General features: G+C 35.4%; 1 protein-coding gene across 1 annotated transcript; it reads left to right on the top strand.

The window, feature by feature from the left end:
• The first annotated feature begins 279 nt into the window (after window positions 1-279).
• On the top strand, window positions 280-44,478 carry LOC148839220 (secreted frizzled-related protein 1-like). Its single transcript, XM_088908456.1, has 3 exons — window positions 280-1,026; window positions 16,104-16,181; window positions 41,381-44,478. Exons 1-3 carry the CDS (start codon window positions 507-509, stop codon window positions 41,704-41,706), a joined length of 924 nt encoding a protein of 307 aa, XP_088764582.1. The 5' UTR covers window positions 280-506; the 3' UTR covers window positions 41,707-44,478.
• Window positions 44,479-60,948: the final 16,470 nt, after the last annotated feature.

Here is a 60,948-nt window from a genome sequence, read left to right as displayed (position 1 = left end):
TGGTGGGGGAAGGGGACGTGCGTTCTGCTATAAAATGAGCTAAACATGTACTTTGTTGCTGCAATCAGGTAGCACATTTGGGAAGGGAGGAGTAAAGTTGAACAAAAAAATGTCAAGCCCTGTCTTGCTGATTGGCTAATTGAGCTCTTTGATTGACTTTCGACTACCAAAAGGCGCTGACGCTCTCCGATTGGACGGTGCGCACTTCACAATCCCCTCTTCTGCTTGGACAGCGTGCATTTTTCGCAATGCTACCTAGCCGAGCGGTAGTTTGACTTCAGAGGAGGGAAGGCAAGCGTAGCAGCCGCAGTAGCAGTATCAGTGGCAGCGCAAAGGTTCTCATTTTAGGTTGTGAGACAGCGGCTTGAGCTTTGATGCTGGGGATCTGTCATTAAGATTTAGTCAGCAAACACAACAGCTGGGGCTATCAGTTTATACAATCAAGCTGTTTTAAGGTATTATATAAAGGTATTTTTTTTAAAAAAAGAATTGTGCCTCCCCTTAGAATGCAGTGCTTTTTCACCTTGCCGTTGTGGAGCCTCATGTCTTTGGCTTTAATTCTTTTATTGGTGCCTGTTACTGGGGCTTCTGAATATGAATACCTGAGCTGGAAGTCGGATCAGTACCCCACGGGGCGCATCTATGGCAAGCCCCCACAGTGTGTGGACATTCCTGATGACCTGAAGCTCTGCCACAATGTGGGCTACAACCAGATGCTCCTGCCTAACCTCCTGGAACATGAGACCATGGCAGAGGTGAGGCAGCAGGCCGGCAGCTGGGTGCCTCTGGTACACAAAAACTGCCACCCGGGCACCCAAGTCTTCCTGTGCTCCCTATTTGCCCCTGTCTGCCTGGATCGCCCCATTTACCCCTGTCGCTGGCTGTGCGAGGCTGTGAGGGATGGCTGTACCCCCATCATGGAGGCGTTTGGCTTCCCTTGGCCAGAGATGCTTACCTGCGACAAGTTCCCCCAAGATGACGTCTGCATCGCCATGAGCAACAATACAGAACCCGCCAAAACCCAAGGTAAAAGATAATTCTTTGTTCTTCCCTACATAGTGCATGAAGGTGAGTCTGTTGCAAATGCTTATGAAATGATTCAGTGTAAAAACACAGTGATAAATCTAAACCTGTCCTTTTGTCACTTAGCCATTTAGTTGTCAGCTATAGAAGGGAGAACAATTGAAGAGATCTGTGAGATCTCAGTTGTCACTTTTCTTATTTGAGCTATTCAGTGTTTTGTTTTTCTGTTAATGCTTTGAATAAATGCAGGTCATACTTTTCTTCTAAAAATAAACAATATGGATTTTTTTTTCTTCAGTAATTTTAATAGAAAGCAGAAACAGACTGTATCCTTTTCTCCAGTTTACCATTTGAGTAAATTAGACCTTTATATCCTAAAAATATAATGGTGCAAACTGCAATCAGATAGTCTTTGCTATTTTATTATTTTCAGGTAGTGATAATTTATTGCACAATCCTTGCTGCACATGAGCATTTCATTAGTATTACGTAAGGTTTTAACACCTTAACAAGTAAAAACATAAGGTGTGTCTGAAGAGTGTTTTCAGTCACTCAAAACAAAGAAGAAAGGCTACTTTTACTATTTCATCTAGTACGCAAACAAAGCAAAGGAATTTTCAAAAGGCGAAAGAGCAGATCACAAGTTACTGTAGATGCGTATAGTTCATCTGGATGATGATGATGATGAATATTATTCTTAATTGTCCTTGTTTTGTTCTTATGTTTATGTTTTGAATATGAATTCCTCCACTCTTGTCTTGCACTATGGACTTCTATGCTGAACATCCTCAACTCTTCTTTAAACCACATGTTTTATTTTTCAAAAGCGTGGTTAAAGAAGAGAAATCTTAAACTTAGTTCATTTGCTCCAGATTACATGAATCATTTGAGCAAAATAAGAAATTTCAATTTTAAAAAACATTAAAATGGTTTGGCATGCACTGTATGCATGTGTCTGTGATTTACTTTCATGATTAAGCCTTCATTCTTCGAAAGCACTCTTAAGTCATGTACTCGAACTGCTATGTTTTGGTAAAAATGCTAGTGGGGGGTTATCTTAAGTGTTAATTTTTTTAAAAGTTACTATTAATTCATGTATTTTTTTCTGTTAATGGTCTTGCACTGCTCAATTATACTAATTGCCTGCAATTCCAAATAAACATAAAATAATAGGTATAATTAAGCTTTAACTTAAACTGGTTTTAATAAACTAAGAAGCTTTGTTTCCTAACCCACTGACAGAAGGAGATGCACATGGTGTTTAAAAGCAGTCAGCATCTTTGGCAAATTCTAAATGTCCTTCCTTTATTAAGTCTGCAAATGTAATTGCAGGTTCACGACTAACCTTGCAGCCCTCCCCCCATAACTTTTTTCCCTGATTCTAGAGAGAATCATTGGATTACATAAATGCATCTTTTGTTAAAGGGTTTAAGGCTGCATATTATAGCTGAATGGCTTCTCTCTTCTGGAGCACATACTTTTGGCTTCCTTTTTCAAGGATGGATTGACAGTGGGTTGTCTTTTACTATTCTGAATAGTAAAAAATAGAATCTGAAAATGTCTGGTTAACCATACACATTTAAATTTATCATAGAAGTATAGTATTTTTATATACACACTCCTATAGAGGCATGTTACATCTAGGCTGCTTTTGAACTGGAATTCATAGCTATTCTTTACTGTTTTATTCAGTGCTGAATTACTGCTGTGTAGTCTCTACAGCTTTCAACAATTACTTGTGCAGAAATCCAAAGACACTGGTTTACAGAGGGCCCTTTTCCCAACAGAGAATATAAAACATTAGATTATCTGTCATAAATCCAAAAGGAATTTCTAAATGTGGAGTAAATAAATACCAATTTCAGGATCATTATCCCTCCATAAAATGGGTCATTGCTGCAATTTTGTAATATTGGTCATGATGATTGACCAGCAACTTCTATTACTGGAGGCAAAAGCAGTTGTTGAATCCAGTGCAATGAATTAGATGACAAGTAGTCTGTACGTACACACAAGGGGATACCCAGTCCCATCTTATTCGTACTGGTATGTGTTAGTGTGTCAGTAAATTTAAAATATATATTTTGTGTAATTGAACATACAGTAACTGACTAAATTTGTATGAACTGTGGGAACATTTTCCATGACAAAGTCCTGTTTAATTAAATCGGCCCCTATTGATATCTTTGTCAATAAAATCATTTCGAAAATGTAAAATAATGAAGTTGGAAAAGATTTGTGGTATTAATACTCAAGTAACACTTGTTCTAACTGTAATTTGAAATTTGTATACTTTTTTAAAACTGTAACTGCTTTTACTGAATTATGTCTTTTGACCTTTGAGACTTGCATAGAGTTGGAACACTAAAATCGGCACATCTAGATTTTGGTAACTGAAAAATATGAAATATTTAAATGACAAGGTTTTAAATGTATAAATTATAATTTCTCAAATATACTTATCAAATGTGCTTTGCGTGTTCTGAAACTATTTTTTTACGCTTTGCACAGCTATGAAAACAAGACTAATGTCAGTGACCATAAAGCAACACATCTTCAAGAGGAAAAAGCAAAGTGTTGTTTTCACAGTTCTAAAAATGAGCACTTTACATTCTGCATAAATACACGAGGGAACTGGTTAAAGATTGAAAGAAGCTGTTTTTTCAAACTTAACAGTACTTTTGCAGAAACTAAATTTCCAAGCAACAAATGGCATATTCTTCCAATATTGCACCTAGGAGCATTGATAAACACTTCAGTTTTAATTTCCGTTTCTGTCTGCTCTTGACATCAATCAGCCCTCATCTGGGGATCCCATAATGTGGTTTAAAACAATAAAGGAATGATAAGGTTAAACACTGATTTAAAAGCAAGGGAAGCTTTATGAGTAGTCTGAAAGAATTGCAGTTGTACACTAGTTTTAAAGAGGTGATGCAGTAAGCTTTCAAGATGAATTGCCTCAATTATTTAAAATGCAAACGGTGTGACTGGAAATTTTGTACTACAGTCTGATTGTTGTCAGAAATGTTGTTTGTGCTGGTAAAGGTGTCTGTAGAGATGTAACACATTTCCTACTTTTCAGGGAGCTGGCTCCTTGCATTCTCCATGGGTAAAAATCTAATATTTTCGATAAATCGTATTTTTTTCAGGTCATAAATGATTATAATTAAAGATTTTCTTCTTCAGCTGCTTTAAAATGACAACCGTTGGACTCCTACAGAGTTAGAGGATGATAACACTTTTGGTTTTTCTGACTATAAAGTACAATGATGAGAGTAGAAATGACATGCTAGTGACATTCCGTGGTCATAAGAAGTCAATTCTTTGATCAATTAGGACTGTACAATATAATCTAGGTAAAAATAAGAATTGAGATCAAGTACCAACAACTGTAAGTTGTCTTTACATAATGTGTTGCAAAACATCTGAATGAATGAATTCCAACATCTACTGTATTCAGCCAATGAAATAAACTTTGCTTTAAAGCTTGTTGCCTTGTAAGCAGTTCTTGTCAGTTGCAGTGATATTCTGATATGGCTGTTAAGTTTCTGTAATGAAATGTATTGAGATAAGGAAATGCATGCTGTTGTGTGCATTTAAAGTTTCTGTGTTCTTGGAAGGGGGTTCGTAGTCCTGGTTTTTAGTCTACTGCTGAAGTGCAGAGTTAGTCAAATATTCTGGTCCCAAGTATATTTTGGCACAGAGCCCCAAAATAACTCACAGCAGCTTAGACAAGCCGATTTTGCAGACGACCACACAGCATTCCTGTTACAGGATGACACCTGTTCTCCTGTCTTATCAGTTCTTGTAAAATGCTTTAAAATTTGTTTGGCTGTGGTACAAGTCATCCAAGGATTAAGTTTTCTCAACTATAGCTGAGTGGGCTTTTTTCAAAGTTTTGTCTCCAGTAAAAATTTGCATGCAATTTTCTGACAACAGCTGTTGTGCAAATCTAGCAAGAGGCAGCCTGAGTATGGATAAAATAAGTCTTTTGTTTTAGAATTCTTCCAAAACCTAGTACAAAGATTGGAAAAGTGAATCAAGCTACAGTATTTTGAAATTGGTTCTGTAAATCCTTTTATAACCACAAAAGTCACAGTATGTTCTTAGTGTACCACTCTAGTTCCTGATTTCGTTGGCTTCTTGTTTAGTCTGAACTTAACGGATCATGACCCAAACAATGGAACAATCTGTGCTTTACCTGTGTATTTACTCTTAAAATTGTCATAGCTCATTTTCTTTAATAATAGATATATGTGATTTATACTTTAAAAATCACATTGAAATCCTGTTGTACTACCACCAAAAAAGCTGCCACTCCTATTAAAAGAGCAGGGTTTTGCTATGGTTTACTACTGTATGAAGAGTTCTGATTTAGAAGTTGAGAGTAAGGTTGTGTAAAAGCACTTCTGGGTATATAGAGTTCTGTGACCCAGTTCCCTGAGACATGAGGTTGTAGAAGTGCTGGAGAATGTGTGGAAAATTGCAAATAGTGGGCAACATAAAGTAAGAGTCATGCACCATTTTCCTTTTTTTCATGCTGCAATCAAGCAAGGATTTTAGACAGCATTAACATAGTGGTTTTCATTTCTCTGCTGCTGCCAACCTTATTCCCTTTCATAACGGTGAAGTCCATACAATGATGTTACTTTTGACAATCAATTATTTTAATCTGTGCATAAGGCGGGCAAATTACCAGAGTGCTACTTAGAGTAATAAGTGGGTGCTAATTTGAAAAGATGCAAAGATGAAAAGATGGGAATTGAAAAATAACATCTTTTGAATTACCAGGTAGTTCCTTATCCATACTCTTTGCACATGGGTGCAATTTGGACGTTGCTTCATCAAAGTGTAACCAGTAAAGCTGTTTGAATAGAGCACATGCATGTGTATTTATGTATATCTAGTGTAAATATTCAATGTGGAGATCAATCGCTAATGTTCTTAAATCTTAAATTAGGCAAAGTTAAGGTCATTTTAACTATTGAAGGAAAGTATGCTAGGTTTGTGACATGAACATGTAAGATATCTTCTTTATTATGTACTTGAATGTATTATATACTGCATTACTGTTCTTTTAATTTGACCCCTATCAATGCCATTAACTTTGAGAATATTTTTAGAATTTCACAGTGTCATTAAAGAAGGCACACAAAAATTGTTGCCATTTCATGAGCGGATGTGACCACAAGTTCTGATGGATTGTATTTGAGAAAAAAAGTAACTGTCCATCAGTTAAAAAGATGCAAACGTCATTTCTATGACAACAGGAGCCTACATACCAAAGAAGACCACCTAATTATGATCAGTGTCTTAACCACAGCTCTCGGCATCTTGCCACTCAAAACTGTTACTTCCAGATGCACTTCATTTCAATAAGAATGAGGTGATTGGCACCTACATGTGAGTAATCCTCTGTTCTCTTCCTTTACTATTTTCTCACCACCTTTGTGAATTTGTTGATTTCTGGGTAGTTTTTAAATGCTAAATTCTGAAGGCTCTTACTTTGAAATATAAGTAACTGGGGAACACAGTCATAGTGATTTGAGATTTAAGTTTGTTACTAAATTAATTTCAGTTATTAACAAAGTTTTGTTTCTTTAATATATTAGTACTATGTATTTTGGAAAATCAGCTTTTATTTAAGTGTAGTATTAAAGACTTCTGCAGCTGTAGATTCTGTGTATATTAAAATGCAATATCTTAAGGTAAGAATCTTGGAGATCTAGCCTGCATTTTTTTACAAATGACAAAGAACTTCTCCTCTGTGTTGCCAAAGATTTCTTTATGAGCTGTTCTTATATTTTATGTGATCTAGAAACATTAACCTGGATACATGTCTGCATTGTGCGTATTTGTGGTAAAAAATGGTCATAACTAGTCAATATAATACAAAAACAACAAAATAAACTACAAGTGTTGCCAGCATAATACGTATCCAACCTCTGTGGAAGCATAGCTGGAGCCACTGTGATTAGTAAGTCTAGTTATCTTAAGAAAGCAGAAAAATATACTTAAAGTTGTAACTTTTGAAAAATGAGTAGTAATCAATGCAGTACAGTATGTGCAACTAAGCACTAAGGAGATCTTTTAATTGTATGCTGCATTTGAATTCTATTCATGCTTAAATTTGTTAATGCTTTAATTAATACAAAAGCAATTGTTTTATCATTATAGCTAAAATGTAGTGACCATTTTGTGATAAAAGTTTCTGCTAATAGTTTAAAGATGAAAACTTTTTTATGTATAGCCCAATATTCAAAACCTTCCTTATAATTAAAATAAAAAGAACACATTTACTTTTTTTTTCTGAGTATAACCTTTCATTCAGCCTAACCACAATTTTAATTTGATTTAATTATTAACTTTAAGGAAAGTTATAAGAATTTGTAATTTTGATTACTTATCATGACAGGACCTTATGCATTTTTATAGCTATTAATGAATGCTTGGTTATTCATGCATTTGTATTTATGTACGTGTTTACAGATGTAACTGACTTTTTTAACATTTCAAATTACCCCTAGCTGACAAATGTCTCCAAACACCATGTCTCACTAAAAGATATTCCTTAAATGTGGCAGGATTATGAAATGAGTTACAGATATTAAAGGCATCTTAAAAGACATACTTATGCACTGCAGGAATAAGAACAAAAAATGGAAAAATGGAAAAATAACTGGCATTGGTCTGGAAAATTGTCACTTCTGTATGTACCAACCAGACAGAAATATTTTGTTCTTGATTGAATTTGGACATGACAGGTAGCAGTTCATCAAATGCTGGTTCATTTAATATTTGTATAAAAAGAGAGATGTTCTAAGCATCAAATCATGGGAACATTAAGTATAAGTGACATGAAAGCTTTAACATCCACAACTCAGGGTCCGCATTTATAAAGGGAGTGAGCAGCATTTCACAATCCTTTTGATGTTATCATTCCAACTGAACACAAGGTATGTAAGCTAATTGAACTACTGTCTTTATTACATGTTTTTTAACTAGTTGCTGAAGATCAGTTCTTGGTTTGACCTAGACCTGACTATAGTATTATAAAGAAATTAAAAAAGAATCTGTTTAGTCTCCAAGTCAGGCAGTACCTTGTTTTTTCCCTGAATACCTGGTCATTGGGAATAATTATGCATTTCGTAGGAGGTTATTATGTTACATTTACAGTACATACATTTGGTATTAAGAGTAAAGGTTACTTTCTTTACTCTTTCTTTTACTCTTTCCTTTTTATTTACTCTTGTCCTGCCTATTTTTTTTTTTACAAGCTGAAAATGCTGAGGAAAAATTCAAATAAAGCTAATTGATCAATTAAGTTTATGTGCTTAAAGCAGTTAGAGGTATAATTGGAATAAAACTCTGGAGACAACAGGGATCTAAAGACCTGCATTAGGAAATCCTGAAATAAATGATGGGCTTTGACTTGGCACTCCTCAGTGTAACTGAATTGAGTAATGTGCTGGTAGACTTTTCCATGCACAGTGTTCCCACCTGCATGGTCAGTTACTTGTAGCCAAGTTTTAATGCTGACATTGATAAATGAGATTGGCATGAAGGTGCCAGGTAATGCCAAATGAGCTCAAGCATGTGTTTTTTTTCAGTTCTACCTTTTCACAATATCTGTGCCTCTGTACGAACAGATTCCATAATGCCAAAGTATTTCAAAATGCATATCGCCTTTCCTGAGCTCCTAGCAGATTTCCACCCTCCCTCATCTCAAATAGTGTCTATGCTTAAGCTGGAGGTCTTATTTGTACTGTAAAGAGCTTGATGTCAAACACTGGGGAAGAGAGTGCCCCTTCACTGGACAGCCTCCACTCCCTCTGGTTTTACCTCCAAGTTCTAGATTTGAGAACAAAAAAAATGGTAAAAAGGTAAAGGTTTTTACTGGCTGATAATTGAAGAAGGATTTTAAAAACTGAAAGGTCATCATACCCGTTTCTTTCACTTTAGAGCTTTGAAAACTACTTTGTTTTAGAATTAGATGTACAGATTCCAGAATTAATTTCTACTTGAATTACATCAAAAGGTAAAACTCCCCTCAATACCCATTACTTTTAACATTGGTAAAATGCTATCAGATCTGGGGCTTGATTCAGTGTTTTGGCTTTATCCAGATTGCATGCTGTGAATGTCTTCTGAATTTTCCCACATGTTCAAAACAGTTTGAAACATCCACAGATGTAAGCACAAAACTTGTAAGTGACCTGATAGTTTTTAGTTTTAAATGCTTAATATATTAGAATGTCATTGTTATCATCGAAGCCCTTTTGTTACAAAAGTGTTTTCTGAAATTATTTTTAAATTAATAAAGACCCTATAAAAGGTTTAAATGTTATAGAACAGTAATCAAAATTATTTGCACACTATTGCCTTACTAATGCTCCACATCTTATAGGTATTACTTGCATATTAAAAAAGTAAATCTCCACATTAGAAATAAGAATTGATCAAAAGATTAAGCAACACTGTTATGCTAATTATAACATTTAAAAGAAAAAAAACATAATGAATGAGAATCTTTTGAATTCACGACATATAATCTTGTGGAGTTTCATAAAGCTTTTGCTTTTGTAAATTAATTATCATGATTCATCATTATTCCTTAAGCTTTTGGTTTTGTAGGCTGCTCTGGGCATGAAGTGGCTGTCAAACCAGCTGTAATTTATTTTGCCTGTCAGACAGTAGTGTCTTTCTTGACAAGCCCTTTCCTGAGATTTTATTGTAGTGCACAGGGTGAAAATTCCATTTATAATTAAAAATGGATCCGCACACCCTATGATTACATATTCCTTTCCCAAGGTAAATTAAAAAGTAACAACAAAAATAACTTATCTCCCTGAATGTGCATGTTCAAAACCTAGTAATATTGCTTTCCATGAAGGAGTCCAAGTTTTTGATCTTAGGTAAGTGTGAGATTTTCTGGTTAAATGCATATTTTGGAGAAATCTACCGGAATAAATTAAACTGGGAGATGGAAAAGAAGCAGTTTTTGCCCAGTGGGGCAATGTTCCACCACTGTAGATACACCTAGTTCTGAAAGCTTGGTTCTTCGGTGTGTTTTGGTCCTAAAACTCTGAAGTTTTTGCGGGAGCCTAGACTTTCTGCTTTAAACAAAATATGCAACAGCTTGGTTTACATGCTGAAATGATAATGAGAGTCCTTTGCCTCTTTGGGTATTACATGAAAGTATGGCAAATTAATTCTGCTCGTACTTTTTCACTACAAGTGGGCAAACATGTAATATCATGACATATAGTGTCATTTGAGCATGATGATAATGGGCATAATTTGTTAGAATGTTGCATTGTAGGGTTTAGATACTGAAAAGGTATATAGATGGATCTGTTACAAAATGTATCTTTTAATGTGGGAATTTGTAATACATGTAAGTATGTAGCAAGTGTGGTTAAACGGCATCTGTGACAATGTTTCTTGACAATCCACGATTGTAAGACTGGCAGTTAAAGTTGATTTGTCTCTGGTTGATGGGAGAGAGGATGGTGAAGCTGGTGCTAAAGAGCTACTTCCCAGGAGGTCTTATATGTAACATTAAATCACCCATTCCTAAATGTGGAACAATTGCTCAGTGATCACTTTTGTTAATAAGGTTATTTAGTCAATTAAGTAATTTAGAGCTCTTTGGGATTGGAAACATCCCTCATGGAACATTTACTGTTTGTAAACAAGTGGAGGCCATTTGGTCCATCTAGCCCATCTGGTTTTGAGTAGCAAATTTATCTGAGAATTGCAAAGATCACTTGCTGTATTGATCAGAAACATCGACTTGTTAATGCAATAAGAAAATGATGTTAGGAGGTTACAGTAAACCTTGTTGTATTTGCGGTTCTCCTGGACCAGATTAGGAATCTGCTCTAGCAATGCTTTCTCCGAACAAGGTTAAAAAGCAGGTAGCACAATCTTCTACCACCATACATACAGACAACCTTGTGGTTTCTTCCGTACGATCAGCTGTCCAGATCCTGGAGCGAAACATCCAACAATTAAATGTAGACATGTGTTTCTGACTAACTTTTCAACTGAAGCCCCTCCAACGGTTTTCCAGGTAACATCAAAAGCATTTGTATCTGGTCCCCTGGAGCGGGTTAATCCATTAAAGCACTGCTTGGATTCCATTTCAGCTGAAATTCTCTAAACATTCCTATCTCGATTCAGAACCATCTGAGCATATTCTCTGTTTTTGAAAAAAGACCTTTGTCTGAATTTTATTGATTTTTGTTTTTCAGCCTACTGAAGTGAAAAGTGTGCTCTGTGGTTTTGTTTGACCAAAATATTAATATTCCTGAATGGTTTGTTCATTCATAATTTGCCATTCTTTGAATTGGTCCTAATGATGAAAGCAGCCTGGGGTGCAGATGTCAAATGCTGTTTTTCTCTTTGACTTTCTGTTTTAGATTTTGTGGCAGATGTATTGTGAAATATTAAAAACATATCCATACCCCACCATATTAAAATCTGTCACATCTGATGTATGATCAATCGGAGCTGTGACAAGATATTTATACCTGCTCCACTTTGTGACAGGTATGTCTGTTAGCCTAGCTCTGTGCCTCATACAGGGCCTGATTCAGATTGTTATGCACAAACGTACATTATGTGTGTAGAAATGCTGTGAAATTTCACTACTTAAGGGCTTCTTCATTAGATGTTAAAGGACACTTATTTTTCTGTGTGGATAGGAAGCTGTTCTTTAATAAAGCAACTGTGTAAGTTAATGGAAAGCTGTTGTACAGGTTGCCAAGAAAATAAACTGTTTGCACATTCCTCTTAAACCAATTTTAGATTAGTCGGGGGACTTCAGATATGCAGCCTTTATGCATTTACTTGAACTCCTCAATGGTAAGTCAGCCAAACAGGACACTGAATTGTTTGACTTTAGGCCAAAAAGATAATTATGACATGATGGAATGTAATGAACAGTGATGGAAGGAGTTCTTTCTGATCTTCTTTAATTCATCTTTATTTTAAAATATAGATGACTTTTCTTTCATTGTGCAAAAAATATTTGCATGGATACAAAGTGTTAACTGATCATTTAAAAGGGGGCTCAAGGTAGAACTGTGCAATTGCTATGGGAAATGTAATACTGCATCACACTAGACAAGGCATGATAAATCTGCGTTAAATGTGGAGCAAACATCATCACCATGTGATTTTTCCATATACCATTCTAAGTCTTTTCAAAGGAAACAATTTATGGCTGGTAGCTTTCTGCATCAGGCCCTGTATGACAGGGTAAAGTCATGCACAAGGCTTATATCTGGTCAATTTAACACAGTTTGTGTTCCGTTAGTCAACTGAAAAAGCACTGTGATGTTTTATAGCTTCAAAGGGGGGATTCTCCTTGTCAGATAAGGCACACTTGCATTCCCCATTGGTCAGCCAGCTAGATAGCAGAATGTATTGTTGCACTGCGGGCCATGACATTATGACATGTCATAAAAACAAGCAAATTCCACAGCAAGGTCAGGGCGCTGGGTTCTGGCCCTTGATGATAAGAAGGCATAGTGATTTTTCCCGGCCTTTTGCCCTGGAGAGTCTGCTCTCTGGTTTTGGAAGGAATTGTGAATATTTTAGAGTTTAAAACATTAGAAACAACATGTGAGTAAGAAGTCAAGCTTTTTTTAGTCGTCACTTAAATATCATTTCAGAAATCTTACTAAGATATGGAAAATTTTATCATGGGGGGGTAAAAAGATTTGTAACTTCCCCTGAATATAATTTTCCAATAAAACTCTTTTAACATCTTGGTATTTGAAAACGCTTATGTTCTTATAAAACAGTTAGGCTTTGCACATTCGTCTCTTTTTTTTTAAACTTCATTACAAAATGTCATCTACCCATATTTTAGTTAAGTTGATCATCGTTTATATTAATTTGGTTAAGAAAAACCAGTGTAGAGAGTTGGGGAAAAAATGCTCTGTTGAATGATGGTCTGCCATTGTAGAATATCTCCTTGTTTTGTAAAATGGTAACTACAAAGTGCAAACAGTAATTTGGTGTTTATTAGACTCTTTATTACCTGAATTTCTTTATTTGATTATCTTTTATTATGTGTCAGGAACAAAATGAGATAGAATCCTCTAGGATATGCGTTTAACAAATACTTAAGGATTTTGTTCTTGTCTTGTTTTTTTATGATTAGAAAGGAAATGAAAGCCTCATGGTGGTGGTCAAAACGATTTCTCAGATCTTGGCTCTGTAATGCAAACAATTCTGGTATTTCTGGTAACCTAGTGAGGGTGAAAGCCTTTTCTGAAAGGTCTATTGCTCAAACTCCACTTCAGTGCTAAAGTCACTAGAATCTTAGTTTTGCTACAGCTATAATTTTATTGTCAAGTAAATTGCATAAATTATGCATAAATTACATCAGGGGGGTTCTTTGAAGTTTACATATTGTTTGTAATGGGCAGACAAGAACTGGGAGGTCAGAAAAGAGACTAGTGTTAGTTCTCTCTATTCTGAATTTTCCCCAATAAGTTACATTATATTTTTGTATGTAAAACCTGTTACAACAACCCATGGTCTCTGTAGTTTTGATTGGGTGTGAATATAAAGCCAAGCCATCCATGTACATTTCTTACTGTGGTTATGTCCAGTCGGCACATTATTGTACCTTTGCTATGTACATTCCTAGCATGTATAAAGAAATGGGACAAGATCTAATCATCTTTAATTTATCACATGAGCGGAGTTTAATTATCACTGTTTTCATATTATTTGATTACATTAAGAAACTATTTCTACCATTACTGCTGTTTCAAGTAATGATAATTGTGGAACAGGATGACAATTTGGCAGCCTTTTAGTAACTTGGCAGTGAAATTATAAACGTATACTTTACACAATGTCTTGATCACTTCCCAAAAGTTCTTCTGTGTGCAGACTCAACATTGCAGCACACAAATCATAAATAAGTCTGGATCGGCTCTTAAAACTAAGATTGATTTCTTGTAGTTCAAATACTTGTTTTCAACAGCTAAGGCAATAGCACAAACAAGTTAGAATAATAATGTTTGATTTGAATTATGTTTAAATGAGATTAATATAGACTTCTGGAGTGTGAAAGGCTTTTTGGAGTTATTGTTTTTTCTAATGCTTTTTGCAAAAGTTTTTATAGGGCTTGTTGTCAGCACCACTGTGTTTCCTGAACAGTACTTGTGCTGTAGCAACAGAATATAACATGAATGTCTTTGTTTTAGTACCTTTTTCATATAAAGGTTGTGGCAAGACAGGCAGTTGCCTGCTCTGTCTGAAATTGTCTATAGAAGTGCCTCATTCTTATTGACATATAGCCAGTCATTCAGAAACTTAGAGAAGCACCTCCAGCTAGTTCTTTCTTTAGTTCAGAAGACCTGACCTACCTGCTACTTTTTTATTATGTTTTTAGTTACACCTTTGTGCTTTTTTTAAATTATGTAAATAAAATATCAGTTCCACAATCAAAATACAGTCCTTTTGAGAGCAAAAGTTTAATTTAAACAAAATAGTCTAACAAAAACTAGCATGATGCATTCACACAGTTTATTTTAAATGCATTTTTTGTGAAGGACTAGTGAGTAGCCCAAACACTAAATGCCATCACTGTGTGTTGAGCTCGTGCTCGATCCTGGGTCCTGTTACCAGCAGACTAAACTATGGTGCATAGCTAGCAGTGCAGTGCCAGTGGTAAGACTGCGGTACGTCAATTAGAGCTCTCTCATCCCTCTGGAAGATGGAACCTGAGATCTTCCAGTGATCTTGGTGACAGATGTTGTACTCCTCCAAATATTTCTTCCTCTCCTCCAGGGTGCCTTATCTTTTGACGGACTGCTTTAAGGAGGTCTGCCTTTTTCTCCCCCTGCAGTGCTGTGAGCTGAGATGTAAATAATTTTTGGTTTCCAAACTGGGTGCATATAAAATAAAAAAAAATATACGTTTCAAAATGGTTAAAGTATTTTTGTTGTACTAATGTAATCTGCCAATCTTGCAGATGTTCACAGGGCTGATTCTTTTCCCAAAGTCTGTTATTTTTCAAGGTTGGTGGTGACAGTCATTCATCTCTGTTAGGTTTACTATAGGGTTTTTTGTATGACTGCAAAGCCATGAATCACCCTATGCCACTTTAAGAATTGCAAGCATCTTGTTTCCATATACTGTATATGTAGAAAATGGTTATAACTTTTGGATTGACTCACCTGGGGAAGCATTCCTTAATCCTAAACATGCTGTTGAATGTCTTTTTTGGTAGTTAAGTATTGAGATGAATAACCGCCTTGGATTATTCTCCTTTCAGTATCGTTCTTTTTACCTGACTTATTAGGTCTTATGAAGGCCTCATTGTGTCTGGAATCCTGTCCCACAATTCAGTTTTCTATACGGCAACCTTAGTGTAAGCTTTCTCACTGTGCAAAAAGACTATAGAAAAATAGCAGTAATTGCAGGTCAAGATTATACATTTGTATAGTAACAATGTAGGAAAAACTTGTTCGCATCTTCAGGATGTTTCTCATTAAATAAACTGAAATCAGCATTATAAGAATGTTACTCAATTGATATTTTTAAAGATAAATGTATGTGGAGAATAATTTTTCACAACTTTACATTAGAGATAATATGCAGATAAGCAGACGTAGCATGTCACAAGATGCACTGCACTCAGGTTTAGCAATGAATTAGTTTTCATCTATAGTTGCCAGACCTCAGCTGCACACTTATTTGGAATTAGGAGGAAAACCATGTGGAAGAAGAAACAAACTAAACTCCATTCTGAAAGGTCCCAATGACTATAGTTGAACCCAGGGCCTATTAGCTGTGAGACAGTGTAAACCACCCTTCTGCCCAACATAAAGCACAGTGCTTGTGAAAAAAATGATGAGTTGAAATAGATATACTTCCTCTGAAACCATTTGATCCAGCAATGTGGAAGAATATACTAAAATATTTCAGTTAATTCTGTTGTTTTTACCATTTCTTGTCCATAAACATTGACCTTTTGCACAAAAAAGATATACTGTATATAAACATTTCACATTTTGAATCTCTAACAATGTCTTGCCTTTTTGTTGCAGACTCTGGCATCTGCCCGCCATGTGACAATGAAATGAAAACAGACGCCATCCTGGAACACATGTGTGCCAGTGAGTTTGGTAAGGCAGCCCCTCATAAAGCTTGTGATTGATTCCAGGAAGTTGCTTTGTTTTCACTTTTCCTGCTTAGCCAGTAGCAAATGAACTCTAATATTGCCAATACATCTTTTGTGTGTTCGTGCTTCACACATCCTTTCCCAGAAGAATTAAGGACTCTTGACTGCTTGGATACGTTTAAAACTAGCCTGTTTGAAATGCCCTTTACTGAAATGTAGTTTTCTATTTAATTCTTTGTATTTGAACATTTTTAGATGATTTGAAAGGAAGCACACTTCATAAAATGATTAGCCTTTTTAAAAATAGAATGAATATTGGGCACATATGGACTTGTTCTTCAGTATTTTTCTAACAATGTATACCAGTTTTACTCTAGTATAAAGAGTACCGATCAGGAGTGAGGTGTAGAATTTCTTCTCTCTTTAAAAGTCATACTATTTTTACTATTTAGTATAGTCTTAGTTCAGTATAGTCATACTATACTTTAATAGACAACTGAAAGTTGGAAAAACCTGCTAAGATGTGCAAAATGTAAATGTACTGATTCCATAAGTATTCACTGTCTGTGTCTGTTCTTGGTTAAAGTGCCTTTGGCTGCAGTTCTTACTATTTTTCTACATAGACTTTTACATTCGCTTTGTGCAGTGGAATGGTGTCATTTTTGGCGATTTATCCTCAGAACATTTTTCCAATTTTGACAAGTTTGTTGCCAGTAGCTGAAATTGTGAAACCTGGCCAAACATTTTCTATTGGATTCAGGACAGGACTTTAACTGGGCCACTCAGGGACACTCACTCTTGTGTTTCTGATATGACCATTTGAGTGTGACTTGGGCCTAATGCTTCAAGTTTGTTCTAGATCCATTTCAGATTTTTTGGCGATTCAAGCAGGTTTTGTTCTATGATTCACCTAGAAAGAAATTGCCTCTTTTTTTTTCTCAATCTGGACAGCTTCCCAGTTCCTATTGATGAGAAGCATCCCCATTACATGGTACTGATTGATTGGGTGATATGCTGTGTTGTGATTGCTGCAGGTGTGATGCTTTGTATTTAGACCAAAAGTTTCAATTTGTTGTCTGACCATAAAACCTTCCTACCACATTGGCAATAAAGCAGACACAAGACTGAAGATCAATCTTTTTCAGTAAAGGCTTCATTCTTGCCACTCATTCATACAAGTCATCTTTCTGTACGGTTTATGATTTTTGTTAACTCATTTTTTGGATGATGAGACTCCCATCTTGAAATTTTCAAAAGCTAATGACTCCCATATACTTTCCGAATGTATCAGTTGGCTAGCAGTGGCATCTCTAACACGTTTGCTCCTAATCCTACTGCTCAGTTTGGAAAGGTAGCCTAGTGTCCAAGTAGTCTAGGTGGTATGCTGCATAATTCACTTCTTATTGATTGTACTCGGGGGATAAGTAACCTTCTTCTGATCTGTGCCTGTCTACCACTTTCTCCGTGACTTGTTTTGAAATCTCCTTGGTCTTCATAGTTGATGCGTTGTATCACTATTTGAACTCTAACTTGAAATTCAATATTTGAAGGAACTTCAAGACAGATGCATTTACTCTGAAGTCAAGTTAAACTACTTTGATTCCACACAGATGGAGACCATTACACTAATTTTGTGACCCTTCAAACTGCACCTGAACTGATTTAGGTTGCTGTAGCAAAAAGTTTGAATACTTATGAAATTGACAATCTTTTTTTAAATCTTACTTGTATCCATATAACATCATTTTGTAGTTTTTGGAGTAGATTCTAAATATATATACGTCATATTTGAAGGGGTCATGATTTTAAATTCAGATCGCAAGACAATTTGGAAGCTTAATAGCTGTTATGCAGAGTAATTTATAGTTTATGTAGTTGTATTAAAGATAACGGAACATTTTAACAAATATGCTGTGTTACTATGTACATACATAATCAATACATTAATAAATTGGGCTTCTCACTATTCTAAACCCCATTAAAACAAAGCTATGTTCAAATTAGTTGTGAATGTCATTTTGTTTTGAACAGACATTATATGGTAAACAGTCGCACTAAAGAGTTTGTCTCTAAAGAGTTTTAGTATTACAGCATTAAAACAATGATAAGTGAGTTTTGGTCCTAAACTATTTTTCAATAGTGCATAATAATTGAAAAGTTATGTTTTGTTAATCAGTTACAATTATAACTTGAAATAAAAATGCTCCAAAATAGAGGATTATAAAAACATGAACTCCAAATGCCCTTTCTTGAGAGGAAAAAAGGATTAATTCAAGTCACATGGAACATTATAACTGACTGCTTTGAAAAACATAAAGATTTTAAGTATGATTATTTTGTCCTCAAAAATAATAAAAAAAAAACTTCAGCTTGTTTCAGCAGTGAGTGAAGTCAAGTGTACAGCCTCACAATGAAAACTTTTCTGTACTCACCTCAATGGAAACTTGAAACCTAAGCCACTTTCTACGTTCAGGACGGATTTACCACAGATCTGTTTTCTTTAACTTGTTTTCTGTTTTCAATATTCATTACAGTCTCAAATTGTGTATAAACATAATATTGCAATTTTAAAGCTAGATAAACTGCTGTTCCAATTCATCTGCCTACCACCCTTAAAATGACATTGTTTTGGTAAAAAACTGTTGAACCAAGACAAATAATTCTGGAACTCAAAAATGACACTGCAGATTTCTAACCCTGCTAAATCGAGGTCATAATTTGGACTGGGGGGGCAAAGGCTAATACTCTGTGACAGATGAATTAGGTATAATTCCAATTGGTGCTAGAGCATTTTAAGCATTTGTTACAGGTCATAAATTGTAATATTTGTTCTCTTGTCTGGATGGGCTTGTTGGAGACAGCCTTGTAAAAGGTCATTAACCCTCACCTCTGTACTGTTCTGTTCTACAACTGTTCATGAGTTGCGCTGCAAAGAGTCCTTAACTTTTCCAACAGAGAAACCAGAACAAACCAGATACAAAAATGGCTTAACAAATACTAATCAGCATGGATTTGTAAGAGGAATATGAAGTTTAAAGTGGGGATTTTAATTATTTAAGATTATATAAGATTTTTGTTTAAGCCTAATCATTTTGTCCAATATTCTTGTACAAAAGTACTGCACTTACAGTCACAAAAATGTGTGTCAAGGACTGACACATGACGGGGAATGGCAGCACCTTGTAATGACAAATTTAGAACTTTCTATGAGGCTTTAAGAACAAGCAATGTTATTTTACACTTTGAAGTGTTTCACTTGTCATGAAGCATAGAAGTCAAGACCATGTGGTGCCTAAAACAATCTTTCCCAAGTAAATCAAAATCACATTTGCAGTATCATGTTGTTCTAATATTCCTGCTGTGTGCATTCAAAATTGTGCATGAGCTGTTTGAAGCCTTGTTTGCACAGCTCATTTTTCCACGGCCTTTTATTTCTTTTCCAGACGTTTGTTTTCTTACCTTTCAAGGCATCATTGAGATTTTCTAAATAAAATGGAGATGACATTTGAAAATGGTAAACAATGAAATTTAGCTTAATGATTTGTTGTTAATCTATAAAGTAAGGAGTGTAAGAATGTTGACTACATTGTGGGTAGGATTAAGTCTAACCAGAATAGCTAGACCTCTGAAAGACTGCTTTTGTTTACTTGCTCACATACAGTATATAGATGATAGGAATCTACTCATTTCAAGGCCATATTACTTGGGAGATGTCAGGAGAAAGACCTTTAACTCGTGTTTAAAGAGGTTCCCAGGCTTCATTCCGTGAGATCTTGTTCATACATTGTCGCCCATCGGGAATTTTTTTTAGCAAATGTTTTTTAAACTTAAAATCATTTGGTTAAGTTTAGCGTGCCTACTTTAAACACAATCTAAATCAAAGTTCAAATGTGTATATGTTTCATAATGAATTATGTTCTTCACTGAAACCTTATCTTTCAAAATGTTGAAGCCCTCAGTTCCTTTGTTTTCATACTTTATATGTGTGGTGCCAGTTTTTGCTTTTTTCATCATTGGAATTCCGGGTCATGTAAGGAGAGTTATACATACAGTAACACCTTACATGACCTCTGTTGGTATTTTGTACACCTATAAAAACACCTGCAAGTACACCAAACTGGGTAGATCTCCTCTTGTTTGTAACCTTTCTTATGTTCTTAAGTGACCCTAATCACATTTTTAAAATTAAAATCTGTAATCTCATTTATTCTTGTTTCTCTGATTATTAGAAAAGAGGTTGGTCTTTTTTGAGTGACATCAAGGTTTTTACAATGCATTTTCTTTTAATGTTGTTTAACTTCTGTATCTGTTAAAGTGATAGCGTGTTAATTACTGTGTATAATGTACACAAGTTTTTTTTTTTAATTTTTCATAATAAATTTAATGTCCTAACAAATCCAGGCATAGTTCCTGACAATGATGACTACATAAAGCTTATTGCGTAGATCAATTACTGTACAATGCCGACAGAAGTGGAGTGTTGTATAACAAATAGCCCCACCATTTTCCAGTTTTAGAAAAGGAGTTCTGTTGAACAGAAAAACATTTAGTGGTTAATGAGCGTGTTTCGGAGGATTCAGACTAAGATGTGTGCTGACACTCAAAATGCAAATAATTTAAGAGTATTAAGGAGTTCTTTTCTCCTCATTAAAGGGGGAAAAGTGGCTGAAAGGATGCTAATAACAGCCATTGTATCTCTGTAGTTAGAGAAACCAAAAATACATTAAAGAAGTTACGTAGTCTATGGTATCTGAGCCCTCTGGCACACACTTTGCTCAAGTTTTTCAAAATTGTAAATCTATTTAATGATAGAGAGAACAAGTGTATGGTCAGCCAAGCATGTCAGGCTACATTTTTCCACTTGATTGACGGGCCTTAAACATGAAAAATAGTGCTTAAAATTATGTGGCATTGAGCAACTGCAAGAAAGAATAACTTCTGTACATAGTATGAATATGATTATTGGGGACAGTGAAATTGTAGAGGGTTCCTGGTGCTGCACCTATTGTATATCCGAGTTGCCTGGTCAGGAAGGGAGTACATAGAGAATAGTTAAGAATAAACCACACCTCTCATTTGGGGATTCTAATGTGGTTTGTGGCTACACAATGAAAATGATTTTACTGCCTTAGATATTTGTCTCTCTTGTGTTGATGTTTCTATTCTGTATTTTTTTTTAAATACTCTTTTTCTTGTTGTGTCTAGAATGACTGATGTGAAATTGCACAGGTTATAGTTTTAGGTTTGTGCACATGAGGCAATCCCATTTACACGGTTGCAAAAACTCTTTTACGACCACTGCTTAAAACCTCAATCGGCTCCAAAAACAGACGGTTTAAATGTTTTGCATTCCTTGCTCAAGTTTTAAGTGGGTTTCCATAAGGTTTTCCAAACTGTTCAACTTTTTTTTCCAGAAAAAGTTGCAATTGTTAGCCCAAGTGTTGTTGCATTCTCTGTATATGAGCCTTCAATACAGAGTCAAGACCTGGACTGGACAAAGCTCTTATACTATATTGTTTGTACAGCATTTAAAAAGGTCATTGCAGTGGTATTAGCTATGAGTATTAGGAAAGCAAAGACTGGTGAAAGCAATTTGGCTTATTTGTTACTTCAGAGCTAAGTGCTCCTTGACACAGCATCTGTTTTGGTTTGATCCTAATTTGGCCTCCTAATCAATTAACTTTTCATCACGCAAAGTACTTTTAATCAGATAAAAAAGCATTTGGATCAACAAAGGGCTTCAGCAAATGAAAAGTAGTAAAATAAAAGCAATGTAGCTATTAACTTAATGGTCCTCTTTTTTATGTGCTTTAAAATTAGTGACAAAAGGTTACAGTGCCAATGTGAATTTGAAAGGGTGCCTTAGTTAACTCTTAAGTATTTAATTACAGCTGAATAGGAATGTCGTGTGAAAATCACGAGATGTAATGGTTTAAAAATGCTACAAGGTTTGCCACAGAAACTTCAACACGCAGAGAGACAGGAGAGGCACGAGAGTGCAAAAGTGTTAACACCTGTCATAGCTTTACTTTTCCAAATCACTCCATTGCTTGAAAAGAGTTTCAATGATGCTGGAGGCTTGTCTTGCAAGCTTTAAGACAGACTGGTTTAGCCATGAATTTAAAACATAACTAAAGGATTCAAAAACATTATACTGTAGCTCACCCTAAAATGAACAACATTGTGAAATGTGTGACCCTGAATAGATAGTAATGCCCTCACACTTGAATGTTTGGAATATTGACTTTTTTTTAACCTGTGGATGCACAGTCTGCAGGGAGTCAGCCTTGGGCTACTCTTAATTCTTTAGGCTATAAGTCTGTTTTCTGTACATATTGGAGCCTCTTTAGTACCTTAGAATACATCCCACTATTTAAGCCGTTACAGTAGTTTAATATTAAATAAAGGTGCGAGTATTTCAATAATAAGACAGGTAGAGCAGTGGTCTTAACTAAGCAATGTTACACAGGTAGAAAAAATGATGCCCTTGATCTTCCTAACGTGTTGATATCAAATGATTGTAGAGGGTGAAAAGGTAACACCAAAGAGTTTATTGTCCATCAAAGGATTTTTTTAGTGCTGGAACTGAATATAGCAATACTGAATTAATGACTTTGTGACAAGAGTTCATTGTTGAGCTTAAATTCTTGTTGCAAATCTTATCAGACTGGCATCTCTAAATTGCCAGACCTACAGCATTTGATCTGCAAATAGAACTGCAAAAAATATGACCAATTTGTGAAATCGGTAAATGCTGAAATGTAAACCTCCCACCCCAGAACCCTATAGAACACCTTGTATCAGTGGAACATCAGATGTAAAACAGTTGGGGTTTACAAACGGGGAAAATCTGTGATGTTCAAAAGCTGCATTTTAATCCAGAAGGAGAAGGATATTAAGTAATACCAAATCAGATGTCGTCAACAGACTGGTAACTTCAGTGTAATCTTTCTAAATCCTTACTGCAACAGTTTGAAGAGTTCAGAAAATGCAAGGTGTGATTGTAATTGAGTTGCCACTGCCTGTTCCTCTGTACAAGAAAAGGCTAATTGGAATCAGGGCAATTATTCCTTTGTTGTCTTGGACAGCTATTTTAGTACAGGTATGACTGCAGCAGACTGTGAGCCTACAGATCCAAGACCAGATTTAGAGAACCTCACAGGTGAGGTGACATTTTTGGTTAATTTCAGTGGGCTCTGTGATGTCACACTTGTGGTAAGGTTTCCAGCTTCCAATACTCAAGATAAGGAAACAAAAATCTTGTTGGGATACCTTAAGTTATAAACATCTCTTACCCTTAAAGGATTAATTGGACCAGTTTATACTTTTTCCAGTCTTAAGCGATTGATGGTGTAAAGAAACATGGGAAACCTTCTGGAGTTTTAATTATGAGGACTTGAGTTAGGAGCTGCTGGGTTAAATTATCAGGACTTCAGTTTGATTTTTAATGCATATGTCTAGAATGCTTGAACATAAGTTGTTGACCTGCCACGTGACAAAATGAGCTACTTTCTTATTTACTGTAGACCTTTTAACTTATTTTTTTCTTCCTTTCATGGTTTGCTTTTGAAATTTTATAGTATCATGTGATGTACAGAAATTTGTGTGCAGTAATCCCTCATTATATGATCTTATTTAGTTCCTTGAAAACTGCAACGAACATGAAAACATTCACATGTATGAAATGTGAATGCGAAAGCTTGTATATCTGGAATGAAATTCCCATTATTTCAGCTTTATAATTGCTGATTGGTTCCAGAACTCAAAAGCATTCCTCAAACACCAAAACTTCACCTTAAAGGGGAACTGCAACAGTATTTTTATATCTACTTCAGGGGTAGAGAGAATCAGCTGTGCATTTCAAACTACAGTAAAGTAAAATGTACACAGTGACTTCTAAAACCTCCAATTTCCATCACATAATAGGTAAAATTTCCAGGGATGCACAGTGCCATATATTTAGAATGAGGCAACAAAACTTGCGATGATGTGTTGTGTCCCTATTACATTGTAAACAGCGGGCTTGTGAATACATCTTTTAATCCAATAGAAATATTACTCTTGATTTTGAGACAATTTTGCCGATAAATGGAACTTACTTGTTAATTCTGCATGCAGATCATGTTGGAAATTTTCTGCAGAGAAATGTCTGCTGCACAGGCTGTACTTATTTGCCTGTACATTGTATTACATTAGTCATTACACTGACTAGTGAGCAGGATGGACTGCTTCACAAACGCAATTTGTGCAAACTCTCACCCAGAGCAAGACCACCATTGTCATGGGGTTTGTGACAACATGGCGACTTACGGTACTTCCACAAAGTTTATACTTTTTGTGCATAATTCAAAATTTGTAGACTTTTGTCTATACCATCAATGAATTTATTTTGTTACCAAGATTTAATAACTGGTCTTATAAATCGGGACTACATTTCCCCTGTAATACAGCACAAAATGGTACCTAAGTATAAAACATCTAAGATTCCTAGATAATTATTTTAACATGCTTAAAATCTTTAGCTGAATCATAAAAAAATTCAGCTAAAGTAGAAAAACAATAACACTTAACTGCTCACTTACAGTAGTTACATTGTTGCACTCATTAGCAAATGCATAAACATTGGGTACAATTCTGTATTATATGCACTTAATTCACAAGCTTTTATTATAAAATAGTTCAAATGTAATAAATTCCTTATCTGAGAAGATGCAAGAGCTTGTAAGAGTGAAAAACTGCACCTCGAAAGACAAAACGGGCAGGAATAAATCATTCTTAAATAAACAAACTCGTATAGCAATCTCAAAATCCCTTTTAAATTGAAATATTCTTAATTAGCGATTTGAAGAAACTCAAAATGAAATTCTTTGCCGCTGAAAAATCCTGAGAACACCAGGAGATTTGATTACTTAAAATGAAGAATCCAAAATGCCGAGACAGGAACTGAAACATTTTTTTTTCCTGGCCACAAGCTATTTTCAAACCATTACCATGAAAGGAACCCCCAGGATTGCTCACTTATACCTTCATGGCCACTGGTATTGGAATAACATCCATCCCTGCAGAAACCATTTCAAGCCCTCTACTTTTTTTGGGGGATTGTTTGGGTTTGTGCTCCCTCAGCTGAAATAATTTTAAATGCCAGAGAAATGCTTTGCTTGCAATTAACTTCTGGACCCTGCATAGCAACACATCTGTACAAGATTTTAAGTTGGGGAAAAATCATTTATCTGAGCGATCAAGTTGTCATTATCATTCAATACCATTTATCATATCCAGTACTTCCTGGGGTTTGCCCCTGGGATTGTGTGAGCTTGCTGAATGAAATGATTGGTTTACTTGTTGTAGACCTTGTATGTTTTGTGGAATAGGGAAAAAAAGATCTTTTAAGTCTGGAGTGTGGAATTTCCCCCCCTCTTCTGGGGCTCATGACCATTTAGACAAGATACACTTTATCAAACTGTGTGAGGTCATGGCTATGTACAGTAGCTTGTATGGCCTAGAGCGTTTTATAACATAACGTCCAAGAAAACACTATTTTATTGATCTTGGAGAATAAAAATAATTTGTAATTTTGTACATTTGTAAATTACCTGCAGATTTGCTGTAGATGGAAACTAAATGCTATTGACCTATCCTTGTTTCTTGTGTTTTGGGGCTATGGTAATTGGTATTTGTGCTTGTTTATTCTTGATTTTGGTTTCATTATTGAATTTGTAGTATAGATTTATAACAAATGCTTTTTAAATAACTATTTCTTTGAAATCTCTGGACTGTTGACTTTCAAGGGGGGTAACAAGGATCTTAGGGATACTTGTCTCTTTGGGTGGTGTAGTGTTACATACAAAATGTATTGCCACATTTACGTTTGTCTGTAGGCATAACTATTTTGGCATTGAAGGATGAATATAGAAAACATGTAAGTAACACTGGGGTAAAATGCATTTCAAGACTAAAAATTTAGACTCAAGGAACCTGAAAAATGTAAAGGCAACTCACTCACTTTTATAAGCAACCAGCCTGAAATATCTTTGCATACACTGTTTTTAGCCAGAAAAAAACATTTCTTGAAAACAGGATTTGTCTGTACACTCTGTCTAGAGAATAAGATTTTAAAAGATTTTTTTAGATCCAATCTTTCCACAAATACTGCACTTCATTGAGTATAAAAAAACATTTAATTTTCATTAAGTAATAAATGCTTTAAAAGGTAATGGCTCATACCTACCCAGATAAATTTACAGTTTTGCTACGAGCAAACTAATGCTTTCAAATCTTAGTTTCATATACAAAGCTAAACCTTTATACTTTTTGCCTCCGTATCAGATTTGTAATTTTCCCAAATTTTTAGAAAACCCATTAGTGAAGTTGGTGCTTTATCCGAGACAATCCCTTGATAGGATTCACTGTAAGTTTATATGCGTGCCATCATAGAAAGTAATCTCAGTCAATTATTTTCAGTTTGCTGCAGCATTATGACAGTGTGTACAGTGCAATGCCAAAACAATCTCAAAAGAGCCAATTGCCCACTATAACATCTTAGTAACTACAGATCTGTTCTACAGTCAGGTGAGAAAAAAAGTCAGTTCTAATATTTATGTGGATCCCAAGAAAATTGTAAACAGTTAAAATATGCTTCTAAAAAATATTATTGTATTGGAATCCAATACTTCCTGATGTGACTGCTGTAAAAATAGTAAACAAGAGTATTTTTCTTATTGCAGAATGTCAGATATTGTGAACATTTTACTTCACAGGAAAATAGAGTACTATAGATGAATCAATATCAAAAGCAGTTTTTAAATCTAGAACCTAGAGCTAATCCTGTTATATGTATATTTTGGCAATTCTTAAAACAGTTGGTGTAATGGTTAATGCTGTAACAGATCACACAGTGAAGTCACAATTTCATTCCCCCTATCAAAAGTTTACTTTAGTCTTGATTGGCTACTCTAAGCTGTCCCTTTCTTTGAGTTTCAACTGGTTTCCATGTTCGGGAGTTAATTCCCCATTACTGGCTGTGGGACTACAGAGAATTAAACCATGTGAGCCTGGTGGGCCAAATGGTCTTTTTTCATTTGTGGTCTTCCAGTTATTCTGGTTTCATAGTTATGTTGTTGGAGATTTCCAGTGTAAAAACAAACATTTGCAAAAAGGAGATAAGCTCCTGAAATTTTTGTCATTTTGTTCATCATGGTGAATTAAGTTAAATAACTTGTACCTTTTTTCTGATGTTAACAGTAATCATTGAAACTGTGTGAAGCCAATGACAAAGCAGACTTACTAAAATCAAGCCTGCAGGGGAAGAGTTTCAAATCTGCATCCTCCGTTTGTCTTTTTTTTATCTCTTACATTTCTTATGAAGTACAACCCTGTGACATTCCCAGCTGTTTCCACTTTGCAGTGTTACCAGTCCTCCCCATTTAATTGCAATTCTGCTTTGTTGCTGGCACAGTGGAGAATTTGATTTAAGTGGTGTTTTCTGCTGAAGTGAGAAGACATGCACAGGGAAATAAATGTGTGTAGTATATGCCCACTCATATTAAATCAAGGAGTATATCTTGAATCTTGGGTATGCTTTCATAATACAAGTTAAGCTTAAAACGAAGGGGGTGTTAAAGCAACATGTAAAGGTTTCATGAATAAAAGCTAAAAAGGCAGAGTACACCTAGAAGCCAAACCAAATGTTTAGGAATTGGAATAATGTGGTCTCTATCCCTGATTAATATATGCGCTCCTGCATATTGAAACAGTTGCAATTTTGAGACTGCAAAAATTCTAGCAAAGAATTCTCGTAACCAGTGTTTGCACTGTAATAAGCACGAAACAAATTTTCAGTTCATTATCAAACACAAATCCCAGATATATAAATGCTGGCTTTGAGGAAGTTACGGTCTTTGGTCCTTTATCTCTCATATATCCACTGCAAGCCAGCCTCAAGTTGACCATTAGTTGGTAAGTACTGTAATTCCATTCAAGCCACACACAGCGGCTCATCGGGCCAGAATTTATCCTCGTTTCTAGGCTTTAAGAGATTAGAGAGCACATGACTAACCCCCCCCCTTCCTTATAGGAAGATAGTTTATCACAGGTTAAACACCACCAATACGTATTTTACAGTTTAACATCTAACTAACAGAAGCATGAAGAAATACCTTTCAATATAGCTTTGAAGAATCTATCCTTGAATAGTTTCTATAACCAAAAGGATGAAAAGGCATTTTGTTATTCACTTATAAAAATAAAGTTTTGGCTTCAAACAATGTCAGAATGCCTCTACAGTCTGAGTGTTAACCAGGGATTACAAATATCCCAAACATCTAAAAACCCCATCTTGACATCTCTGGAACCCCCTTGATTTTTTATTGCTCAACTGGTACTGCTGTGAGTCTAAATTTACTGACATTTGAAAATTGGTCTGAAAGGCATTACTATGTACCTTGCATATTAGTTCTATTTAAGGCAGTATCTTTTAAAGCATTCACATTTATGTGCAGGTTCTTACAGTTGGTTAAAATGGTAAATATTCAATTATGAAGAAGGTCTTGTACATCCCTCCCATATAAGCAGAATATAAAATGTTTTTCAGTCATGTCTGGCCTTAAGTACATGGAGCTGTGCAATCGGAGCAAAATAACACAGTGGATATAAATAGTCTACACACCCTTATTGAAATTGCAGGTTTTTGTGATGTAAAGCCAGAAATCAAGCTATAGCATGTCAGACATTCTCTCCCCCCCATCTTTAATGTGACCTTCCAGCCAACAAAATTCGAGAAAGACAAATAGATCATTAGCAAAAGTAATTAAATTAAAAAAAAACCTACAACACCCTAGTTGCATAAGTATGTATACACTCCCTCCCCCCAACTAACTAATATACTTTGTGGAAATACCTTTTGCATTTATTACAGTAGTAAGTCTTTGTGAATAAGTCTCCATCAACTTTGCAATTTTATCCCACTCTTCCTTGCAAAAGAGCTCAAACTCCTTCAAATTGCCAAGGCATCTCCTGTGCATAACCCTCTTTAAGTCATTCCACACATTTTCAATGGGACTGAGGTCTGGGCCATTCCAAAATGGGCCATTCCTTGGTTGACTTGGATGTGTGCTTTGGGTCGTTATGTTGGAAGCCAGCAGGTTTTGTGCCAAAATATCTTGATATTGGAGCTAGTCATTATCCCATCTATCTTGATTAGAGCCCCTGTCGTAGCTGAAGAGAAGCAGCCCCAAAGCATGATGCTGCCACCACCATGCTTGACATCAGGTATGTTGTTCTTTGGGTGAGCTGTTGTCTTTGCGCCAAACATGTATATCTTTTAGAATTAAGGCCAAGCAGTTCAACCTTTGTCTCAGACCAGAAGACATTTTCCGCCACATGGTTTGGGGTGATTGTATTTTTTTTGTGTGCAAAATTTAGACTGGCTTGGATGTTCTTTTGTGAGAAATGGCTTCCATCTTTCCACCCTACCCCATAGTCCAGACAGGTACAGAATATGGGAGATTGTTGTCACATGCAAGAAGTGACCAGTACCTGCCAGAAATTCCTGCAGCTCCTTTAATGTTGCTGTAGGCCTCTTGGTAGGCTCCCCGATACATTTTCTCCTTGTCCCATCATCAAATTTAGAGGGTCCTGATCTTGGCAATGTCCCTGTGGTGCCATATTTTTTCCACTTATTGATGATAGTCTTCACAGTGCTCCATGGTACATCCAATCCCTTTGATATTCTTTTATACCCCTCTCCTGATTGGTACCTTTCAGCAATTAGATCCCGTAGATGTTTTGTCAGCTCCTTGCAAACCATGGCTATCCCAGTAGGATGCAACCACAAATGTTTCAAGGAAATCCTACATGAACAGCTGATTTTTATTTGGGGTTAATCAGAGTCACTTTCATTGATGGCAGGTGTATGCTACTTACCTTTGGACATGATTTTGAATGTGATTGGTTAACTCTGAACACAGCTACAGCCCCCATTATAAAAGGGTGTGCACACTTATGCAACCAGGGTGTTGTAGGTTTTTTCATTTTAATTACTTTTGCTAATTATCTATTTGTTTTTCTCTTGAATTTTGTTGGTTGCAAGGTCACATTTAAGATGGAAAAATGCCTGTCATGATTTATCTTGATTTCTGGCTTTACATCACAAAAACCTGCAATTTCAATAAGGGTGTGTAGACCTTTTATATCCACTGTAGATTCAAAACACCACAACTCTCTGAACATGTACAGTATATGTATACAAGATTGTGAAACTGCTTAATATTTGGCAATTTTTTCCTCCTTTTTTTGCAAAGAGTGTGGAAATGTAATGAGCCTTCTGGGTGGATTGTAAACCACAGCATTTCCTTTAATATTTTTCACTTTTTGTAGAAAAAAGAACCAGTGTAGTCTAGACCAGGCTCAGTGATTTATTTTTGTTGGTGAGATGGGAATTAGGCATGTGAATGATTGAATTATTTATTGCCAGATATTCAGTGTTTGCTGAAGGCTGAGGGAATGAAATTAGCAATATGTAAGGACTGCACCAGAGGTTTGGCAGCTTGTATACTGGGGGAGATATCTTGGGAGGTGATGTCAACAGGTCATCACATTCCACCAGCTCCTCAGGACCCAGCAACGCATTGAGAAACATCCCACTTTGGGCTTGCTTTAGCCAAAAGGATAAGCCAAGAAACTTTCTATAATGAAATGTGAAGTGATTTTTGCAGAATGTGCTGGAAACCGAAGAGAGTCCATTTTTAGTGTTTCTGCAACTGAAAATACATTTTTTGGAACGCTGCTTCTTTTTATACGTCTGTTTTGGATATACACATAAAGGTCTTAAGAACACAAATATTCTGTTTGCCACAGTTAGAATTTTGGTGCCTGGCAAGCTAACTGACTTAGTGAACACATACGGAATCAGTGGGGTTATGTTTAGGAATTGATTAGTTTTCCTCATCAACAGATGTCTTCATGGTTTTTGAATCATATTAATGATTTGGAAATGGGTGATATTAAACTGGAAGCATTTTGTAGTGCAGGAATATTTCTGATTCCAGATGTTCATTATTTTAGAAGCAATTTTCCTCTTCACACCTTTCTGAAACTCTGCTAATGGTATGGTGAATTAGTCGACAGTCACTGTTCTTAATAATGGGTTTTCAAGATTCATCTGCTTGTAATCTTTCTTTTGGACAGGGGTTTTGGAAATCTTAAAGCATGACAGAGTAATCAAATCTCCTTTTCTGACAATAGGTTCTTTTAGCCTCTGAAGCTGTTGTTGAGTAAGAATTGTACTTTGTTTATTCCACAATTACTTGAAATCTGACGTGCACTGCTTTTACTTTTTGGCATTTTTGTATCCAATGCATCTTTTGGAATACTGACCAAAGATTTGACTGTATCCTAGTGACTGTGCATATTGTTTTATAAATATTGTTAACTTACCTTCTCTTACTCCATCACATTTTCACTTTATGACCATTAAAGATGGAACATGGTGGAACTTCTTTAAGGATCATTGTGTTTTACACTACCTATTTTTTGTTGTTGATGTTGTCCATTAGCACAGAATTCAAGTAAACTGTAAACCTGAAAGTAAACATTTACACGTTCAGGCATTTTGTCTTTATCAGGTTCATTAAGCATTGTTTTAACTTCATGTAAAATTGTTTCCCATTGCAGATTCTAATAAAGTAATTGATTTTATTTGAAAATATCATGGTGATGCTGTTAAAATGGGTGAAAATATAAATTTTCAGATGTACGGCTAACAGGTTTTTAAAAAAAGCAATTTAACATCCTACCCAGATTTTCTCAGTTTTATTACAATATTTTGTAGCAAATATATCAATATATCAATGTTAAAGGGGTGCTAAATTAAACCTGGAGGTTAATGAAAGTTCAGGTCATTGGAACTAACATTTTAACAAAAAAAAGGGGACTGTTGGCCCTCTCTTTATGACATGTTAATTATTAAAGCTGTTCATTTTGATTCTATTTACTGCTAATCACCCTCAAAGATTCTATTCAGAAAATAAAAATGGAGGTATAAAAGCTCTTAATCCCTGCCATGTGTGTTCCTAATACCTGGAAAACTTCAGCTAGTTTCTGCCCCTTTAATTAACAAGTGTGAACAAAGTCAAAGGGAGAGGGATTGTAAATGGGATTTATGAGACGCTTTGGCTCTTGCTGTTGTAACAGGCAGCCATTACAGTTAACTGTTTCACTGAATGTACCATTTGCATCAGTTGCCTAGAGTAAATGTCCTTTTACCATTTTAAATGCAGTAAACCTTTTAAATCCTCCATTCAATGTCACTTTTTGTTTTCTCTTGTTGTATTAAAACATAAAAAGTACGCCTATTATTGCTCAGACTTCCATTGATTTAAACCATGGATGAGTGGTTAGGCTGCGTAGCAGCAACTTCCCCATTCAAGCCCTGATTCAGCCACTGACTGGCCATTAGTTACCACAGAGCAGCTATGAAGTAATTGAGGTCCTGGAACTTTGATTTTGAGCACATGTGAACAAAAATCAAGAATGTATTATAAGAATATGCCGAAATGCCATTCTAGGTTATACTAAAAATAATTCACAAGAACACTAATCACACATTCCAGCAATCCATTAAGCCTTTTGATCATAGGCTTATAAATACACCTTTTTCTGTTAAAGCCATGAGGTTTTAAAACAGCTGTGTTATAGCTAAACGATAATGGTTGCCAAATTTATGCTAAACACTGAAGTGAACTGGAGGAAAAAGCCACCTTAAATTACAAAAAAAGCCACATAGAAATTTTGAACAAACATGTCAAGTTGGTTTGGATTTCAGTATTCTCCGTTTTCTGTCTTGAAATAAATGCATATTAAAAGAAGTTTGATTTTGAACTGCAAATGTTAATTTTAACATGTTAATTTTAAATCTAATAGTTCATTAGATTGTGGAAAGAGTTCTGGTGTGGTGATCCCAAACAGAGTCTTCAGTCTGAGCATGGAAAATATAAGAGGATTTAAGTTAAAGATGGGAATCCTCTGCAAAGGATTTTTCTCAAAAGAAAATAAGAATGATTACTAAGAAGAGGGTGCAATTTGGCCCAACTAAATAATTTGGAGATTATCTGTTATTCTGAAGTATTACTAATAATATTTGGAAGATATTTGATAGGTAGAAAACCTAATGAAGTTTTAGATTCATGGATTGAAAATACGGTATATACAATATTGCAGACATACAATAGCTAGATCATCTCGGACATTACCGTCTTTGAAATCTGATTTATTAACAGGGAATGAAATGTATCGGGGACGCATCGTATTAAATTTAATTTAAAGTACCATTTCATGCCATGCATCTCAAGATTGCTGTACACAATTTCATTCAGTACACATGAAGAACTAGATAAATTAAAAGACATGGCTTAAGTGCATGCACAGATAAACTCTGAAATGACAGCACACCAGCACCTACCGAACATAAGGCACAAACAAGGGAAACAAAAAGATATAAAGATCCCTCAAAAACTGGGGACAGGGCTGTGTAAAGTTTTAAGTTAAGTCTTAAGATCACTTCTCTATTTAAAGAAAAAAACAATTTTTGCACCAGCTGAAGTCAATCCTTGAAATGGGCCAGGACTTAAACAGGTTTCTGGGCTTCAGATTTATCAGGACCTGATACAGGACATTCTGTAGGATGCTGTATTTGAAATATATGATATTTAATAAAATAGCATACCAAGGTTTCTGACTAGAGCACTAGGAGAAAATTCATGACTTTCAAATGGCGACGTGGCACTTTTGAATTTGGCTGTCAGATCCAATTTTATTTCACATATGATTGCAAAATTAAGAATAATGAGAACATATTTAAGTTTTATAAGGTTATATGACCTACAGTATTTTACTATTGAGTTTCTGGCTTGGCCTTATTGAATATCCAGTTGACAATTGTTCAGTGTGAAGAATGACTGAAGTTTTTAATTGGCTGAGGAAGATGCATGCAATTCGGTGTAATTTTCGTGCCGTTGTATGTTGTATATGTAAATTTCTTTTAAAACCTGCTAAAAATCAATGAAGACAGGAAGTCCTTTCTCACGAATAACTGAGGAACCTAAGGAGGGAGAAATCATGTTAGTGTTTGTTGAACAAAGAAGACTCCATGCTTGTTTTGACATTGAGCTCGACCTTTGCAAGTAACTATTTTTTGGCAGTAGTCGCTGGTCTTGAGTAAGCAGTTCCAGTGAGCATTTATGAGATCTCAAATGTAAAACTTTCTCCATGAAAAGTCACAGCTAGCTCCTGCTGTATCTGAAGTTCAAAATTGACCCAGTTGGACTGATTGTGGCTTCTTTAGGTATCTTAAGAGATCAGAGGACAGATTTTTGTTACTGAAGTAAGATTGTAAGTATGGTGGAGGTCAGTGGTCACACCTTTTCAGGCAGAGAAGCTGAAAAACAAGGCGATTAGGAGGTAAAAAAAAGAGATTATGGAAAGATCAGACATATTAGGAAAGATCAAGGGAAGAGAAGTGGAGAACTGGAGAGAGATCAAAGAGAAGGCAGGGAAGAACAGTGAATGGAGAACTGTGGAAAACATTGCAACCTCACATGAATGACTCTTAACACATGAGTATGGTTAGAGTCATCTGACACTCTTAGTCTTTGGGAAATTAAGTCATTGGTTTGGCACTGTTCATCCTGTAGTATTATATAAATTAGGAGACTTATTTAATCCATGATTGAAGTACAACACCCACCTAGGTGATCATCATGCACCAGCAGGCCCACTATACAGCAATTCAGGGGTGGAAATTGAGACTTCTCCAATTGAATTAAGCAGGATATTTAAGTAGGTCAAACTGTGCAAGAAGAATTCTAGCCAGAACACCAGATTACCACTACTGTGTGTCTCATGAAGGAGAAGGTACAGTAGGTAGGACATTCCTTTGACCTGGAAATGCAACTGGTTGTTCTCTGGAGTTCAGAGCCTCAATATCCTTTTTTTGTATTTTGAAATCCAGTATTATACATTATATTTTTAAATGACACATTAAAGTGTGTTATATGATTCTAATGCTTCTTGATTTGAAATCTATACTTTTAAACTCATATGCAACCAGAATACTAAGCTATTATTGTATTGCCTCCCCAGGGTGTCTAGAAGATGTAAATGTGTCTACATTAGCTCCTATGTTTCTCATAAGTAGCCTCTTAAAACTTGATTTCCCCCATTTTGTATTTGTAGCTTGTTTTTGCTGCCAGCGTGTGTCTAAATCTGTCTTATTCCTCCTTGTTCTGCCTTCCTAAATTTATAAACCTTTTGGATTCCCCCTGTGGGTTTAGTACTGTAGAAATTCACTTCAAAGAATACCATATTACAGTTCTCAACTCTGTTTTCTTCACTCTTGATTGTTTGCAAACACTTAATCAATACAAGTATTCACTCTAGTAAGTGCTCTGACAAATTGAGGAAGGGAGCAGTCATTACCCATGTCTTCGTTTGGTTTCAGCTGCTGGCATTACTATACATTTTTCCCAGTCTGTGTGAGGAAAGTTAAATTCTCTCATGAAAACCACTGCTTCCTTTATGCATACATACCTCATGTAGTCCTGTAAGACTGCATTATAATTCATATCTGAATCTGGTGGTCTGTAGCATACTCCTAACAGTGGGGCATTCATGTTCTTTGAATGATTTTTTAAAACTGTTTGACCCATATATCTTAAGACCCTTACTTTACCTCGGTTAGGTTCATGTGCCTGAATGCTTTTTTTTGATGTGTAATGCTAGTTCTCCACTTCTTCTGCCTTTTCTGTCTCTTCACAGTGCTTTGTTTCCATAAATGTTGTATTTGCAACCACTCCTATTAGCCAAATTTCAGTACTTCCAATTAAATCACAATTGCATGTTATTACAATAGCATTACTGGAAATGGGATTATGCAAAGTATGTAAAAGTTACAGTGTGCTTGTTCAGTCCAATGCACTTTGCCTGTAATTCTCAGCCATGTCCTGTCAAGTGATTAAAAGGTGCATTAAACTTCAGAGCAGTGGGCCTTGCTTAATTTATAATTATTAGGTTATAGAACAAGTATTTTGAGGCACAAAGCCTTTGGTCAAATGACCTCTTAAGGCAGAAAATTCCCTCTTAAGGAGAATTCCAACAGAGAGAGCAAGAGTACAAGGCAGGCTGATTGCCCCCACCCCCCACCCCATCTTGCACATCCTTGAGTTCCTCCCAGTCATTTTTCTGTTTTTCCTGTTAGCTCACTTTATAAGACCCTGTTTATTTAAAGGTTGCAGAAAACCACAGTGATGTGATGACACTGGATACTCCTGTCACTCTGCGGTCTAATCTAAAGACTTCAAACTGTCTGGGCTGTGCTACTGGTATCCTTTAGCTTCTTTTTGTAATGCAGGTACCTGCTTTCTAATAGCAGACCCTTCCTTCTACTTCCTTCCTTGACAGGACTGAGGGCTAATTGTATCCTGAGCTGCACAGGCAGACCCCATCTGACAGCTTTTACTATGTTATGGATGCAGAATTCCATGAGATGTTTTAAAATTTCCCTTTAACTAAAAGATAAAATGACAGGATTATACAGGAAGGTGCTGCTGTATTACTAAGACGTTTCATGATGCTTAAAGTCATGTGTGTTTGTTGTTGTGCAAATATATCTCCCTAATGAGCTCAGAATCTTGCTCACCAAAATGCCAGTTGCCATTCTTGGTGTTAATTTGACAGAGGAAAGAGCTAATTGGCAATATGTATGTGATAAAAAAAGTCTGTGTAATTTAACAATGTGAAGGTGGCTTTTCACAGTACTGTATTTGAGCATTTGGACAGACCTCAGGGAACTTAACTATTGAAATGTGAATTTGTAAAGTACATTATTAATACATATTTTGGCATTAAAATGCAATGTAAATACAGGCTTTATTTTTGTGAGAATATACAGGTATACTGTAACACAAATGAAGGGCATCACATTCACTTAGTAGTGAAAGATGAGTATCCTTCAGAATTACCCCCTTCATTTTCATATAAAGAAGTACTGCATGAGGAAATGATAAAATGATTTCGTTTTTTAAATCATGTCTTTAAAGCCATGCAGGCGCTACTATCTCCGGAAAAACAAATTTTAGGTTAAGGTTCCCTTTGGCAAGTTGTAACAAAAAAAAACTTTTATTCTTTATAGTTTGCATGCTGACTTTTATTAAATTTATTCATTTTAGACATGATTTGAGATAATATGTGCTGTGGCTCAGAAAGCAGCAGCTCTAATTAGATGCAGTAGGTATGCACAGCAGGACGCACCCACTGTAGGAGAGGGACATTTTGTTCTCGTTTCATTCATTATAAATGTCAATTATAAGAATTGCACAATTTAACAGATAAAGAGCTTAATTCATAAAAAAATGGGACTAGTAGTCCCATGCTGTTTTAGTTACTGTAAAAAGTGAAAAATCTATCAAGTGTCCAAATACAGTCAAACGACTTGGTGTGTCATTGAGCAATATTGACTTCTTCACTGCATTTTAAATGGTGATGTGCAACAGATAGGCTTCAGCCACTCAAAATTGGTAAGACTCTATGATAACATAAACACTGTAAAGAGTTATATCCAGCCCATTTGGAGTCCTCACTTGTTTTAAAGCTTCAACTCTCGTGTGAGCAACTCCCACAACCAGATGGCAGACAACTTTCAAAGGGACACTGAACCACTGGTCCATGTAGTTGAGTGTTTTTTCAGGCAAGTCTTGACTGACTGACTTGTAGTGTTCAACATCTGGATTCCATTTACTTTTTGAAGAATCTAAAATGTAATGTCTTCAGTCCTCCCAGAATGAATATAGCAATCTCTGACAGAACACGCATGTTGGCCACCAAGATTAGACAAATTAACAGATTTAAAAGAAATTTTAATTGTGAAACACCACATGTATATCTCAGGTCTGGGACACCTACCTTCGGGTTTTTTTTCATACTTCCATTCATGTGAGCTTATAAACAAATTATATTTGTTTGTAGGCTCACATAAATGGTTGCATATTTAGACAGATTTGTGTGAACTTTATAGTTTTCAGTGATGTTTGGAATTGAAGGTCTGGATTATCTTATAATAAATGGTAACTGATGAGGCTGCACAGTGGCTTTGTTCATATGTAAAGGCTTTCTGCCATTAGACCCCTTTTAGGACTTTAGCTACTACAGCTTAATGTTGGACTGCTATAGATCTCATATTTGTCACAGGTGAGATATTATTTTCTTTGAACACTGGAAACCTTATCATCTCACTCTGTGTGGAATTTTGAAAAAATGGCTGTTTTATATTTTTCTTTCAGGGTCCACAGACAGCTCCTTGTTTGTGGCCTTCTCCACTTACCGCTGTAATGTGTCTTCTGGCAAAGTTCCTTCTTTAGAGCACTCACCGAGAGGAAAGAATTGCCTGGCCCAGTATTGTTTTTCAGTTATAAGGTTATTTAGACCTTGTTTAAAGAGGCAGTACTGACTGATAAGACTCTTGTCTAGCAACATCGAGTTGGGGGATGAGGAAGGGAAATGGACACTTGATATTCTGAGACTTGGTCAGAGTGAGAGGAATGCTAGACCCAGTTCATGTACCACACAAGATGTCTGTCCAGAACTTCAAAACCTTGTTGTCAGTTTTCAGCAGTCACCAGTACAAAATCATTGCACCCCATGAATGTTATTTTAAAGCAGAAGATGCATTTACACACATAAATATATACATAACCTATTATGTTTTTGGCAGGGAGCAAACTTTGTATACTTCACAAAACATATTAGCTTTCTAAGCTTTTGTAAAAAATGTGATATTTATTTAAATGTGATCATTTTCAGTTGTGTGACCAGTTTCAATGATATTGTATACATAAACTGCAGTACCATAACATTCCATAAAGTAAAAATAACTTTCAGATACATAATCCTTAGAAGTCCTGCAGAATCTTGCATCTTACAAACAGGAAACACTGTTTTTAGACTTTTTTTTCAAACATGCTTCCAGTAATTTAATGGCAAAGGACAAGTTTTTTATCTTCTAATGATGGCCTTCGGCATTTGTAGTTTTTCATGAAGATGTTATGGAATTTGTTAAACTGCATTTTCATATTTTGAAACTGTAAATGCCCTTGCTGTTAATATTTGACTTTGAAAATTGAAACTTCAGAATGGGTAAAGAACTGAATGGTTGAATGACATTCACAACATCTACATGTATCATGAAAATTAAATAGAAGTGATACTTATTTCTGATGCTAAGACTTCATCTGACTATTTTTCCTTATAAATAAGGGTTTACAACAAGTAAGACTAAGTTTTCATTTTGGCTGGGCTTCAGATGCAGCCTGTTATTATTATATCACGGTAAGGAAACATCTTTTTCTGATCACAAGTGCAATAAATCATTATTTATGAGCCTGTTGCCTTGTGGTTATTGTCACCATAATAAAACAACTAATATATCCATTCAAGAAGATATTTGAACAACCTCTCTCTCGGGAATCAGATTCTGGTCTTTAAAATCTCTGGTGTTAAGGATGTTTATAAAAAAATATGGAGAACTAATGTAATGTTAGAGATTTTTTTTTATTCAGCAATACATGTAGATTTTGATAGTCATTTGAATATTTTCCCAGTTTAACATTATTTAATGGCTGCAATATACATTTAGACTATCCACTCATTTACTATATTATCAAATCCAGTTCTTGAGTGCTGGTTGTCTTCAGATTTTAGTAACTATGTGATAAAGACCTTTAAAATGTGGTTAATTCAATATATCTGTTTAATTAGTTTAATTAATGATTAAATGAAAACCAGAAACAAATGCAGCACTTGAGGACCTGAATTACAGTTTAAATGCTGCTGGAACCATAGGGTTTATTGTGAAGCTGAAGAAGGACCTGCATACAATAAGACTTTTTCAGCTAAGCTATGCGTAAACCTCATAAGGACTGTAGTAGTAAAGCTTAAAAAGAATGTTGTGTATTATTTATCCCATTGTATTCAAGAGTGCTATTCATTATATTTTAATTTCAATCACTTTTTTTCTGAATGTTTTGCCAGTATTGCAGCATTGTACACGGACAGTAAAGTGTTTACAAACCTTCTATAAAATGTAATACACTCTTAATATATTATGAAGAGTAACAAAATATTGTAAGCCTTGATACAAATGGCTTTGTCATTTACTTCAGAAATACAAAGATGGTAATAACCGCATTGTTAAAATACATAATCTATTAACACACATTATGATCAACGTTGTAAATATAACCAGTCTGATATCTAATTACATTCATGTTCTCAAAGACAGGTAAAATTGAGTTATTGTGAACTAAACTTTAGCAAATACTCTGGAATTAGTTTTAATCGTCAAGATTTCCAAAGTGAATATTGAACTTAAATGCTGGCCAGGCCATTCTATGGAGAATTTGAAAGTCCTGCAGGGAACCCAGCTGAAAGGGGGGAGGAAAAAGGAGGAAAGGGATATGAATCCACTAAGATTTGACCCTGAGTGGCTTTCTAATGACTTGTGAACAAAATTCTGACCTGGATGCAACTGTAGGTGAATGTATGGTGGGGAGAATTATTTGATCCACAAGGTGTAGCTGCTACTACTGAGTACATGTCGATATTAAGGCTTGTCAACAAAAGTCCAACTTTCACTGACCTTGAAGTTTCTTGAAGATGGTACAACAGTGGCTGCAGTTATGTCTTTGATTAGCTAATCACAGGTCTCAAGTGAGAGAGAAAGACTGACAAAATTGGAATTTTTTAATATCCTTTAAGTCCAGTAATCATAGTTGCAGGTTCCTCATTGGTTGGTCATCCTTGGATGATTAACTTGTGACCTCCAGCTAGGGACCCAGTCCAGATGAGTCACTTTTGGTGTAGTAGACTAAGAGCCGCTGATGTTGGGTACTTCATCATTGGAGGTGTCAAAGATGGACTTAATTTATGATGTCCTAATGTGTTTTAGGGCCAGGACATGTTGCTTATCAAGGAGGCCCATCTTAGATGCATTCCTAAAGGTTTGAATCAGCATAGCTAAGCTCAGTTTGGGCCATTGTCCATTTAAAAAAACAGAAAGATTATTAGAAATCTTACTTAATTCTTGGTGTAATAATAAGGTTTGCTACTACAAAGCCCTGTAGCTCCTTCTTCTAATGTGACCTAATCTCCTTGTTTCAGCCATTAAGACCAAAATCAAGGAGGTGAAGAAGGAAAACTCTGACCGTAAGGTGATTCTGCAGAAGAAGAAAAAGACCTTGAAGGCTGGTAACCTAAAGAAGAAGGATCTGAAGAAGTTGGTGCTGTATCTGAAGAATGGCGCTGACTGCCCCTGCCAGCAGCTGGATCACCTGAGCAACACCTACCTGATAATGGGCCGCAAAGTGGACAAGCAGTACCTACTCACTGGCATCCACAAGTGGGACAAGTCTAGCAAGGAGTTTAAAAAGACCATGAAGAAGATGAAGAGCCATAAGTGCCCAGCTTTTGAGACTGTCTTCAAATGATCAGGATCTGCTGCTGCATCTCAAGAACATAAGAACTTGCACAAAAACCCCAAACCTTCTTTTTGTTATTGTTGTTTTTTATATAAATATATATATGCAGATTTTACTCTCATAGTAGATTGCCATATCGAATGCCATTTTTTTTTAATTACCACCCACCGTTTTAGGTCACCCTGATTTGAACACATTTGGTTTTGTTCTCAAAGTGTTGTCCTACAGGTCTTTGTAGTAAGTGAACAAAGATTGCAGCTTGAAACAAAGCTGTTCATACGGCAAAGTGGCCAGGAAATTCTCTTTCTTTGAAGCTGATACCGAAGCTTTTTACAGGCTCCAATATTTATTGAAACCTCTCCTCAAAACTGTTGTTTCTTAGTTGGACTTTCATACCACATTTGCAAATTGCACATTCTATTTTTAAATAATTGTCTCATATGGTTAGAAATTATGCCCCACAAAGAATGTATGAAAAATATAAAGAAATGATGCATTAGATCCAAAACTAAAAACCCTATGTTTGCACTCAATGTGGTTTAAAAAGTTAGCTTTCTGTACTAGTCAGAATTCTGTTGTCTTGAAGTGAGTATGAGTATCTTGAGACACTTAAGTGTTGTACATTATACGTGAGGATCTTGTTTTAATAATCCTTCATTCCTTTGCAAAGTTTTGGATACTGGAGTACAATGTCATATTTCTGATACTATCCACCTTTTCCCTTGAACATAATAATGTAAGATTACCATTTGATGATTTGGATTGGTTCTGCTCTTTTGTGGAATGTTTATAATTCATTATTCTGCATGATTTCTCCTTAACAGCAGAGTATAGTGGATGGGAAAGAATATATATATTGCTTTGTAAACTGCTCTTTTGTTGCCCTGTTATTTTTTATTTCTCTTACTTTATTTTCAACATGTGTGCCTGCAGAACATTTGTGCATTATAATGTGAATTGGTGATTAACATTGATGTGCTGTGGCGCAACCTTGAAATGTGCATGCCACCATATTTATAGGTCATTCAAAGAAGACGAATTTAAATCTTTGCAGAAGAATAATGATATTAAAACAATTAAAAAGGTGCTGAAAAGTATGTTGTAGTTATTAAGTATTTTGAATCAAGCTGAACTGATTGATTATCAGATGGACACCTAATCAAGTCCCAGAGACAAATAGAGTATGTTACTCATTAAATTCAAAACCATCAAACTAGTCGCTCTTTGAAATCTACATTGCTATGAGAATGTGAACTATTATTCTACATATCATGCAAAGTAAGTACTATCACATTTTATATATTAATAGTATTTTATTTCTGTTACTCATTAGTCCAAGTTTTTTTCTTAGTTTTTGATTAATAAAAAATCTTACTTCATCAATGAGTAAATAAGACATGTACAAGTATACTGTTTTCCATGAAAGAAAGCACATCACTTGCTTTATAATTGTCAATTATTTTACTTAAAGTTAGACTGAATATACATTCCTCCATGGATACTGCTTTCAGGGTACTCTTTATTGTCACACATTCAAGACAAGAGTGGTAAAGATTTTTCATTCTGTTTTTAGCTTTTAAGACCATATTTGACAAACTGATATGAATCATTCCATAACCATTTGTGCAATTTATGTTTTTTTCTTAAGGGCTGAGCTCATTCTAGGTTGTCAAACCATTTTTTAAAAGGTATCTTTTGTATGAACAAAAGATTATTCCAAAGCAATTCAGTACTGGAGCAATTTAGCTCTGCTCTTGCGTGTCTGATATCTGTGAAATTGCTGTGACTAAAACCGAGTATATCCTGTTTTCAACATTTTATTTTTTTTTTTACATTTTTGTTTTTTAATTTCTCAGCAATACTGTGAACCACTGTTACTCCCTTTCTAACAACCGCACACTTTGTGCATAATTGATTCCAAAAAAGTCATTCTATACTGTTAAATGCTTTCTCTTTTTGTACATGTACTCTTTTCTTAAATCTTTTTTTTTCTTGTACATAAAAATGAGCAATGCTGTCTTTAGCCAATATTTTGGTATTCAGTAGGCTAAAACGAGTGGAAAAAAAACTGTCAGAAACTGTTATTTTGTCATTGTAAGCTTTAGTATGAATAATACGAGAAACAAATGTCAAGTTCTAACTTTCTTGTTTTTGATCCATCATGTACACACTGAATTATACTAGAAAAGAGTTGACTCAATTATAGTATTTTTTAAATCCTAATGAATGTGACACAGGGATAAATGTATTAGTTTATTTGGCTCTAAATGTATTAGAGTTTATTCACCTAGCTGAGAGAATGGCAGCCTGACTGTGAGGATGTAGCTGACCGGACCCCCCTCACTTTCATGAGGAATGAGCCAGGGAGCTGCTGCCAGGGTGAAGATGGAGAGGGGGGATATGAGAGAACTGTGCAAAGGGAAGTCCAGAAAGCAAGATAAATATAGATGAGCAGGAATAGGTGAGATTAGAATCTAACTTTACTACTGAGCATCTGTAAAGTAAGTTCCTATTAAAGAAAGATTGACTATAGCAAGTGGGGAAATACGATCCTTGCAAGCAACACTTGTTTTTAAAAGGTATAAGGTACTAATCTTTCCCCAATTTCAGTATAGAACACAAACAGAACTGAACATTGGAAAATAATTTTACTGGGAATTATTTGGGACAGGCTAATTTGGTTGTTCTTGATTTTATAATATCAGATGATAACACCTGTAGTTAATCTTTTACACTGTAACTTTGCTTATGGTTAAGTAATAAATGAGGAATATTAAGGAATTGGGAGTTAGTGTTACTGAAGATCTTTTACAAAGTTTTTTACACTTGTAAGTCTTTGGTTTCTAGTTGACGGATTTTGTGAAGTGTGTTTGTGAAGTGTTCAGCACTAAAGAAGCACCTTACAGCTGAAATACGGTACTTACATTTCTTCATGTCCCATTTTCCAACATATTTCACACAGTGAAAAGAGTGAGTAGAATTATGAGGAAGACATAAAGCTCTTCCACCTACTGGTAGAAATAAGTAATATAAGTTAAAATGTTATATTTGTTAAATTTGTCTTTTGTATGGTAAAAGGTTGAAATCATGCTATTTTCTCTCTACTTATGCCCTGTGCATTCATAATGGTTTTGTTTTCCAGCTAGTCTAAGTTGTTGATAGTCTGAATTTCATCCTTGCAAAAGAGTGATTTGTATAAAGCACAAACTATAAATAAAAAATAGGTTTATTATTGATGGCCAATCCCTGATTGGTTAGCCTAGAAAAAATGACACATGATACCTTTGAAACTGTACAAGGGTCGGAGGAATCAGTATTATTCCTTTACTAGCGGAGAAGTGACCTTCTGATAATGGATGCTGGAAAAAAAAACCTCTTTAAAACGGAGATTGCTAGAGATCAACCATATATTGTACCAAAACAAAATTGTTTTAATATAATTTCATACAAAGAAAACCACAGCAATGTCACTGCCACAGCTATAGCAAAGTGGGGAAATAGGAAGTGATACATTTTCAGAACTTATCTAAATGCTCAGAATGATGTAAATACAGAAAGCTCCATAGGAAATTATTATTCTGTACTTAAACATTTAAGATTTCAGAAAATAAAGCTTACAATGCTCCCTTTGGAAAAATGCAATTCTGAAGTTGTAGAATTTTCCTTGTAGTAACATATAGTATGTCACAGTGTCTCACAATGTAATGCCTATAATTTGATTTCAGAGGAGCCTATTCTGAAGCTTCTGAAAGTTCACAACATATAAAAAAAAACTAAAATAATTCAGATTGAAGTTAGTATAAAAAGCAATCTATAAAAAATAGATGCTAGATCATTCTAATCTTCTCATGAAGATAGTTCTTCCTATAGGAAATAAAGTGAAGTTTTGTCAGTCTTATTTGTCTTTCAGTACACTTAATCCTTTTGGCTAAGGCATCCTAACAGTATTATAAGATCAAGTTTTGGTATATATCATCTTAGCATAACAAACAAACCTATTTTTATCTTGTTTCATGCATCTATGCTGTTAAAAGTGCCTGTTTGAGATTAATTTGAACTGGTGGAAAAAGCCTTATTTGTGGGCAGATAAAATGGAATAGTCCATAAAGGGTAGCTCTGCTATGGCAAATTACTTTTGTATATATTCTGTCTGTATTTCACTGATGCTGATTTTCATTGGTTGTTAATGTAAAGTCGAATTGCATGTATTTGTACAAGAAACACCTACTTAAGGACATTTTCTGTTTTTAAATACATTAACTTCTCCTATAGCTGTCAGTTTTTAGGTCAGTGGACTTGAAAATCATGTTTGCGTTGCTACCAGCAGGTATGTACACACCAATATAAAAGAAAATACATTAAAATCGTCTGGTATGTTCTTTTTTTTGGTATTTAACATAGTCTAACTTATCAGCAAAGCTTAAGGCTCCCACACTATTAAAATGATGATAGATGGTTGAGGAGATTTTAAAAATCCAGTGAATTTTGCAATTAAAACAATTATATTAAAATACAAAATATTATATAATGCAGAATATACAGTATATTACATGAAATTAGATAACCATTGTAACATTTTCTTTAATATTTAGTATTTGATTCACATAAACGCTGCAGCCAGTATTATAGCACTGTATTGTTTATCATTATAGCAGTATGTCTTTAAACAAAAGAACCAGAATAGACCTTTGGCAATGCACTACATTTCATGGCGATTAATTGCAAAGTACTTTATTTTAATTTCTCTGGGGTGGGGAAATGCAGTTTTGGACAGAAAACTGTCCATGATTCACTGTAAAGTTTTAAATTTACTCCATGTTTTTTCTGTCACTTGTCATACCTTTATGTAGTTGTCTGTATTTTGCTTTTATTCTAAAAAATCAAAAAGGATCATTTTTTACAATGAAAAAATTGAATATGCTTCACGTGTGTCATACTACTACATTATAGGTGTACACAGTATTTGTGGTTCAGGCCATAAAAGTATCAAAGTAGTTTATGATCATCTGTAAAACACCTTTGAATGCATTCACCTCATGCAGCATGAAATTTTTCACCCCCTTTCATATTTTCGCCAGCAGTTGGAAACGAAGCATACGGTGTTACCAGATGCATCTCTGAAAATCCTGCTACTGGTGAGGCAGCTTTGTCTCATATACAAATACCTGGACTGGAGAGGAGGACCACAGGTTTGAATTTTGCTTTGCAGATGGATGGGGAAATAAATTTAATTTTTAATATAAAACCTATATTTACTCAATTTGAAAATAAACCCCCCTGGATGCGCGCACACAATTGTTTTCCACACGGATCCTAATTTCTCTACACAAATGTCCGTCATGCCTCTCCTAAAATTGTAAGCTGTAGATAATGATCGAATTTTAAAAAAAAGTCAGAATTAGCTACTAAGGCATGTGTTAAGTATCTCAGTATCTGCAAAGTTTCATGTGACTCAAGCTCAATACTTATTTTGACTATTGACTTAAATGGACGACCAGCACGACAACAGCTTTTTGCAGTTCTTTAGCGCTGCTGGGAATGTAGTCTTAGAAAACCTACAGTATATGGCTGTCCTAAACTGGGATTGTGTGTTCTGCTGGTATTGTAAAAAAATAGGGGCGTTGGTCCTGGAGGAATTCATCTTCTAGAATTCTCTGTCCTCGGGCACCCTTTCTCCATACACTTTTTAAAATTCTACCCATTTTCAAATGATTTTTAAAGTTGCTATACTCTTTTGATCCACAAGCCAACACAGTCACACTAACTTCAACAGCTCTAAGTTACATAAAGACCCAATTAGAAGCATTACACTGTATGAACAAGTATGCCTAGTACATTTGCAACAGGACATATGGTATATTCACAAATGTAAGAAAAGGGTAGAAACACAATTCACTTGTTAATGAAGTCACTGTAATGAGGTACTATAAATAGATTTTGCAAATATTTTCTCATCCTCCAGCACTGATACTCTGAGGTCATTTGTTGAATTCATTTCAAAGAAAGCTCCTTTTTTTCTAATAAAATTTCTAATTGAAACGCAAACTCAGCCATTTGTATTCCATGCTGTGTGCTCATGTTGGGGTTATACATATTACAAAATATCACCAAGTGTTCACAGTTTTCCAACAAAGATGCATTTGAAGATAACAGAGTTTCATAATGCATATTGTTTTGTTCCTGTCTGGAATTGTCTTGGAATGTGTGGTGTTGTCTGGACATGTCTGGAGGTGTCTGAGCTTGTCTTGTGATTTTTCATGGCAACTGTTTGGCCATGTCTAGGGCTTCCTAAGGCCCTGAGCTTGAAATTATCTTAAGTTGTCTGGGGCACTCATTTTGTAAAAGGCACCTCCTGTATAAAGAGGTGGCTCCCGTTTTCTGTCCTGAATAACCCTAAACGCAAGATGCACATGCTGATCTTAAAGATATCCCCAAGGACATCCCCTCAAATATTATGGGATGTCTGCAGATATCTGGTCCTCTCTGGGAAACTATGGAACTTCCTCACACTGTCTGTGGCATTGTGTGGGTATCTTGAGATTTCTTGGGGTGTCTGGAGCTGTTTTACATGATCAATTTGGTGATGTCGAAAGCTGTCTTGGCCTGTACAGAAATAGGTAGTGTGGTAGTTTCTGGAGCCTTTGTGTGCAGCTATGTAGAGTTCTCCTATAGTGTATATGTCTGTGCAAGTCTGGATTGGCAGATATGCTAGTTTACTAATCAAACACTAATCATGAATTAATTTTGAAATTAACTAGAATACACTAATCAAAACATGTAAGTTGTGGTTCTACATATCTCCAATATAATGTGCACTTCTATATATTTTGTTTCAAATTATCTTGATTCTATTTCATCTCTCGTGTACCTATTTTCTTTACAAAAGCATTTACATGTATTAAAGTTCTTTATATAATTTTTTAATTGCATTGTTTTCTTTGAAGGCTTACATGGAAAAAAAAACACAGGGGAGTTGTGTTTAGAATATCGTGTTTTTTGTGTGTTTGTGTGACTGCTCACCATTGCATTCTTACAGACGTTTTCTCAATAGATTCCCTTTTTCCGTAAAGAGTCATTCTGTGCTACAACTATTAAGTACTCTTGACAGAGGTCAGAGTCATTATGATGCGTCATGGCAGCTAGACTTCAGGGTCCTTTCCTTGAGCTTGTGTTTCCATAATGATGGGAAAGGTCACAAAGGGGTAGGTTTTTGGGATGGCTTCCCAGGGCACCTGTAACTTCAACCCAGAGTCAACAAGAGACATTCGGGGGAGGTGAAACTGCCTGAGGGGACTGAGCTATTGGCTAGTATTATGTTTAGTGATGTAGTTTCATACACAGTATAGTATTTGTTTCATTTCTGTACCTATTATGTTCTAGTCTAGTAAGAAGAAGACCCAAATAATCATGTTAAATCAACAGTAATTTTGCCAGCAACGGATTCATATTAGCTTATTGATTTTTTAAATACTAACCAGTAGGGTTGTGCGGAGAAGAGGAACTTTGTTATAACTTATTCACCTGCTAACTGCTTTTAATAGATGGTAATGCTGTAATATCCTGTTAATTTTTCAGTTATAGCTGGTATGACTCACACTGTTGTCTCTCTGGAGCACCAGGGCATTGCCACCAAACGAAGCAGCTTGGAGTTGAACCTGATATGTGAATCTAATGGCTTTGTAAACATATATAATGAAAACTGTCATGTTTTCTGCTAATAATATATATGCTTGCAAAGTGAAATTTACCATACACCATTCTCTGAAGAGAAGGCATTATGTTAACTATATTATATTGTACTATATTTTATGAGATGCATTTGATAGATATCTTGATTTTCATTCTCTACCAATTCATGTTCAAATTGACCTGTATGTTAAATCCCATAGACAATGATTTTAACATTTTCCCCAACCACTGCAATGCATTTTCTCCACCACAAAAGCTAGTCCCACTATGCTCCTTCCACTTTCTCTTCAGTCAGATTGCTTAATTGTGATAATAACTGACAAATAAAAATTAATGTTATTTTTTGGGCCATTCATGGAATATTTTATAACAGATATTATTTTACATGGGCACATTTGTCTGAGATGACCTGTTGCTGTTTGGTTAATAAATCGGGAAACTCAAACAAGTAACTGTTCATGAAGTTTCATCATTAAAAATGTTATCTGCCATGTTCTCCTTGATTTGCTAAAATCTGTAAAAGACTGGCTCCCATGTGGTCCAGGAAAGGACTGGTAGCTGGAGGACTTTGGCCCCCCAAAAGTCCTTATTATTAATAATAGAGCTGCAAGGTGATTAACAATGCAGCCTTACAGCTCCAGGGTTCTGGGTTCAAATCCATTTACCTGTGTGGAGTTTGTTCTCTCCAGATGCATGATGGCTTCTGAAGGATGCACTTCTTTACAAGGTTTAGTTGTCTACTCTCAATTGTCCTTTTCTATGGGATGGTGGTGGAGTGGATGTTCAACGTGATTTTGGATTTTGTACCGGGGGATTGTTTCCATGATAACCAACATTGGCTATGTGACAGTAGAGAAACAGAACCAAAAAACGAATAAAACCAAAAAAATTGACTTTATAACTTCCCATTTGTGGACTTTCTGTTGTTTTGAAAAGTGTTCAAAAGACATCCAAAACAGATGCATAACAAATGCTCCTAACTCATAACTCATAGCACTTAAAATCCAAAGACTCAAGTCCAAAACAAAGCTAGACTAGGCTGCCTGAACAGCTTCTTATGGTGTTGGAGGCTTGTGTCCTGAGCAATCAATGGATTGATTGTTTGCGCAAATAGCCATGAAGACTTTTTCAATTTTGGGTGGGGGGAGTCACATATTCAGGGTCATCTGCAAGTTATATAAGTTAGAAAACTGAATGAAGGAAGGATATAATAGGAAGCCCAAAACAAAGACAAATGCAGAGACTAGCTCACCATCCTCTTGTGATTCTATCACTTTCTTTCAGGCACCTCCTAGCATTGAGCCAAAGAGCGGTAAACTTTAAAAGGCCAAGTTACACTCCACACCTCTAAATTTTCCTAGTCACGGCACCACTGTGCCATGCGTAGCTCATCCACCTCTGTGATTCAAACGCTGTAACATGGCACCTCCCAGCCTTGAGCCACACAGCGCATCCAGAGACACGGGAGAATTCTATTTCAAAAGGGTACCCTCTCGTCATGGGAGAATCCCAGGCTGTCGAGGATCTTAAGGGTTACATCACCATAATAGATTCCTCTTTTCTGTTTTTTTTGTTTAATTTCATTAACTCTCCAAATCATACATCTATGGTAAAAAAACACTTTTACGGCCTGATATTTCCTATCAAGGAAACCAGTTTGCCCAATTATGGCAATCACACCAGTTACACACACTCCACAATGCGTATGTATCTTGCGTAATGTCCCATTAAAGTCATGAATCCTGATGATGCTCATAGAGCATTTAACTTTGCTGACGCACACATCTGACCTAATACTTAAAGCTGTCTGTTAACATGACTTATTACTCCAACACCTGCAGAGAAAATATCCATAATCTTCCCTCTAATGCATAGGGCTGTACATTTTCATCAGTTGTTTTTGGAATATATTGCCTGCCTTAAATAATTTCTTTTTTAAGAAAAATAATCACCCATTAACTGAAGTATGTGTTGTTTTCAATTCTTCTCACTCAGAGAAATGTTAAACAAAATCCTTTGACATATTTCCCATAGACGTCAATAGCCACAGTTAATTATTAATTTAATTTGTTTAGTTTTTTATGTTTTATTATTTAACTGGGATGTGCTCCAACAACCAGAATACCATTCATATAATGTATAAACATGGAAACATACAATATTTTAGATCATTACATCCTTACTGAGGGTAATAGGATTTTTTTAAGCTGTGTTTGCTTGCAGAATATTTGGGAGTTTTTTTAAGGTGAGTTGTCAGTTGAAACATATAAATAGCTCAGTGTCAAAAGGTAGTGGGGTGATAAATAATGACATGCAAAAATCCAAAGCCCTGGTTATAAATTTATCTTATCTTTCTACCATTTCATTTTTGCTTTTTATTTACATTATTACTGTTACCTGATTCTAGCATTGTAGTGACAGTGTTTACTATTACATAATCAACAAATTGTATGATTTCATGATGTTCAGGGGCATGTCAAATGTAACAGGTAGAGCAGTTCTAAACAAACAAGAAGGTTTACCCATGGAATACACAGAACTTTGAATTACCTCTTCTCCTTTAATTTGCCCAGTCAGTTTATTTCCATAAAAACATTTACTGTACTTTTAAATAAAGGTTTGTGTGCAAACAAAAAAAAATACAAAATAATACATAGCTTGCACAGAGCACACCCAGGAACAATAAAATGTTTTTGTTTTTGTGTTTTGCTCAAAGACAGAAGGAGCAACGTTGATTACAGATCGTCCATAAACAGAGCAAATCTGCACCTAGACTTTGCTGTTTCAGGGGCTGTTGGAGAATGCTTAAGTAATGATCAGAAACTGAAACAACATCTGAAATACATTTGGAGATAGCTAGCCTCTCATTGAAAACAGATGGTTAGGCTGCTTAATATTCCAGGATTTTACAAGACCTTTTATTGAAATGCACAAAAAAGTGCTTATTAAGCCTTGACAGTTGTTAGCAAGAAGTCTTAAAAAAGTTTAAAGGAAACGCCATGTCAAAGTCATATGATATAATAGGTTTTGATACCATTTTCAGGGGCAAAATATTCAGCCTGTTACAGGGTGGTAATGGTTATGCTAAAGGAATTTTTTAATGACTCTTAAAGGAGCTGACCGGCAGTGCTACAGTATGTACTGTGGAAAGCATTTACTGTGCAATGGGTCCTTAAATAAAACTGTTTACCTGCCTTGCTGAAACACATTTTAATGTTGAATCTTGTCTGTTTTTCCAGACCTGAGCATCAGATTGATGAATCAAATCAAATATTAAAACCCCATGTAATTTGTTGGGAGTGTTTTTGTTTCTTTTTTATATAAAAATGTTATTAAATAATAAGATAAAGCTTTTCATCATCTGGTGCTGGGTATTACGAGCCTGTTCTCTACTTTCCTTATTTTTATATGTACATGTGAATTTGAAATTCATGTTACATGTAGGATTTTCATGGTTACTCTGTACAATTTGCAAAACAGCCTGAAGCTTGTAGTTTAAACCTAAGGAACCGAAGGAATCCTCCAAAAGGAATTTTGATTTCAAAACTATGATCTGTTGTCTTTCTACTATAAAGAACCCACACTATTACTCATGTCAAGATGTCTCTGATCTGGAAATTATTTGAGTAACAGCCTATACTTAAATCTTTTTTGAAAGGTGGAAATGTAGTGAAGTTGCTAAGTTTAATTAGTCTATGCAACATATTTGTTGTGGTGGATGCTTTATATGATTCTAGCCCTCCTGTAGTTAATGACTGACCTGCAGCAATAAATGCTGTAGGAATGCAGTGTTTTATTGTTTACGAAAGTTATATTGTCTGACTTTTGAACTAACTTGTTCAGGTTTGTCTATTTGATTCAAATGATATTAATTTCTATTCACAGTAGTCTATAGTTTGGTGGCTCAGATCTGTGCAGAACTGACAAAATGCCAGCAGAGATTGGTGCGATTAAAAGCTGGGTTCGTCCAAGTAATGTGTGAGCCTGCAGTTCTGTGTTAGTCCTCTGTTCAATGCCTTATCTTTGCTGTTTATTTAGTGCAAAAGATGTTGGGACAGTCTGCCAATATGTTATTATTCTCTCATGCTGATGGAGGGCCTGTAACAGTGAATCAGGATCATTAACGATTAGTGTTTCATTGTGCACTGTGCTTCAGAACATTGTCCAGAGAGAACATTTTGATTTTGAGAAATTCTCATATGGAAAGGGTTTGAGTATAATAAATATTTTATCATATTTAGAAAGATCCTGCTATTTGTGTTTTATGCTTGCTATTCTAGTGTACAGTATCTATAATCCTGCATCTTATTTGTATCATACCTGTTTTTGACTGTGATTATGATTGTATTAGGTTTAGGCTGTATTGCACCTTGTAGACTGCTATATTCCCTACAGTGCAGTATTGTACTTTGTCATTTTTTCTACAGTTAGCTGTGAGTTTACAATGTTCAGTATTGAAATCACAATTCTATTAACTGTAAGTAATCTGTAATACATGCATATATCATATGAATAAATAATCAACCCATTTGACCATTATTAGTAAACCCCATCTCCTGCTGAGGGTCATGACGATCTGGAACCTACAGTATTATAGAAGTACAGGGCACAAGTTTGGACTGAAAGCACGTGACAGCTCCCCCCTTGACCGCACACCAGTCCATTGTAGGGTCATGGAGAAAGAAGCAAAGTAGAATAGACAATCATACAGTCAAAGCATCTGACAAAAAATATAGAACATGTAAACTACATACAGACACAGAGGCTAAAATCAAATCTGGGACCATGGAGCTGTGAGGCAGCAGCGCTATTATGCACAGTACCTTGAATAAAATAATCATACAGTATGTTATCTCAAAATTTGGTTCACTTTTGATTTGTCTTGTTTTCTTGAATGGGTGTTGTCCCCGTTTTGATTTAGGAAGCAGTTTGGGGTCATTTTGATTTTAAAGAAAAGTCCAATACTCCTAATATGACTCCACTAATTCTGTGTTGAGAGCACTACCAATATAAGATCAGTAATTATCTGCAGTTGACATATTAGACATTAATGTTCAATGAAGTGCAAAGACTCCTACAAATATTCTTTTACTGCCTTGTCTTCCAGCTACTGCGCAATAATATTTACCAGGTTTAATGTGTATATGCCTCTTGGCAATTATGACAGATCCGTCAAGTTGAGCAACTGCAGTTCCCCACATTAAATTAATTGCCATGTTGTAATGACATTTGGGTTAGGTTTGTCAGCAAATCACAAGAGAATGATAAACATAAATAAAGTAATATCAAGCTTGGTTTAAACCTATCATGGTAAACTAGCAACTAGAAAAAACAAGAACAGAATATACTGTAGGGCAGCCCGACAAGGCAATTATCTGTGCTGTTTCACAGCACAGGCAGAAATTTGAGAACAAAAGGGATATAAATAGCATAATGCATCCATTCTTTTCAAACTGAGCGGGAGGCAAGACAACATTACTAGACGCAATAGTCTTTCATTTCCAAGCTAAGGGAAGAGTATCAGAGTGCTTGTTGGTATTTGAAAAATGACAAGTTTACCGTGTCGTCTCTCTTTGAAGGCCCTTAGAGTATTATGAAATGTCGTTGGCTCTTGACATTATAGATGCTATACATGAGCCATTAATAAAATGAGAGACAGTAGTTTATGTAAGGTTGTAAAATCACAGACTCACATGTCGATTCTTGTCAGCAGTAATAGACATATAGTCATAACATAAACCTTGTAGATTTTAGTATGCTAATGCAACACTGTGAAATGCAAGTGAATGCTTAAAATTTCTCTTAAATGTGCAGATCAGTTTTTTCAGACTACAATTCACTTTCACCACAGAAAGTTTCTAAGTATTTCTTAGCCTTGGCAACTGAATATCGTTCAAAAGCGCAACTATGTTTCCCCAAGAGTCACAGAATGTTTTTTTTTCTGACATTAGCATCTGTAAAAAGAGAAGTATTTAGTATTATAATAAAAATAACAGGCATGATTTATTTAGCAAGTTGACATGTAATATATATACAGTTTAAATTTGAAATAGCTTTTTCCATAGGTTTGATTATGTGATTACCACCAACATGAGTTGAAATTAAAGTTGCTTTCTATTTTAGCAAAGGGTCCAAAAGAGCTTTATTTTATTGTTTTAGTATTGCAGAACAGGTGATAAATGCACCTTCCTTGTGCAAATGGAAAGATACTCATTTAAAGTCATTATCACCTCTCTGAATGCATTCCACAAAAGAGGCATCTCAATAGGTACCTGATCTCAAGGTTTTCTTTTCTCCTTGAGGCTGAAATGTATTTTTCCAAAATCCCATGTGCAGTTTTAGAATGAAACAAAAACTTAGTGGCTGGATTTGAAAGAAGTTTTGAAAAGAGGGCCTTCTCCATCTCATACTTTCAAAATTAAATTTGTTCAAAAGTGTGTGCTGGGAGAAATGTCCATGTATTGCATCAATTATCATAAGCTTTCCTACTAATGTGGAGGCCAGATATAATAGGTAATATGTAACAGAATGACTGTGAAAGCAGTCTGTTGTGCTGTGAGGGATTTTAGATTTGCTTTTCAGAACAGCTGGTGTGCAATGGACTTTTGTTTTTTTTTATCACTGTTTTTTTATCATGGTTTTAAGACATACACAAGCTAGATTAATTTCCAATAAGAGTTTCACTGGATTCTTTGAGGACTTGAAGAATGTTATTGAATATGAAGTGAAAGCAAGGATATGAGCAATACATGCATCTCTTAATCCCTTAAATATGTCTGCTGAGCAGGTTTCTCTCTGTATGTTACCATTGGGGAGTTTAGGAAGTAAATGTGCCTGTGATTCAAATTTGATGTTTGGCATCACTAAGCAGAGTGTGTGCAGCCTTTATATTTTTGGAGGATGGTTGCCAATATGACCTCATAAAATGGATCTTGAGCACATCACATACCCTACCGACGCACTGCAACTCTTGCTCAGAAAAGGAAATCAGTCAGCTTTCAGAGATCCCAAAGCCATATTGTGCCCCCCACCTTCCCCCTCAAGTAATAAAATCAGCACACTGTTTGTGAGTGGCTCCAATTCTGCTTTCAAAAGCTGTTTCTTTTGTGTACGGGGGGTTGGGTTTCCCAAGATCTGATCTGTTTGTTTTGGACAGGGTTGAGGACATGGAATTTTTCTCCATTTATTCATTTTTTTGTAACTGGAAACACATGCCAAGCCAGCTCTGGGTTGCCTGAGCAAGAGACTTCATAAATGGCTGGCACTCTGTGTGCTGGTGGCATTGACAGTGTAGTGGTTATAGGGAATCCCATACCCAGCTAATGCCTATTCATTCCTCTTTTAGTCTGTACCTATTGACCAAGTAGGGTGCCTGCTAGCCACTACCACAGGAAGCAAGCTGCTTGCTGAATAGAATCTTTTGCCAAGACAAAAGCAATAGGATTTTAAAATTATTATAGTGTCGTATACATCTAAGGAACATGAGTTCACATTCAACTTTATTAAACTAGCTGCAGCGTTCACATATTATGATAATTTATCAAAACAGACTGTACTTTTTTCCTGGTGTTGAATTCACAAGGCTCACTTTGGGGAGCACTCTGGCATGCAACACTATTAATTTGTGCCCAAATACAAGGCTGGTACTGTCTGAAATATAAACCAGAGTCCCAGAATACTCAGTTTGTTGTTTTAGCTTTTGAATGTGAATCTACTACTAAAACTACATTTCATAGAAACCATATCAGATTGTGGAAGATGTGCACTCTGGGACAAAGTCAGCTTATTGTAGTGTATATTGCTATCTAATGATTATTTGATGTTCCATCATAGCTTGTGTGCAACCAGTGAAATATAATTAAAGAACACAGGAACTGTGACTATTGACTGTTTGAATGTAGTCAACATGGACTGTATGTTGCAACAACAGTTTTCTATGGGGTTCCGTCCTATATCAGAACTTTCTGAATTACCTTCAAATGACTATTTAAATCATGTTGAGAGTCACATGGTCCTCTTTTTTGATTCAATCTCCCATCTTCATTACAAGGAGAAATTAAGTCTCCATTAAATACTATGTTGTTTTATGTATAAACTCGTGGACAGTCCATTACTGAAATAAACAGAAACTACAAAAGATAATATGATTTAATATGCAGGTTTGGATATAATACAAGATACTGTATATATGAACAGTATGTGTTAATAATCCAGAAAAGTACAAATAAATTCAGGTTGACAAATGCCAGTATGCACAATATATTTTTTAATTTTTGCTTGATTTTGCTTTTTTGTTTTTTGTTTTTTTTGCATTTGTTTAAATGCCAGTACTTGCTTATCATAACACATACTAAAGCAGTAAGCGTGCAGAATCCCTCCAAGACTTGTGAGTAAAACCATATGAGCTTCAGCCGTCTGAGAGTTTTTATAAAAGTATGATGAATTTTTCAAAACCATTCTCATAAGAAAGGATGAGCAAGTGGTCCCTTTTATTCTTTTGAAAATGCAATATTTCAGGGCGGAATGACACAATTAGAAATCCTATTGTATTTTTTGTTCAAACTATTACAGTTGCTCAAAAGGTTGAAAGATATACTTTAACTTGATTCAAGTGAACTGGGATTAGCAGGCTGCCATGTAGAAGAAGAGACTTGGTGAATTTAGAGTATAGAGAATTCATCTGTTTCTTGTAGTTGAATTCTCGTAGTTAGTATTCATAAATCTGATATCCTACTTTATTACTGCAAATCAGGGCCTCCATTCATTAAAAAAAGGTCATCTAGCTATTCATTATCTTCCTGATTTTCATTTTTGTAATACAGAAGCAGGTTGTCATAAGGATCTGTATTCACAACTTGGGTGTTGTTCCACTCTGATTTAACAGGAACTGGTTTCATCACATTTTAACTTAAACAAACTTGTTGCAGGGATGGACATTATCAGTCTACATTGATCCCATGCCTTGAGGGCTTCACCATAGCTGGGTTTCAAAGGACATTGAAGAATTTTGTTTTGGAAGGTGGGTCATGAAAATGTATTTGAAAATTGAAGGGACTCATTGTTCTGTGGCTAGGTGGTCCTGTGGTTAAGCAAAAGGATGTTTACAGATAAAACCATGTTTCTGCCACTGACTCACTGTGTGATGGCTTGAGTTAACTGCGCGACTTTGTTGTGGTTCTGCCAGCAAAGAAAATGCAAAGATGTGATCTTATTGTAAGTGACTCTGCAGCAGCACTTGTTTTCATATGCTTCATACCTTTGTGCTTGTACAGTATGTTGCTATGGGTAAAAGCAGCAGGTTAATGACTGGTAGTAAAATTATAACAACAGCCATTTACTTCCAAGTACTTCTAAATTTTGAGTTTGGCGCTCTGCTCTTTGTTGTTGTATGATACTGTGCAGATACTGATATTTTTAAATATTGTTGCGGATTTTATAAACCACAGCCAAATCTCTGTAGACCCTTTTTGTTACAGTCTTTAAAAGGATTAATTTCTCTTAACCTATGCTTGTAATTCATACCCTTCAGCTGAGGAAATGGTATAATTGTTCTTTCCTGGAGTCCTGCCAGAATACAGTGCCCTTTTTATGTTATGGAGACAAACATTGATCGTGGCAAAATCCCATCAGAGCATTGCATAGTTTCAATAGCCTAAATTTTGATTTGTAACCAGAATGTATTGCAATTTATCAAACCATTGAAGTTGTTTTGTGTGCTTTTTGTGTGTATTAACAGTTAACAGCAAAGGTGTGTCATTAATACTGAAGGTCTGTGGAAAAAACCTGTTTAAAATGCTTTCATAACAAATCTGATGTACAGTATGAATAAGTGTACACAAGAAATGAAATTGGCCAAGTTTAGTATGGAATGTTCATTATATATATATAATTCCTATGTGTTTTAACCATACTTATTTTATACAAAAAACAGGTTTTGAAACTATTCAGTGTATAAATGAGCTGTACCTTATTGTTATTGTTTTGCTTTTGACGTTTTGTTCTCCTCCCAATCTAAACATTTTGCACTCATTTTCTTTTCCAGTTTTGCTTAAAAGTTAGTTTTGAAAGGAAAAAATCAGTCCATTAATTTTATCAGTCCTTTATGCACAGTATTTAATGTGTTTTGAAGGTAAATTTTCCATTCTCTTGAGAAACAACCATCTTCAAAAATCAGGCAGCGCAGACAATGAAAAACGTGTCTTTTCAAAGCTTATAGATTTATTATGATTTTCTTCTGCTTGGAATGGCAGACGGAGAGCAAGGCAGATATGGACTGTAATACAAGGTCTTGCAGCAGCTGAGTCACTCACAAGGAGTCACTGTCGTACCAGTTTTTCACTGACCAGTCTGACATGATGTTCACACTGGTACTGTGCTGGCCACAATCTGCTAATGACATAGTCTGAATATGAATCTAAGACTTATACTGTAGTTACCTTGTATTCCAGGTGCAGACTTAATGGAATCAGACACTTCAGAGAGCCTTCACGAGATCTGAAATATTTTTATTGCAATTCATTGGAGCACAGATTAGTGAAGCTTAGATTTCACTGATAAGTTCGTGTTTGTCTTGGATAGTTTTCTTACATTCCGATTAAAAGGAGTTACAAGCCCTCCTTTTTTCAATGATCATATAATACTTTGAAAGCCATACGACAAGTTCAAAGTAAATACAAAGGCATATAAAGAAATTTTTTTGGAGGGCTGTCATAAACTGGCATTATGTTGCCACATGCATTAATTACAAAGGTCTTTCAAGGTAGTCAGGGAAACATTCCCCTGGCTTTGTCCTTGAAATATGATGGATCACCATTTTTGCCCTATTTTTAAAATGAAAAATATATATATATATAATGAAAAAGAACAAATTAATACATATGAAATTTAACCACGGCTCAAGAACATCTTTTTTAGATATTTCCCTTAGGGACTGTTTTAGATAGAACACTTAATAAAAGAAAATATATTTCCCCAGGCCTTCATAAAATATTAATTGTGGGATTATTACAGGAAACAAAGTTCAGGAGGTCCCTAATTTGGTCTGTCTGTGAAAGCAATTGCATTCCTATTCAACAAATCATCAACACAACTCTTTCTCCAACAGATTATCTCTGAATTCTTGTGGTTTAAAAAGTAATTTAAAACAAGATTTGGCTCCAAGCCTAATTCCACTGTAAGGGAGGGGGTGCATATATACTGTAAACTGTGCTTATCTTTCCTAAAGTGCACTATAACACTTCTCAATTTAGGAAAAAGCATTCTGCATGTTACAATAGAACCATCATATAAACCTATTTATATTTATCATCAAAACTGAATAAATAGCTTTTAAATTTGCTGGTTTTATTCTCCCTAGAAATCTGTCAGGAAGTAAAGCTGCTTGATCGCTTCATTGTATACATTGTATACAGTAAATAAATTGCAGACAGAATTAATATGTTGAGTTAAGATTTAAGTATAGAGTAAAACGTAACTTCCTTCTTACTTCAATAGATGTACTTTTTTAATGGATCCAAGAGTTTCTTTTTAGTAGGTTAAAAGCTTTTAAATGCGTTAAAAGCC

Source organism: Atractosteus spatula, chromosome 2, assembly GCF_055471065.1.
Source record: "Atractosteus spatula isolate fAtrSpa1 chromosome 2, fAtrSpa1.hap1, whole genome shotgun sequence".
Taxonomy (NCBI): domain Eukaryota; kingdom Metazoa; phylum Chordata; class Actinopteri; order Semionotiformes; family Lepisosteidae; genus Atractosteus; species Atractosteus spatula.
Note: the sequence above shows the minus strand (reverse complement) of the source record. Positions and strands in the feature narration are given on the sequence as shown.

Coding starts and splice junctions, on each gene's coding strand:
- LOC148839220 (XM_088908456.1), top strand. CDS start 507: ATGCAGTGCTTTTTCACCTTGCCGTTGTGGAGCCTCATGTCTTTGGCT. Junction 1,027..16,103: donor AGAACCCGCCAAAACCCAAG/GTAAAAGATAAT, acceptor TTTTTGTTGCAG/ACTCTGGCATCTGCCCGCCA. Junction 16,182..41,380: donor CATGTGTGCCAGTGAGTTTG/GTAAGGCAGCCC, acceptor TCCTTGTTTCAG/CCATTAAGACCAAAATCAAG.